Raw genomic sequence first — 72,089 nt, forward strand, 5'->3', positions numbered from 1 at the left:
TAAAAAGATGATCTTCGGCGCATTCGTTGTCGTTTGGACCGAAAGGTCTACCTTTCTTGCAAGGTGGAGGGGAGGGAAGGCGCGGCGAGGGAAAGTGGAGGGGAGGGAAGGTGCGGCGAGGGGAAGTGGAGGGGAGGGAAGGTGCGGCGAGGGAAAGTGTTGGGGAGGGAAGGTGCAGCGGCCAGGCGAGGGGGCGGCGAGGTGATGCGGCGAGGAAGAATAAATTTGGCATGCCTCTAAGGCATATTTCCAACATTCCACATGTCCACCCACATGAAGTGGTGCTCCTCGCAATTAGAGATATTCTTGTGTTTTGCCGATTAGTCCTATAAATCATGAGAAGAATAAATCAGTAACATTCTGTGCATTTACCACGATTTCACATGTACTACTAAGTTTTCTCACCTACTCCCTCCGTTCGAAATTACTTGTCGCGGAAATGGATGTATGTAGACGTATTTTAGTTCTAAATACATCCATTTTCGAGACAAGTAATTCCAAACGGAAGGAGTATGAAGCTTCACACTTGTTTCCACGTAGCCTGGAGGGTTTGTTGCCTTAATTGAAATTGCTTCACGATGCGATGTGGGAGATGCCACTCAACTGTTGGAAATATTAGCACTTTTTTGATTAGACTTATCCACGAGTAAACAGTAAGCATGGCATAAAAGGTATGCATCTCATAGCGATACCTAAGCATACTAGGACGTACAGAACATAGAATCGAACCTTCTATGAGCAGCACATATACGGCTAGCATAAGTACGAGTACACGAGGGATGAATAGATCATACCCTCCGGTTGGCCAGGGCAACGCGGCGGCGGCGGCAGCAGCCTCGGCGTCGTCCGTGGCCTTCTTCTTAGCGGCGGCGTCGTCGGCCATGGTGTTGATCCAGAGGAAGTAGTGGAAGCAGATGCGAACGGAGTTCGGGACGGATCGGGAGCAGTCGCGTCGAGACGCTCCCCAAAAACCTTATTGCCGTTCTCCCGGGCAGGATCTCGAACGACGGGGTTCCGGAGGCACCTGCTCTCCCGTCCAGCCGTGCACGCGGTCGTCGGGATGGGATCGCCAGAGGCAGCACAGAGTGAGGAACAGTAGATGACGGCTAGGTCACGCGAGAGGGAGTGAGTGAACCGAACTTGGTTACTTCACTGGCCAGAGCCTTCTTATATAGTTCGTAACGAAGAAAGTCGTGGGCCTTGCGGAGGCCCACGACCGAATCGGCCCACTCCCGGCGGAGTCATCGTTCCGGCAAGGGTTGCACTCCCGGCAAGGGAGTCGACGAATCCCGGCAACGCAAGTCTCGGCAAGGGAGTCGACGAATGCCGGCAACACAAGTCTCGGCAAGGGAGTCAACGAATGCCGGCAACGCAAGTCAGCCCAAAGTCCAACGTCTCGGACAGTGGCCCACCTGTTAGCGACTCGTTAATTAATCCCCATTAATTAATTCATTCCTGAGCGGCAAAAATAAGCTTCGGCTCGGCTCATTCCCGCAACCCGCGGCGCGCGCATCCTGACGAGGCGAGGCGTGGCGAGGCGGGCGGCGGAGGAGGAGGAGCGCGCGTGTACCACTCCTCTTCCCAAGCTCCCAATGACAAGTGGTAGAGCAACCCTTATAAAGGGGTCTCAACTCTCCTCAACTAGCAAGGTGGGACTAAACTTCCCACCACCTGCCATCTCATACATGGGCCTCAAGATTAACCAGGGATTAGTGTCTTATATGGGCCTAAGCCCATCCATAATCCAACAATCCCCCACCAGATCTCGAGGCACATAAGTTTGTCAACTGTTCCAAACAATGTTTGATATACCAGAATTTTCAGTGGAGACTGTTAAGTTGAACTTCCACCTAGAGCAACAGGATTAGACTTCTTCACAACTGAACAATGGACTATGCCTTGAATTGTCAGTTTGGCGTGCAGAAGTTTCGCCTATTGTCAGCCGATACATGGCTGCCGTAGGCTAAACCCCACGGGTGGAGCTTATTAGTCATACTCTGTACCTTCTCATGAGCTTACTAGAGATTACCCAATCTCATAGACTGTTACCAGCAGTTGGGCTCACATAGGTATGTTCCTCCAAAGAATGCTCTGTAGGTTAGCATCTTGGTTACATAAGCTTTGGAACACATTAAGACCAAAGTCAGCCTGCCTTGCAGAATTGAGAGTATTACTGCATCTCCAACGGAGTGGGATTATTAAGGTTACTCTCCTCAGTTGACCGCTGGATTGTTTTCCCAGGTCCTAATTCACGGGATCTCCGATCACATAGGTTGGGTTACCCCCATGGCCCATCTCCCTCGATGCATTTTCTATCACAATCCGTGATAGCCCTTTTGTAAAAGGGTCTGCCAGATTCTTAGCCGTCTGGATATAATCCAACGCTATTACTCCGGAGTTTCTTGATTTTCTGACAGATTTCAATTTTCTTCTTATGTGCTTTGTGGATTTCATGTTGTCCTTTGAACTCTTAGCCTTGGCAATCACTGTTTGATTGTCACAGTTCATAAGGACAGCCGGCACTGGTTTATCAACCACCGGCAAATCCATCAAAAGCTCTCGAAGCCATTCTGCTTCGACGCATGATGTGTCTAATGCTGTGAGTTCTGCTTCCATAGTCGATCTGGTTAAGATTGTCTGCTTGCAAGACTTCCAGGAAACAGCACCACCACCAAGTGTGAAGACATGTCCACTTGTGGCTTTCATCTCATCAGCATCAGATATCCAATTCGAATCACTATACCCCTCAAGTACCGTTGGATACCCAGAATAGTGAATTCCATAGTTCGTAGTACCTTGCAAATAACGCATCACTCGCTCAACAGCATGCCAATGCACATCTCCCGGATTGGAAACAAACCGGCTCAGTTTGCACACAGCAAATGAGATGTCAGGACGAGTAGCACATGCTAGGTACATCAGTGAACCAACCACTTGAGAATATCTCAATTGATCTACAGCCGTGCCTTCGAACTTTCGAATCCGCACGCTAGGATCATATGGTGTTGCAGAAGGTTTGCAGTCCGAATATCCAAAACGGCTCAAAATCTTCTCAACATAGTGGGATTGCAAAAGTGTGATTCCACCCTCAAAATTTCTCAGTAGCTTGATGTTTAGGATAACATCAGCCACACCCAGGTCCTTCATCTCAAAGTTGTGAGATAGAAAAGACTTGACCTCCTCAATGACCTTGAGGTGGGTCCCAAATAACAGTATGTCATCGACATACAGACACAGTATAACTCCTTCGCCCCCACCATAGCGATAGTATACACATTTGTCAGCTTCGTTCACAATAAAGCCAACAGATGTCAGAGTAGTGTTGAACTTCTCATGCCATTGCTTAGGCGCTTGTTTCAGGCCATACAAAGATTTCACTAGCTTACACATCTTTCTTTCCCGACCATTTACTACAAAGCCATCCGGCTGTTGCATGTAAATTTCCTCGTCTAGCTCTCCGTTAAGGAAAGCCGTCTTAACGTCCATCTGATGAACGAGAAGACCATGCGAGGCAGCCAAAGCGAGTAACACTCGAATGGTTGTCAGTCTAGCCACAGGTGAATAAGTGTCAAAGAAATCCTCTTCTTTTTTCTGGGTATAACCCTTGGCCACAAGCCTAGCCTTGTACTTCTCAACAATACCATCGGGCCTAAGCTCCTTTTTGAACACCCACTTACATCCTAATGGTCGACAACCATAAGGACGATCAGTGATCTCCCATGTCCCGTTAGCCAAGATGGAATTCATCTCACTACGAACTGTGTCCTTCCAGTAGTCAGCATCCGGAGATGCATAAGCTTCTGAAATGGAGCTGGGAGTATCATCATCCACGAGGTACACGAGGAAATCATCACCAAAGGACTTTGCAGTCCTCTGTCTCTTGCTCCTAACAGGAGCTTCCTCGTCATCCTTCGTGGAACTCTTATCACTTTTATGTTCATAATATTCCATCGGAATAGCAGATTCAGGAGTCTCATCAGATTCCAGTCTAGAATTGCTTTGCATATCTCTCATGGGGAAAATATCCTCAAAGAATGTAGCATCCCTAGACTATAATTGTACCGACCTTCTGGTCAGGTACCTCAGATTTCACCACTAGAAATCTATAGCCAACGCTATGCTTGGCATAGCCAAGAAAAACACAGTCCACGGTCTTTGGTCCCAACTTGCGCTTTTTGATTATCGGCACGTTGACTTTCGCCAAACAGCCCCAAGTGCGCAAGTAAGAGAGTGTAGTTCTTTTCTTTTCCCATTGCTCATAGGAAGTAGTCTCATTATCCTTTGTGGGAATTTTATTCAGGGCATGACAAGATGTCAATACAGCCTCCCCCCACCATTCCTTGGATAAACCCGATGTATCTAACATGGCGTTAACCAAATCAGTTAGAGTACGGTTTTTCCGTTCGGCAACCCCGTTTGACTGGGGTGAGTAGGGAGGCGTCCTCTCATGAATAATACCATGTTCGCACAAAATAAATCAAACTCATTAGAAAAGTACTCTCCACCACGATCAGACCGGACTCGTTATATTTTCTTCTCAGGTTGGTTCTCAACTTCAGCCTTATAGACTTTAAAGTAGTGTAGACCCTCATCCTTAGTATTTAACAAATACACATAGCAGAATCTAGTGGAATCATCAATCAGAGTCATGAAGTATTTCTTTCCACCTTTAGTCAACACACCATTCATCTCACAGAGATCTGAATGTATGAGCTCTAGAGGTGCCAGGTGTCTCTCCTTCGCAGGCTTGTGAGGCTTACGAGGTTGCTTAGCTTGCACACACGCATGGCACATAGAGCCTTTGGCTAAAGTGAAACTCGGGATTAAATCCATCTTAGCTAGCCGCGTCATACAACCGAAATTTATGTGACAAAAACGTGAATGCCAAAACTCAGATTCGTTCACATTAGAATGAATTTGGTTCACGACTTTATTAAAGAAATCCTCCAGGGAAAGGCGGAACAAACCACCACAATCATATCCTTTTCCAAAAAATAGTCCATACCGAGATACGACTACTTTGTTAGACTCAAATACTAACTTAAACCCTTCTTTACATAGAAGGGAGCCACTAACGAGATTCTTCTTTATGGCGGGGACATGTTGCACGTTCTTCAGTTGCACGATCTTTCCCGAAGTAAACTTCAGATCTACCGTGCCAACACCATGAACAGAAGCATGTGAGCCATTCCCCATCAGGATGGAACAATCTTGTGCGACCTGGTAGGAAGAAAACAAAGACACATCAGCACACACATGAATATTGGCCCCAGTGTCAACCGACCAATCGGTGGACTGACAAACTGAAAGTATGGTAAACAGATTACCATACCCAGATGCCGCATCATTGTTGCTCAGAGTGACATTCACAGACTTGGAGTCTTGTGCTGGCTTTTTGTACTTGTGTGGGCACTTGTTTGCCCAATGTTCATCTGAACCACAAGTAAAGCAGTCATCTCTCTTTTTGTCTTTCTTCTTACCCTTATTAAAGGTAGTATTCTACTGGACAGAGTTCTTTCCCTTGAACTTCTGGAAGTTCTTCTGCACCACATTGGCGTTAGAAGAACCCTCTGCCCCTTTCACGTGTGAGTCTTTTGCTCTCGAGTTCTGCTCAACACTGAGATGACCAATGACATCCTCAACAGAGAATTCACGTCTCAAGTGCTTGAGAGAAGTAGCAAAGTAATACGTCTCCAACGTATCTATAATTTTTTATTGTTCCATGCTATATTATATTCTGTTTTGGACATTATTGGGATTTATTATACATTTTTATATTATTTTTGGGACTAACCTATTAACCGAAGGCCCAGCCCAGAATTGTTGTTTTTTTGCCTATTTCAGAGTTTCGTAGAAAAAGAATATCAAACGGAGTCCAAACGAAATGAAACCTTCGGGAACGTGATTTTTGGAACGAACGTGATCCAGAGGACTTGGACCCTACGTCAAGAAAGCAATCAGGAAGGCACGAGGTAGGAGGGCGCGCCTACCCCCCAGGGCGCGCCCTCCACCCTCGTGGGGCCCATGTTGCTCCACCGACGTACTTCTTCCTCCTATATATACCTACGTACCCCCAAACTACCAGATACGGAGCCAAAAGCCTAATTCCACCGCCGCAACCTTCTGTACCCGTGAGATCCCATCTTGGGGCCTGTTCCGGAGCTCCGCCAGAGGGGGCATCGATCACGGAGGGCTTCTACATCAACACCATAGCCTCTCCGATGATGTGTGAGTAGTTTACTTCAGACCTTCGAGTCCATAGTTATTAGCTAGATGGCTTCTTCTCTCTTTTTGGATCTCAATACAATGTTCTCCCCCTCTCTCATGGAGATCTATTCGATGTAATCTTCTTTTGCGGTGTGTTTGTTGAGACCGATGAATTGTGGGTTTATGATCAAGTTTATCTATGAACAATATTTGAATCTTCTCTGAATTCTTTTATGTATGATTGGTTATCTTTGCAAGTCTCTTCGAATTATCAATTTGGTTTGGCCTACTAGATTGATCTTTCTTGCAAGAGGAGAAGTGATTAGCTTTGGGTTCAATCTTGCGGTGTCCTTTCCCAGTGACAGTAGGGGCAGCAAGGCACGTATTGTATTGTTGCCATCGAGGATAACAAGATGGGGTTTATATCATATTGCATGAGTTTATCCCTCTACATCATGTCATCTTGCTTAAAGCGTTACTCTGTTCTTATGAACTTAATACTCTAGATGCATGCTGGATAGCGGTCGATGTGTGGAGTAATAGTAGTAGATGCAGGCAGGAGTCGGTCTACTTGTCTCGGACGTGATGCCTATATACATGATCATACCTAGATATTCTCATAACTATGCTCAATTCTGTCAATTGCTCAACAGTAATTTGTTCACCCACCGTAATATTTATGCTCTTGAGAGAAGCCACTAGTGAAACGTATGGCCCCCGGGTCTATTTTCCATCATATTAATCTTCCAACACTTAGTTATTTTTATTGCCTTTTATTTTACTTTGCATCTTTATCATAAAAATACCAAAAATATTATCTTATCATATCTATCAGATCTCACTCTCGTAAGTGACCGTGAAGGGATTGACAACCCCTTTATTGCGTTGGTTGCGAGGATTTATTTGTTTGTGTAGGTGCGAGGGACTCGTGCATGGCCTCCTACTGGATTGATACCTTGGTTCTCAAAAACTGAGGGAAATACCTACGCTACTTTGCTGCATCACCCTTTCCTCTTCAAGGGAAAACCAACGCAATGCTCAAGAGCTAGCAAGAAGGATTTCTAGCGCCGTTGCCGGGGAGGCTTACGCAAGGTCAAGTCAAGATTTGGACTCCCGACAACGAGCATTTTCTGGCGCCGTTGCCGGGGAGTCTACGAAAAAGTCAACATACCAAGTACCCATCACGAACCCTTATCTCTCGCATTACATTATTTGCCATTTGCCTCTCGTTTTCCTCTCCCCCACTTCACCCTTACCGTTTTATTCGCCCTCTCTTTTCCGTTCGCCTCTTTCTCGCTTGCTTGTCGTTATGGCTAGCTCGGTCTTTACCCCTTCATCTCCCGACTTTGAAGTCCTCCACTTCAAGCAAAGACAAGGGGAAAATTTAAAAGATGCTTGGTTTAGGATGCTCGAATCTTATCGTAATTGCAATATAGAGGGAGATTTTAAAATTTTGCTTCGCAATTTTTATGTTGGGCTAACCTTGCCCCATAAACAACTCCTCGATTTTTCCGCCAAAGGTAGTTTTATCGATATGGATCGTGGCTTCGCTTATGAAATTATAGAGGGTATAGTGGGAGTTCTCCCCCTACAAAAATTATCATCCCTTACCCAAGAAGAGACTCAAATTCTAGAGAAATTATGTGAGTTACAAAAAATTGTTGAACCTCTTAAAAGTATTGGTGGGAATATCAACCGCATGAATAATCTGATTACACTTTGCAATAAGCGGCTGTATACTTTAGATCAAAGGATCACCGAGCATAACTCCATTAAGAAATTGCCTACCAAAGATGGCAATACCTAGATCTATCCTTGCTTTTATGCCTAGCTAGGGGCGTTAAACGATAGCGCTTGTTGGGAGGCAACCCAATTTTATTTTTAGTTTTTTTTGCTTTTGCTTATGTTTAGGAATAAACATTTGATCTAGCCTCTGGTTAGATGTCTTTTTATGTTTTAATTAGTGTTTGTGCCAAGTTTAACCTATAGGATCTTCTTGGATGATAGTTATTTGATCTTGCTGAAAATTCCAGAAACTTTCTGTTCACGAAAATAATTGTTAAAAATCACCAGAACGTGATAAAATATTCATTCCATTGCTGCAGATCAATAAACAAATTGTCTAGGTCTTCCTATTTTTTCTGAATTTTTGGAGTTCCAGAAGTTTGCGTTAGTTACAGATTACTACGGACTGTTCTGTTTTTGACAGATTCTGTTTTTCGTGTGTTGTTTGCTTATTTTGATGAATCTATGGCTAGTAAAATAATTTATAAACCATAGATAAGTTGGAATACAGTAGGTTTAACACCAATATAAATAAATAATGAGTTCATTACAGTACCTTGAAGTGGTCTTTTGTTTTCTTTCGCTAACGGAGCTTACGAGATTTTCTGCTGAGTTTTGTGTTGTGAAGTTTTCAAGTTTTGGGTAAAAGATTTGATGGATTATGGAACAAGGAGTGGCAAGAGCCTAAGCTTGGGGATTCCCATGGCACCCCAAGATAATCTAAGGACACCTAAAAGCCAAAGCTTGGGGATGCCCCGAAAGGCATCCCCTCTTTCGTCTACTTCCATCGGTAACTTTACTTGGAGCTATATTTTTATTCACCACATGATATGTGTTTTGCTTGGAGTGTCTTGTATTATTTGAGTCTTTATTTGTTAGTTTACCACAATCATCCTTGCTGTACACACTTTTTGAGAGAGTCACACTTGTCGGTAACTTTTTTTTTGAGCTATATAGTTTTGCTCTAGTGCTTCACTTATATCTTTTAGAGCACGATGGTGGATTTGTTTTATAGAAACTATTGATCTCTCATGCTTCACTTATATTATTTTGAGAGTCTTAAAATAGCATGGCAATTTGCTTTAATTAATATCATGAGAAATTTGATGCTTGATAATTGTTTTGAGATATAAAGGTAGTAATATCATAGTTGTGCTAGTTGAGTAACTGTGGAATTGAAAAATACATGTGTTGGATTTTGTAATTCCCGTAGCATGCATGTATGGTGAACCTTTATGTAACGAAGTCGGAGCATGAAGTATTTGTTGATTGTCTTCCTTTGTGTGGCGGTCGGGATCGCGCGATGGTTAACTCCTACCAACCCTTCCCCTAGGAGCATGCGTAGTAGTACTTTGCTTCGAGGGCTAATAAATTTTTGCAATAAGTATATGAGTTCTTTATCACTAACGTGAGTCCATGGATTATACGCACACTTAACTTTCCGCAATTTTCTAGCCTCTTCGGTACCGCGCATTGCCCTTTCTCACCTTGAGAGTTGGTGCAAACTTCGCCGGTGCATCCAAACCCCGTGATATGATACGCTCTATCACACATAAACCTCGTTATATCTTCCTCAAAACAGCCACTATACCTACCTATCATGGCATTTCCATAGCCATTCCGAGATACATTGCCATGCAACTTTCCACCGTTTCATTTATCATGACATACTCCATTATTGTCATATTGCTTTGCATGATCATGTAGTTGACATTGTATTTTTGGCAAATCCACCGTTCATAATTCTTTCATACATGTCGCTCTTGATTCATTGCATATGCCGGTACACCGCCGGAGGCATTCATATAGAGTCATATTTTGTTCTAAGTATTGAGTTGTAATTCATGAGTTGTAAGTAAATAAAAGTGTGATGATCATCATTATCAGAGCATTGTCCCAAGTGAGGAAAGGATGATGGAGACTATGATTCCCCCACAAGTCGGGATGAGACTCCGGACTAAAAAAAAGAGGCCATAAAAAAAGAGAAAAGGCCCAAATAAAAAATGATGAGAGAAAAAGAGAGAAGGGACAATGTTACTATCCTTTTACCACACTTGTGCTTCAAAGTAGCACCGTGATCTTCATAATAGATAGTCTCTCATTTTGTCACTTTCATATACTAGTGGGAAATTTTTTTATAGAACTTGGCTTGTATATTCCAATGATGGGCTTCCTCAAATGCCCGAGGTCTTTGTGAGCAAGCAAGTTGGATGCACACCCACTTAGTTTCTTTTTGAGCTTTCATACACTTATAGCTCTAGTGCATCCGTTGCATGGCAATCCCTACTCCTCGCATTAACATCAATTGATGGGCATCTCCATAGCCCGTTGATTAGCCTCATTGATGTGAGACTTTCTCCTTTTTTGTCTTCCAACATAACCCCTACCATTATACCTTATTCCACCATAGTGCTATATCCATGGCTTGCGCTCATGTATTGCGTAAGAGTTGAAAAGGCTGAAGCGCGTTAAAAGTATGAACCAATTGCTTGGCTAAAACCGGGGTTGTACATGACGTGAATATTTTGTGTGGGGTAGATGGAGCATAGCCAGACTATATGATTTTGTAGGGATAACTTGCTTTGTCTATGTTATTTTGATAAGACATAATTGCTTAGTTAGTATGCTTGAAGTATTATTTTTTTATGTCAACATTAAACTTTTATCTTGAATCATATCAAATCTGAACATTCATGCCACAATAAGAAAAATTATATTGAAATTATGCCAAGTAGCATTCCACATCAAAAATTCTGTTTTTATCATTTACCTACTTGAGGCGAGTAGGAATTAAGCTTGGGGATGCTTGATACGTCTCCAATGTATCTATAATTTTTTATTGTTCCATGCTATATTATATTCCGTTTTGGACATTATTGGGCTTTATTATACACTTTTATATTATTTTTGGGACTAACCTATTAACCGGAGGCTCAGCCCAGAATTGTTGTTTTTTGCCTATTTCAGAGTTTCGCAGAAAAAGAATATCAAACAGAGTCCAAACGGAATGAAACCTTCGGGAACGTGATTTTCGGAACGAACGTGATCCAGGGGACTTGGACCCTACATCAAGAAAGCAATCAGGAAGGCACGAGGTAGGGGGGCGCGCCCTCCACCCTCGTGGGGCCCATGTTGCTCCACCGACGTACTTCTTCCTCCTATATATACCTACGTACCCCCAAACTACCAGATACGGAGCCAAAAACCTAATTCCACCACCGCAACCTTCTGTACCCGTGAGATCCCATCTTGGGGCCTGTTCCGGAGCTCCGCCGGAGGGGGCATCGATCACGGAGGGCTTCTACATCAACACCATAGCCTCTCCGATGATGTGTGAGTAGTTTACTTCAGACCTTCGGGTCCATAGTTATTAGCTAGATGGCTTCTTCTCTCTTTTTGGATCTCAATACAATGTTCTCCCCCTCTCTCGTGGAGATCTATTCGATGTAATCTTCTTTTGTGGTGTGTTTGTTGAGACCGATGAATTGTGGGTTTATGATCAAGTTTATCTATGAACAATATTTGAATCTTCTCTGAATTCTTTTATGTATGATTGGTTATCTTTGCAAGTCTCTTCGAATTATCAGTTTGGTTTGGCCTACTAGATTGATCTTTCTTGCAATAGGAGAAGTGCTTAGCTTTGGGTTCAATCTTGCGGTGTCCTTTCCCAGTGACAGTAGGGGCAGCAAGGCACGTATTGTATTGTTGCCATCGAGGATAACAAGATGGGGTTTATATCATATTGCATGAGTTTATCCCTCTACATCATGTCATCTTGCTTAAAGCGTTACTCTGTTCATATGAACTTAATACTCTAGATGCATGATGGATAGCGGTCGATGTGTGGAGTAATAGTAGTAGATGCAGGCAGGAGTCGGTCTACTTGTCTCGGACGTGATGCCTATATACATGATCATACCTAGATATTCTCATAACTATGCTCAATTCTGTCAATTTCTCAACAGTAATTTGTTCACCCACCGTAATATTTATGCTCTTGAGAGAAGCCACTAGTGAAACGTATGGCCCCCGGGTCTATTTTCCATCATATTAATCTTCCAACACTTAGTTATTTTTATTGCCTTTTATTTTACTTTGCATCTTTATCATAAAAAATACCAAAAATACTATCTTATCATATCTATCAGATCTCACTCTCGTAAGTGACCGTGAAGGGATTGACAACCCCTTTATTGCGTTGGTTGCGAGGATTTATTTGTTTGTGTAGGTGCGAGGGACTCGTGCGTGGCCTCCTACTGGATTGATACCTTGGTTCTCAAAAACTAAGGGAAATACTTACGCTACTTTGCTGCATCACCCTTTCCTTTTCAAGGAAAAACCAACGCGGTGCTCAAGAGGTAGCACAAAGTTCCTCCAACTAGGAGGGTTTTTTGCAATAATGCAACCCGCGACAAACTTGTCCGGTAACTCACACTTCAGGAGCTCCAGCTCCTTAGCAATGCACTGTATCTCATGAGCCTGGTCCAATACAGAACGGTTATCAACCATCCTATAATCATGAAACTGCTCCATGGCATACAGCTCACTGCCAGCATCAGTTGCGCCGAATTTTACTTCGAGCGCATCCCACAAGTTTTTGGCAACCCCCATATGAATATAGGCGTCAGTCAACTTGTCTCCAATCACACTCAGAACTGCTCCCAGAAAGATTGTGGTTGCCTCCCTAAATGCCTTCTCCTATTCAGGAGCAATCGTTTCTGTGAGGGACACGCCACCAACCCAGAACACGTTCATCGTTGTGAGCCACAAGGTGGTCCTAGTCTGCCAACGCTTAAAATGCGTCCCGGTAAACTTTTCCGGTTTCAGAGTAGCAGCAAAGCCTTGAATCGAAAAGTGCCTAAAATAAGGTTTTTGGATTGTTGGAAATATTAGCACTTTTTCGATTAGACTTATCCACGAGTAAACAGTAAGCATGGCATAAAAGGTATGCATCTCATAGCGATACCTAAGCATACTAGCACGTACAGAACATAGAATCGAACCTTCTATGAGCAGCACATATACGGCTAGCATAAGTACGAGTACACGAGGGATGAATAGATCATACCCTCCGGTTGGCCAGGCCAACGCGGCGGCGGTAGCAGCAGCCTCGGCGTCGTCCGTGGCCTTCTTCTTAGCGGCGGCGTCGTCGGCCATGGTGTCGATGCAGAGGAAGTAGTGGAAGTAGAAGCGAACGGAGTTGGGGACAGATCGGGAGCAGTCGCGTCGAGACGCTCCCCAGAGGGAGTGAGTGAACCGAACTTGGTTACTTCACTGGCCAGAGCCTTCTTATATAGTTCGTAAGGAAGAAAGTCGTGGGCCTTGCGGAGGCCCACGACCGAATCAGCCCACTCCCGGCAAGGGAGCCGTCGTTCCGTCAAGGGTCACACTCCCGGCAAGGGAGTCGACGAATCCCGGCAACGCAAGTCAGCCCAAAGTCCACCCGCGTGCGCGCGCCGTGGCTAGGCGGGCGGCGGAGGAGGAGGAGCGCGCGTGTACCACTCCTCTTCCCAAGCTCCCAATGGAAAGTGGTAGAGCAGCTCTTATAAAGGGGTCTCAACTCTCCTCAACTAGCAAGGTGGGACTAAACTTCCCACCACTTCCCACCACTTGCCATCTCATACATGGGCCTCAAGATTAACCAGGGATTAGTGTCTTATATGGGCCTAAGCCCATCCATAATCCAACATCAACCGCATAAAAACATATCATGGGGCACCGCACACGCCGGACGTGCCAGTCATGCAGGCACATAGAGTTCAAAATAAACTGCCCCATGACCATGTACAACCTCCAGTTGACCTACATCACGACATGTCACTTATGCAAAGAACAGTTTGAGCAATAAGGGCTATTATCCATGAAGAACTACTAGATTGTGAGTCAACATATCGAGCTCGTCGATGTACCACTTGTATCGCCCGACACTTCGATGTTAGCCCATGTGTGCATGCTAGTGGATAGCGCTCTTCATCCCCGTCAAAAACGCAGTCCCAAGGTTGATGTGGAGGAAGGGTGGTTGACCGACCAACGGGGATACGCTCCCATTACCAAATCTGCAGAGCCCACACAAAACCACCAACACAGGGGGTCGGCTTCTTCCTCATACATGCCTCGTCCAGCTGCACATTCAAAAACAGTTAAATCTTGACACGCTATCATTTACTTCATACAATGAAGATGGATCCTACTAAGCATTACCTGACGATACAAGAAGGCAAGGCCTGATGACCCCCAACTCCACTTAATCTGCTAGTCATTTAGCGTGTATAGGTACATCCATGAGGCAGTGTCCCCTGTGCCATCTGGAAGCACCACATAGGTCAAGAGGTTCCAAAAAATACGCCCGGGCGTACTTCTCTAGAAGCGCCAGACTGGCATTCTCCGGACACTCATAAAATTGTTCTCGTATCCACGTGTACAGCACACCATATGGCCTTGGATCCTTTGCGTTTCATGAGTCTACTCAACAGGTTCAGGACCAACCAAACTGGCATCCGTTGTCTCCACCCCTGAGACTTCATGTTCCCAGTAAGAGCCCTGCCCTATATAGAAAGGGCGGTGATCATAGCAAAATCCTCCAAAGTGATTGTCATCTCACCAAGGGACGGGTGGAAAGAGTGCATCCCCGGCCTCCAATGGTCAATAAGGGCGGTATTGGTCGTGGACTTCATCCATGGCGGTGTGCCTTTAAAGTTAAGGACAAGCGGGAGAAGATCCATTCTTCTATAATAGGGCTTGTAGCGAGGGTCATAGCGCAGAACTTCACTGGTTGTGGCCCCTCAAACGAAATAGTGGAGGAACCTAAAAAATCAACTAAAAATCTTCTTCCAACATATAAACAACATAAGAACCCACTAATACAAATAGTTACCTCCCCTCTTTTCACGAGCACGGTGCTTCGCTTCGTAGTAATCATCAAGGCCAGAATATTTATCCGGCTCAAACAGTCTACATAATACATTGATACGTCTCCAAAATATCTATAATTTTTTATTGTTCCATGTTGTTATATTATCATTCTTGGATGTTTTACAATCATTTGATTTCATTTTTTGGTACTAACCTATTGACATAGTGCCCAGTACCATGCCAGTTGCTGTTTTCTGCTTGTTTTTTACATCGCAGGAAATCAATATCAAACGGAGTCCAAATGCAACGAAACTTTTTGTGGAAATTTTATGGACCAGAAGACACCCAATGGGCCGGAGAAGCACCTGGGGGGGTGCCCCGAGGGGGGCACAACCCACCTGGGCGCGCGTGGGGGGCCAGGCGCGCCCAGGTGGGTTGTGCCCACCTCGGTGGCCTCCCGCATCGCCTCTTTGCTCTATAAATACCCCAATATTCCAGAACCCCTAGGGGAGTCGACGATAATCAGTTTCAGCCGCCGCAAGTTCCAGAACCACCAGATCCAATATAGACACCATCACAGAGGGGTTCATCATGCCCATTGGTGCCTCTCAGATGATGCGTGAGTAGTTCATTGTAGACCTACGGGTCCGTAGTTAGTAGCAAAATGACTTCCTCTCTCTCTTTTGATTCTCAATACAATGGTCTCTTGGAGATCCATATAATGCAACTCTTTTTGTGGTGTGTTTGTTGGGATCCGATTAACTTTGAGTTTATGATCAGATCTATGTTTTTATCCATGAAAGTTATTTGAGTCTTCTTTGATCTCTTATATGCATGATTACTTATAGCCTCGTATTTCTTCTCTGATATTTGGGTTTTTTTGCCAACTTGATCTATTTATCTTGCAATGGGAAGAGGTGCTTTGTGATGGGTTCGATCTTACGGTGCTTGATCCCAGTGACAAAACGGGAACCGACACATATGTATCGTTGCTATTAAGGATAACAAGATGGGGTCTATTTCTACATAAATAGATCTTGTCTACATCATGTCATCGTTCTTATTGCATTACTCCGTTTCTCCATGAACTTAATACACTAGATGCATGCTGGATAGCGGTCGATGTGTGGAGTAATAGTAGTAGATGCAGGCAGGAGTCGGTCTACTAATCTTGGACGTGATGCCTATATAATGATCATTGCCTGGATATCATCATGATTATTTGAAGTTCTAGCAATTGCCCAACAGTAATTCATTTACCCACCGTTTGTTATTTTTCTCGAGAGAAGCCACTAGTGAAATCTACTGCCCCGGGTCTCTTCTTTATTATATTTGCCTTTGCGATCTATTTTTATCTGCTTTTATTTTCAGATCTATTAATCCAAAAATACAAAAATACATTGGTGCAATTTTTATTTATTCATTTTATCTCGCCTTCCCGCGAGATCTATTTATCCAATCTACTATAATTTTATCTATCTTTTTACCCGTGAGGGATTGACAACCCCTCTCTTACGTTGGGTTGCAAGTATTTGTTCTTTGTGTGCAGGAGCTGTTTACGTGGTGTTGCGTGGTTCTCCTACTGGTTCGATAACCTTGGTCTCATCACTGAGGGAAATACCTACCGTTGTTGTGCTGCATCATCCCATCCTCTTTGGGGAAATACCGACGTAGTTCAAGCAAACATCATACATTATAAACTAGTTAATAACAATGCTAAAAAGTTTGAACAAATTCTGAAGTCACATGGACATTAGACATAGAGACAATAACAACAGCTTGTTACTTCTTTCTACTTAAAAACAAGAGCAACAACTCATTACTTCTTTCAACTTATAAGCTTATTCGACAAAAGAACACTTCCATACACAATAGCTATATGAACCACCTAATATCACAATATCAAATAGCAATGCTACACAATATCAAACACTTCAACACAACAACTATATCTTCCTCATACACGAAATCTAGCCCAAACAACCTATTCAAACTCACTAGGAACAACTAATCTTAGGATTCAACCTAATTGAGAAAAATATCATCTCTAAAAGCAATACTACACAATATCAAACACTACAAACAACAAGTATATCTTTCTCTTATACATGAAATCTAGTCCAAACACTCTCCAAACATATTACAAATACTAATCTTAAGATTACACCATGTTCCAAAAAATGCAACACAAATACCTAGTTTTGACCGAAAAAATGTGGAGGAATTGGAAGACAAAACCTCAATGAAGTTGGGAATGATCAGATCCACGAGTTTTGATGGCCAAAATCCAAGATTTGGAGGAGAGGGGAGAGAAGGGCAAAGCTCTCTGTTCTTGGCAGCTGGAGAGAGGGTGAAAGGGTGAGTGGTGGTCTGGGTCGCGAGGCCTGCGGCGAAGTAAAAAATCCAAGGGAGAAATGCTAGGGGTCTTCGTTTCTGCCTGCTACATCGGCACGCGGGGCCTGGCTGGGCCAGGCCCGAAATGCCAAAGGCGATGGCGTTTCAAAGTGTCCCAGAAACACCACAGTTTTCTGGCGTTGGTGAAAAGGGTCAGATTGTGAAATATTTTTTTGAAGAGGTCATTTTGTGCCCAAATTTACTGACAAGGTTAGGCCAGTGATTTCGGCCGTGCCGGAGGGATGGATTCATGAAAATGCCGAGAGATAGGCTGAGACTCGAACCCATTTTTCCATCGATCGAGAACGAGTGTGTCACTGTGTCTAGTAGTCTTGCATGCGCATAAGTCTACACAGAATCCATCTCAGACTATTCCCGACCCCCGCGTCGGCTCTCTCGGGCGACACGGGGGAACCCCACCGGCGTCGGCTTCTTCCTACCCCCTGCCCCAGCACCTCGCCGCCGCCTGAGGAGCCCGCCGGCAAAGCCCGATCAGGTTCCAGGGAGGGTGGCGGGGGGGGGCTTCTCTCAGGGTGGCCCATGGACGGATCTGGCGTGCGAGCTCGGCAGGATCCGGCGGGCGAGCGGGCGTGGCTCCGGCGATGGCCAGCACGGATCCAGTGGTCCGGGAGTAGGGGCGGCGCGGCGGTGGCCTCGCAGCGACCAGATGCGGCGCGGACGGCGGGGGGTTCCAGCGCGGGCGGCCGCGCTCTGGTGGATCGAGGGCTCGGCGAGGCTGGGCCCGGTGGTGGCGGCGTGGGCGGCTCGGTGGTCGGTGCTCTGCGCGCGCCTTGTCCCCCGCTCGGGTTGGTGGTGGTCCAGGCTGCGGGTCCCACGGCGGCGCGACGTCTGGGCGGCGTGGCAAGTAGGCGCGGCTATGGCGGCAGCCTCGCGACGTCCAATGGTGGGTCGAGGCTAGGCGGCTGCGACCACTCTATCTTGCTCGTGTGGCTCCGGCTTCCGGCGATTCAGATCTGGTGCGGCTCGACTGTAGCCTTCCGACGGCGGCTTTGGCTGTCCTCCGGCCCAACGAGGCAAGGCTTGGGGCGGGGTCGCAGTCTGGTCAGGCCTTCCCTTGCCTCCAGCTTTGCGATGTGGGCTCCATGCTGTTGGGCCTGGGCGGGCTCCTGCTGACGGTGATGACGATGACGTGGTGGCTCTTGGGCTCCGGGGCGGCGGCCCCGGGTATGGTGGTGGCGGCTTCGGCCAGGAGGTGGTGCGAGTCTGGTCATGGTGGATCGTGGGATCCCGTTGCCAGAATGAGGTCGGCCTCGGCAGGGGTGATGGTCAGTGGGCGGCGGTCGGTGGTGGCAGGTGGTTGGCACATCTCCAGGAGAAATCCTTGCTCCGGTCTTCACCGGAGCCGGCGACGGCGGCGCTCGCAGGTGACGTGATCTTTCTTGGAAGCGTCATCGTGGAGTTGCTCCTTCTCCCCACGGCTTGGGCTCCGGAGGGAAACCTCAGATCCATTGGATCGGGCGATGGAGGCGTCTTCGCGTCTTTCTCCTCCTTGGGGGCATCGTCTCGGAGCCGGCTACGACTGAGGGACTGGAGGATGATGGCATCTTCGCCGTCGATGGCGGCATCTTCGCCGCGTGGTTTGCTGAGGCGGGGCGCTGGTTTCTGTTTGGCAACGATGATGGCGTCGAGAGGAGCTTGGGTCGCGGCGTGGTCTTTGGTAGTCGGTTCTTCCCGGCGTGTCCGAGGTGCTCTTTTGGGCACGGTCGGCGCAAGTCCTGCATATTTCCCCCGTGTTGCTCGTCGTCAAAGTCGGAGTTGTCGGTTGCTTGCGCGTGTGGCATGTTCCGTCGTGGTTTCTGCTCCATGTCGGTGGCCAGGTTGGCCGGTGATGCCCATGTCATGTGGGCTGCGTTGTATCGGTTTTAGCCCGGTTTTCCGTCAATTAACCGGGCAATTCTCTTCTTCTTAATCAATGAAAATGACAAGTCTTTTGACTCATTTCAAAAAAAAAACATGCGCATAAACGGGAGCATATTCCTCCCACATTGTAGGAGTACAGTGTATTCTAATCGATTTGATTTGATTCGATTCCATTGTCAGCTCTTGACGTAGTAGTAATGTATTTCATGAGTAAACACCACGGGACCACCTGGCCGGAAATTCGCAGAGATCCTCCATCTGTCAGCTCAACATCGATCTCCATGCACACTGCACGACGCTAAGAGCTCAGCTCGTAGACTAGCCACGAGTAACATACACTAGTAACATATACATATTCCTAGACTATGTTACTATTTTCATAGTGGGTAATAACATAAGTGTAGTAACATGCAGAGCTTTATTTAGTAGGTTATAGACTTATATTGCATTGGGACATGTGATGTTACAGTAACTAGCTAAGTTACTACAACTACCTCTCTCCTCATTAACTCATTATCACATAAGTAAATTTGTAGAGTTGGACTCGATGTTACTGCTGAAGTTACTTCCACTATGGCTAGGTCGTAGTGCTTGCATGCGTGTCTCCATCGGTTCGCGCCTGCCAAATCGTCCGAGTATCCCGGCCCGAATCGACAGCTCGAGGACGCCCAACGCCGCCTCGGTGCCTGCGTCACGGGCACGCACGCCCGAGCTTTCGCCGTCGGCGTGCGCGCAGCAGCCAGACACGGCAGCTCTCCTTGCTGGATCATACCGATCGTGTTAGGCAGAGAGCACAACGTACGTACGTACGCACGTAGCTTACGGCTCTCAACCACCTCTCTATCCACCTATCGTTTGACATTACAAAATGTCAAAGGACAATTACCTGGTGGATCGATCTGTCGCTGTCAGATCCGGACAAAGGAACGGTTGCCAAGCTCTCGTCATGACAAAAAATGTTCCATACGCATAAGCATCCGTACCATACGTCCGAATTACGTGAAGCCAAGAATGTTTCTTCCCAGCTCAGCTCGACCAAAGAGTTGCTCAGCCCGTAAAGTCTCCATCGGTTCGCATGTGTCAAACCGATCAAAATCGTCCCGGTATCCCGGCTTGAATCGACAGCTCAGGCACCACCAACATCGGCGCCATACTGCGGCCGTGCCCACCGCACGCGCCCAACAAATACGGCAGAATTGGCGGTCAAACACATTGCATGCCCGTCAACTCCAGCCTCCGCCGTAAAGCGAATGGCACACACAAAATCTCCAAACTACTAAGAAGAGAGAAGATCCCCCTCTCTGCATCGAATGATGCACACATCCATATTTTTTGAAAAAAAATCAAAGGAGGAGATTGCATATATTTTGCCTATAAGAGCATCTACAGCCGGGCGTTCTAAACCCGTCTCAAACGCCGGGGCGGATGGCTCGGTCAGTGGCCGATCACAAAAAGGCGAATCAGACGGGCGCCTCAAACGAGTCTCAAACGTCCGAACTGACCGGCACCCCTCATATCTAGCTCAAATCTGGGGCGGATATGAGGAGGCCTAGGCGCCCGGGTGTGTTCGCCACGTCGGACTGACGATGGGGTCCCACGGGAAAACACTCCGAAACCCGGCGATCCGAAGATCGTCTCCTCCCTCGGACCGATGGCACCGCGTGGCGCTGCTCCGGCAGGCAGCGTAGTGCCTAGCCCGGCTATTAAAGCCGACCGCCGGCACCGAAACCCAACCCGTCTGCATTTCCTCCCTCCCGTCTGCCGCCGCCGCACTTTCTAATCGCCTCCGCCACCACTAGTAGCCATGCTCCAACGACGCCGTGTAAGGATCTACCCATATCTAACACTGGAGTGTTGGTTGTAGCTCCTTGAACAGATCTGGGAAAGCACGAAGTCCAGATCGCCACGGGGCTACCTCCGGACCCATTGGATCCGGAGGGGACTTGGAGGTGGTGGAGGAGGAGGTTGACGGAGGAGGAGGTTGAGATGGAGGAGGAGGAGGAGGAGGTTGTCGGGGACGCAAATCTGCAGGCGGAGCAGCAGAAGATCCTCGATTCCGTCCAGTCGAAATCAGAGGCAGAGGCTAGACGCCATCGTCGGCAGGAGGCAGAGGCGGAGCATGCCACGGAAGTCGACGAGATGCTCGCGTCTATGGATCAGGAGGAGGACGACGAGGAGGAGGAGGAGCTGGAACCCTCCAACACACCCATCTACCCGGCGCTCGGCACCGACATGGTGGACATCTCCGAAGACGAAGCGTAGTGGCTAGCGTCGCGTAGTACGTAGGTTTATTTTGCATAGTTTCTACGGATCTAGGGGATGAAACATGATAGACTCGGAATGCAGAGGATCAAATCTAAGGCCTGACCGCTCACTGTCCGCGAAAGCGCCCAGTCGTGTTCACGGGAGTTTGTGGGGTCGGATTTGTCAAGTCCGGCTGTAGATGCTCTAAGGCTTTGCAACCTCTTGCTAGATCGGGATCAAGTGAACCAGAAACACATAGGGGCACAGAAGAAGAGACAAAGCAAAAACAATACACATCCACAACACATAAAGCAGGGAGAGAACTAGCGTGGGTGATGATATGATGATTTGGATTCCAAACCGGCATGTTCCATAGATCTCAACGGAGCCGTGTGGACTGTATCATGTGCTCGGTGCTGTAGAGTAGCTTATGGCTCTCTCTCTCTCGTTTGACATTACCAAAAGTCAAATCTTGAGAACTAACAGGTGGATCGATCGATGCCAGATGCAAATGGAGGAAGTAGTATAACCAACCTGTCACAACATCGATGTCGATGATGATGACATTGATGCTTAATTAAGCAAGCAAGTCGGGCGCCAAAAAGCATAATCCTAGGTTTATTCCCTACCCGAAGCAGATGCCAGCAACACTCTGCTTACTCTAGTATATTTTTCTCCCTCTACATGACCTCATCTCAGATGTTTCCATCGAATATCCATCCATGTTGCATGCCTTTGACATTAGTAAAGTCAAATACAAACAAGCTAGAGCAGCAGCTAGCGCTGGTCCAGTGGCAGGTGTCATTTTGCAGCACGTGAAATGGGGATAGTTAATCCGATTGATCAGGTCGGTCAATCCGTCTGTTAACTGCGTGTAAATCCTGATGCGATCTCGCATCTTTGCATCCAGTTCGTCTCGGAACCGATCAATCGCTGACGCTGTTGGTGCGCGCGCACCACCAGCTTGCGCCGTTGCGTGTGTGCTTTTCTCCATTAAAAACAAAATGTCAACCAGCCGTTGTGTTTGACTTTCTACCGGAACGATCGCCGCGTGCGGCCGAGCACTATATATACACAGGCCGCAACTCCATCCAAAAGTCAACCACAGACTCAAGCCACACGGTCCATCTCCTCGGCCTCTTCTAACCTGATCGACCTCCATCTTACGAGCTGCCGATCAATGGACGCCGACGACTGGGGTCTTGGGGCGGTCGTGAGGAGCTGCGGTGGCGGTGTCGTCCCCGGCTACGAAGCAGAGTCTCCTCGCCGGGAAGTCGTGCGTGCGCGGGAGGATCCGGCGGAATTCGTGAGGCGACCGGCGAGGGCGGCGTCCACGCCGTCGTCGCTGTACGACGTGCTGGAGTACCTGGACTTGGAGCACGAGCAGCTGCAACAGCGGGCGCCGTTCTCTATCACATCGTCGTCCGGCTGTGAACGGGCGCTGGCGGAGCAGGACGAGGTGCTCATCTCCTTCCCTGCAGCTGCGGCCTCGACGTCCGGGCAGGCGCTGCCCGCGAGGAAGCAGGCCGGCCGGAAGCCGGGAGGTGCTGGAGCCCTCCGCCGGCCGAAGAGAGGCAAGAGCAAGAAGAGCCAGATGAAGAAGGTGGTGCGGGAGGTGCCGGTGGCCGAGGGCGGCGTAAACGGCCCCGACGACCAATGGGCGTGGCGCAAGTACGGCCAGAAGCCCATCAAGGGCTCCCCCTACCCTAGGTAATCAGCTAACTTCTATTTTCCACTTGACTCACGACACCACGCCATTAGTGACATGAGGTACTGATGCTCAAATGATGCACACGCAGAGGGTACTACAAGTGCAGCAGCATGAAGGCGTGCACGGCGCGGAAGCTGGTGGAGCGCAGCCCGGCCAAGCCCGGCGTGCTCGTCGTCACCTACATCGCCGACCACTGCCACGCCGTGCCCACCAACATAAGCGCGCTCGCTGGCACCACGCGCCACCCGCCCCAGTCGCCCGCGTCCGACGACACGGCGTTGAACCGCGGGGACGACAGCGCCGACGTCTCGTGGTCCGCCGCTGGCGCGGACGACGAGTCTGAGCTCTGGTCGCCCGTGGACATGGACGATTTCTTCGCCTCTTTTGACGACGATTTTGATCATTTCTTCGAGGACGACGCCATTGGGCGACGGGTCTCGCTGTAGCTAGCTCTATAATTAGCATGCAGTACGAGAATTGGTTCCACGGTGATGGAACGAGAGCTCCAAAGTTTTTTCGTATGGGAGATGTTCATGCGTTGCAAAGAGAGGCTCTTACGAAAATGGCCATATATAGTCTTTGAAGTAAGCAAACGAACAAATAATACATCCTCAAATTCTTTCATTACAGTGTGGTTTATGACTTCGCGTCTCCGCCCAAGGACAACGATACAACTAAGAGCATCTCTAGACCTTCCTCAGTAGTCTTTAATCCCCTAAAATTTGGTGGTTTAGGGAAATAAAGAGCATCACTATCCGATCCCAACAAAAGTCATATTCGAGGAAAACCTTTTTGTTTTGAGGAATTACTAGCAAAAGGCCCGTGCGTTGCAACGGGAGAAACAAATCTTACATGTCCTAGTTTGTGTTTCCACTTGAATGTCACATATTATGACTGAAATTTGTTTGCAGATCAAGAAAAGAGCAATTCGCTTTAGTACTAACTTCCAATTTGCACACTTTTTCAACTTGTAATGTAGTGTAATCATGTGTCGTGAAGGAATAGCTTCAAAATCAGAAATAGCAAGCAGGGACCAAAAATCATCTGATCGCCAGCTGCTCAGCTCAGCTCATCATGACTTCATTTGTACACGTTGTTCGCTCACTCAATATAAGAGATGAGAGAGATACAGTAGTATTCATAAGATAATGGATTCACCAACTGATGGTTACTCATCACAGTACATTATAGATTTCCATCTTTAACTGGAGCTCCAGAGTGTACGCAAGCAAACATTGGTTTGTAACCCACAGAAGACCATTTTTTTTAACCTACAAAAGAGAGAAATTTAGTCCATATGGGCATCATCCTTTTGCACATATTGTCAGAATGTCGTTCAAGGAAATAGCTAGCACAGACCTGAAAGAGATACAGACAAACATTTTTCTGAATATTAGTACAATACAAAGTCCTGGGTAGGAAGGAAAATTCATTGGCGCGCTCGTCCTCGCCTGGTCACGGTATCATTCACCGTTCGTCATCATGCAGATCGGACACAGCAAAAGATTGTGGGACATACCCGTTTTTAATAATGTAACAGGTTGGCCAACGATACCGTGATGTCGTTATGACGGCCACACCCGTCAAGTTATCCTGCGGGATGCCACCGCCGATCTGCTGGCCCTGATCCGACCGAACCTGAACAGCCACCGGAAAAAGGAGTCAGCGAGTTATGTACGCCTCCTTCATACAGTCTACGATCTTCATCACACCTCCCTACATGGTACCACCGCAGCAATCGCCGGAGTTACCACCGACGATGTGCACCCCTCCCTGCAAATGGATGGTCGTTATCCATTGTACGCTACAGTAGGTGCAGCAAGTGTACCAAGAACCTACATAACTACTCATTGATCGGTCCAACGCTGCGAGTGTGGGGGTTCAATCGCTCGCTGCGTTTTCCGCTACAGGTAGCCCACTCAATACTTCAGCAGGTTCTTCCAACGCCAATCCCCACCCATCCTGTACAGGCACCCCTGATTTCCCTCCCAAACAGCCTTGAAAATCAAACATAATCTGAATGAGTTCCCGCTCCCCCTCCCAGTACACAAACTCCTCAAGTTTTATTCAGGCAGCTCACTACGACATTGTGTGCTATTACAGGGAAAATTCAGTACATTCCAGTGTACAGGAAAAATTGTTTATTCAGATACAATTTATTTGTACAATCTTCAAACTGCAGTATCAACTAAATCAGCCTCATACATCACTTCAATATAAGCTTGGGTGATATCTTTTTCAGCCCGAGCAAGTGCAATATCTCTGCAGCAAAAAAAAGTCAAAGACCTGAGCAGCAAAAATTTACGAGTGAAGTTACCACAAGTGGAATTCAGAACCAAAGGAAAATAGAGAGGCCCAAGATAGATCAGCCGAGGTTAATGCACTACATCGACCTGACTCAAACTCCATGTTGATTTTTCAGCAGCATATCTTGTTGCGGTTCTCCTCCCAACCAATCAATCCATGCGACGGTCTTGTTAGACTGTAGGAATACAATTACAAACTATAAGAAATGGGATCAACGAACCCTGTACAATTTGCAACAGCTATTAATTTCAGGAAACAAACCAAAAAATGGTTTCTAATTCTAACTGCAATCTACTTTCAGGGATGCACATTAGTGCAGATCATTCAGTACAATATTTTTTGCCTAGTACACTGAAAAATCAAGGGGGCAAGTAAGTGCAGTCCCATAGCAAAATTCCTCTATACAGAAAACAACCTCTCAATACAGAAAACAGTAACTGTCAGAAGTTCAGAACATAACTCGCAATGGACAACAGCATTCAGAAGGTTGTATCTTTCACTATACTCAGCGAAAATTTCAGAATAAATTATCCTTGGAAATTTCAAACCAAATACTTAAAATACATCCATAGACCCATGGACAGATTCAGCCTTGAAGTTACTTTAAAACGCCGCGCAAAATAGGAACTCATGCCTGAAACTGTAGTCTGACGAAGACAGACAGTAACTTCAGATAGGAATATCTCCTAGAATATCTGATGAAAAATTGCAAATAAATATTCGTTCGAGAGGTCTTGAAAAGATATACAACTTTTAATTTAATGGTCTGGTCATATTCAACACCTAAAACCCTCAAAACGCAATCGATCAGTTACTGCACGCACTGCAAACAGAGTTGTGCAAAACGGACTTGCGAAAACAAACAACAATAATGGAAGGATTACTTCACTTCATACCTACAACAGATCACGCCCCTGCCTTCTCTATTTCGCTCTTTCTATCTCTTCCCTGCAGCAAACCTGTTAAACCTTTTTCGCTGAACTACTATCATAATTCCTTCTAGTGAATCGCATTACAACAATATAAACCAACTGTTTTTCGACACACTTCAAACTTTTTTCTCAACACACATCGAACGGACAAAATTCCTTCTAGTGTACTGTTCGTACAAACAACCTAAAGTGCAGAGCACACAGGATAAATGTTCTAAAGTAATCTAAGCTATAATAATTAGCAAGAAAGAGCTACCTACAAATGACCATGAAACAAAGAAAAAATGGTGCTGCAGTGCACTGAGTCTTTTTAGCAAACACATGGCGTGCACCTCGCGAGCTGGTGGTTGAAGTAGATGAGGGCAAAGCAGCACTGAACTGCACGCAGCCTGGGCAACGACCATCAAACTGCAGCCTAGGAGGAGCAGGTGCTCCGGCCAGGTGAAGAAGAGTGTCGGGGAGGAGAGGAACCGGCTCCCGTCGGCTCACCTGTGATTGAGAGGCGAAGCAGACGGTTTGGAACTGTCTTTTGCCGTCGCCGGAGCACTGTACGTTGGCCCAGAGAGGAGGGAGGGTGGGTAGCATCGCTGGAAGAGGAACACGCGGGGGCTGGGCTGATGGTGGAGGACGACGGCGTGTGTCGTGGCGAGAGAGAGGGGTTGGGGTAAGGTGCGGCACCGGCATCGAGTGTTGCCAGTGGTGGAAAGCCGCAGGGGTGGGGAAGGCGCACGGCGGAGGGGCGTTGGCGCCGCGCGGCGGCGTGTTGGAGGCCGGCTGCGGCGGCGCGCGGCGGCGTGCCAGGGCTGGCGGCGCGGCAGGTGGAGATACGCTGGAGGTGGAGATGGAAGGCAAGGTCTCGTAGGGATTTTTTTTTTCCTTTTCTCTCGCCTGTACCGGTTCGATTGACTTATTAGGAGGACGGCGGGTTCAATTACTGAAAAACACAGGGTTTTTTTAGCAAAAGCGCGACGACGGTGAGCAGGCAGGCAGAAGCGATAAATGGCTTTATATATATATGTCAGACTGGACTATTTTGTTAAAATATTATTCTGTTACCCTGGCCCGATCCATGTTCCCGAACCCCAGAAGCAGCCCAAGTAAAAAAACACCCCGGCCCGACCGCAGTCGTCCCCGACCTCCCCGATCCCCAATCCCTCGCTGCACCCCGCGCCGCCGCGTCTCTAGGCCACCTCCGCCGCGCCCCCAGGCCCCCGCCACCGCACCCCCAGGCCCCCGCCGCCGCGCCCCAGACCCCGGTCGCCGCGCCCCCAGGCTCCCGCCGCCGCACCCCCAGGCCCCCGCCGCCGCGCCGCGTTGCTACCTCAGCTGCGACCCCAGGCCCCGGCCGCCGCGCCGCCAGGCCGCCTCCGCCGTGCCACCAGGCCAAGGCCGCCGCACTACCAGGGCACCTCCACCGCGCCGCCTACCTTCCTCGGCTGCGCTGTCAGGCCCTACCTCGCCGCCGCGATACTCCACCGGCGTCCCACCGTGCCACGCTGCTCTAGCCGGCCTTCCACCTTGCTGAGCTTCCCCAGCCCCCCTCGCACTGCGATGCTGCCCCACGTCGTTCACAGCCGCTACCCCAGCCCGTTCACCACTGCCAATCAATGCCGTTCAACGAGGGGGCGTTCAACAAAAGCAATGGTCAGAACTCAAAAATTTTCCTCTCGTTTTCTTCCGCCTCTGTAGTTTTCTATTTTTATTTTGGGGACTGAGTGAGTGCATTTCACCAAGGCATTCCATGTGCTGATGTGTATGCTTGCTTAGCACAAATTTCATAAACTGCCAATTTATTTTGAATTGAACTGATGTTGCTCTTGAATCAGACCTTCAATGATCCGGTAGCCGGCGTCCGTCCTACTCCATCGCCTTTGGTCTTTTTCCAGTTTGAGACAGTGAGAGCCGCCTGGGACGACTCGCGGAGACCACGCTGCACCATCCACAGCCTCCACAAGTACGTCTTCCTACCACCCCCCGATGGTAGCTTTTCTCCACCATGAGAAGGTCCATCTTCTCATCACCTATCCGTCCCCATACATGCTAAAAATATATATGGCAAAGTCGATGCTATTTTTCATCCATTTTCTGAAGAAAACCGAACTTGGTCAGAGTAACTGAAGAACACAACTTTAGTTGATGATTGCGGGTTGTCTGTGTGCTTTGATTGGTCTCATTTCGAAGATCTTTGGTTAGTGTATGACATGGTTGCTGCAGATATCCAAATAAGCAGACACAAAATTTGCATGAAATAGAATTGTGGCAGCGTTTTCCAATAATCTGTTAGTTCTTGAGTATGTGTAATGTTGCCATTTTACGGTGCATTTGTTTACCTGTGCTTTAGAGCGACTACTCCAAAAAAGAGCCACAGGAATGTGCTGCCCTCAGTCCTCTCTCGACAAATCGAGCAGTGCAGGTTCTCCGGTGTGCCAAGTATGCAAAAATGTGGATAACTTCATTCCAGTAAAAACATGCATCTGCGTATTTCATCTTTAAGGGTCCAGGACGGGAGTCTAGTTGTTTATTCTTATGCTTGGAGAACTTCTTCAGTTTGCATGGGAGAACTTATTCTATTCCTGTTGCTCGCAAGATGTTTGTTGATATCCCTAGAAGAACTGAAATAACTTTTGTGATGTTTCTTTGTTGTTAAATAAAAGCTAACTTTTATGCACATGTCGACTATAAAACATTTGCTATGGAGCAGTACACGTATTTAAACTTTTATGTGGACTATAAACATTTGCTATAGTTCACCTTCAAAAACTTTATGTTGATGTTGTATGTGCATGGAGGCTCACAAGGGCAGTAAACTGGCATGTTGATGTTGTATGTGCATGGTGGGGGCCTCCTTCCTGTTGTTATTTGCTCCATATTGAGAATTGTTTTCTAAAAGTTAATGGGATGGCTGCAGTTAGGAGATAATGCTAGCAAGTTCAAACTCTCTTGAATGGATTGATCATAGTGCAATTAGGAGAAGTGATGTTATGAATTTGTTGTATGCTATATCAGTGTGTATTACAAAAAAGTTCTATTTGTGTTAAATAAACAGTTCGGCAGTAGATTATATAGTAAATTCACTAAACTGGGATTTGGCAAGCAGTTTTGTAAAAAGGTTTATGATGATTTGCTCCGACGTGATTTTTTGTGTCGATTTTGGCAGCCCAACAAGATGAACCATACACACGAGGAACCTCCCGAGCGCAGCAACTCCTCCGTCCAAGTCGAGCGCTGGGCGCCGTCCAGGTCGAGCACTGGGTGCCGTCCAAGTTAAGTCATCCAACAGCGGGAGAGCGAGCTTTGCTCCGGGGCAGCCCATCCTAGATGCACAGCTGCTCTGCTCTCCACACGAATTTAGTACATAATACTCTCTCTCTCTCAATTTATTCAAACCTATAGCATGGACACAGTTTGTATGAAAAATACCTCTCTCAAGTTCTAATTTGTTGTACAGATGCCTTCAGAAATTAACAAAATATAAATTATTATTTGTTCCTTGTTATATGACAGGATTGGATTGGGTTGTAGTGCATGTCAGGCTCTATTGATCTCCGTCCATGAGTGGTGCTGCCTCGTGTCCGATCGACGGCGTCCATGAGCGCGAGCAGCCCGTATCCGGCGGCAAGATGAAGGTCACCCGTGAACCATGCTTCCCCTAATCACCTCCACCTTGTGTGAATTCACTGCTGAGAATAAGCACAAGCACCTACAGTCCCCCCGGTGGTCTCCTTGGCCGCACTTGGCCACGAGCTCGTCCACCATGGTGACTGGCAGCCGTCCAAGTGGAACGCAGACATCAGTCCAAGCAGAACTAGTTCGTATAAACTGACTGGCATGTATAATTAGGGGATCCAATGTTGAAAAGTTCAATTAAGCTGTGTGTGCAAATTCAAAGAATTATTGTAGGAAAGTTTAGAAGTTTGGTTTCGTGAGGAAAATGTATGGTTTTCTATCAGTATTTGGTATGATTCATTTGCCTCGGGTGCAACCCAAAACTAGACAAAAATTAATTCTGTTTACTTCCTGTAATGCTCTCTCGACCCTACTGTCTGTTTTGGTTGATAAATAACTATAGACAAAAAATCTTGTACAGGGAAAGTTCTTGCATTACTGCCAGGCAAGTTCGAAAAATAAACCACACAAGTTCGAAAGGACTTCATCAGTACAAACTCGAGTGGACATGTATTACCGTCCAAAGCAAGTTCAAAAGGATTCACATCAGTACAAACTCGAGAGGGCATGTATTACCGTCCAGAGTACATTCTTTAATTTACCAAGAAGTTCATGTATTACTATCCAGAAAGTATATATAACTATTGCTACTCTTCCCCCAATTCAATGTACATATAGAAAAAGGTTCAAATATATGTAAAAAAATAATTTGGTTTTAAGTTATATACCGATGCAATACACTGATCCAAATATATTAACAAAGCTCGCGATACATCAAGATCGTGCCAAATGAAGAACACGAGAGAAAGAGATCAAACACATAGCTACTGGTACATACCCTCAGACCCGAGGGTGAACTACTAACTCCTCACCATGGTGGCCGCCGGGATGATGAAGATGACCTTCGATGATGATTCCCTCCCACTGCAATGTGCCGGAATAGGGTCCCGATTGGGTTTTCGTGGCTACAAAGGCTTGCAGCGGCGGAACTTCTCATCTAGGGTTATTTTCGGTGGTTTTGATATTTATAGGAATTTTTGGCATTGGTTTCATGTCAAGGGGGTGCCCGAGGGGCCAACAAGCTCGGGGGGCACGCCCTCGGGCTTGTGGCTCCCTCATCCACTTCCTGGCCCAGCTCCGGTGTTTCGAGGGTCTCTTTTGGTCCATAAAAAATCACCGCAAATTTTCAGCCCATTCTGAGAACTTTTATTTCTGCATAAAAAAAGACACCACGATAGTTCAGCTAAAAACATCGTCAATCCGGATTAGTTCTAATCAAATCATACCAAAACCATATAAAATTATTATAAACATGGCATGAATACTTCATAAATTATAGATACATTGAAGACGTATCAGAGGGCTCCAAGACATTGCACTACAAACCGAAAGCTGCCTTTTTTTAAAAAAAAAATCGAAAGCTGCCATTTTGGTGCTATTCCGAGCGGCTGTCGGCTCCAAATAGACCTTTTATCGTTTTACCCTCCCACCATTCCACATACTAGGTCCCAGCCTAGCTGCTGGCCGCCGGCGCCGCCGTGCACACACGCACGCACTCCCGCCTGGCCGCCTCGCCGCCCACAGCCCCCTAGCAATTTCCCTCCTAATTTGTGTATGTTCGCCGCTGATTTCAATTCCGGGCCCTGTTTGGCATTTGCTCAATTGTTCTCTCCTCAATCGTCTGCAGACTCTAGGTGCTGTGCAGACCCCTGTGTATTGTATACACACACGCACTGAAGTTTGATCATCACTCCGTCAGGTCTTGCGGTATATTCATATAATATTGATACAAAAAACTCCTTTGATGCATAGCCGGCACTGTTCAATGATTGATAGATCAAATTGTTTTGTTTTCAGCATTGTGTGTGTTATTATGACGTCCTCCGGTAAGAGGAAATATTTTTAATGTTTTGATTGATATGGCGATCACTTATTTGAATGATAGATTCAAATAATTCATGGTGTTTAAAGATATATTCAGATTTTTATTGAGCTCGGGCACCCTGATGTCATTAAGTGACAATGAACTTGAAGAATGTTGCACAAAATTTGCAGAAACTTTCTCTCTTAATGGTTCATCTAATGTTGAGGTATACAATCTTATTTCTGAATTGATGATTATAAGATTCACTTTGCCAGATGGTGTAATGTCTGCTATGGAGATTTTCGGGCATGCCAGAGAAGTTGATTGTTATCCCAATATCTCCATTGTCTATCACATCTTATTTACTGTGCTTGTGACGGTCGCATCGGCCGAAAGAAGCTTTTTGAAGTTGAATTATTGAAGTATTATTTGAGGTCAACAATGACTTGAGAGAGCTTAAATGGTTTCGCTACATTATGCATCGAGAAGAAATTATTGGATGGATTGACATCAACCCCATCATATGTGACTTTGCATCGAGGAATGTTAGAAGAAATTTTAAGGTAATATGTATAAATTATTTGATACACATACTGATTTTGGATGTATTTAAGTGTTACTGGTAATAATTTATATATACATTTTTCTGAGAAAAAAATATACATAGATATATGTATATTACAATGAGTGTATATATATTAAGGGCCCCCAATTTTTAGTTCGCCCCGGGCCCCCGAAATCTCAGGACCGGCCCTGAATGAACACACGCACACTCCACCCTATGAGCACCTCTGAGACATTGAGCCGGCACATCATTTTGAGATTAACGAAGTCACCATAGACGTCTTCGTAATCGACAGCGACGTCTTCTCCCGCTGAACACACATCGCCGAAAGGCCTGAAATAAATCAAGGTAAATGCGATAACCGGTGTCAAGTCTAGGATTGAACCCTGGTGGATTGGTTCCGCAACAAGAAACCTAACCATATACTCTATGCTCATTTCGCGTACGTACATGATAGGACCTGCTGCCAAACCTAGCATGTCTGCCTATTTTTCTTCCTGTTGGCATGCCCTTTTCTTTAATAGGGACAAGGCCATGTATATTATGTATGTAAAACGGGTGAAGGGTTTGCTGATTGTCTGTTTCAATTGTGTAGAGCCTGGGCATCATAACAGTCGCGTAGCGAGCCCAGTAGGGCAGGTTGGTCCAACAATGGAAATATTAATATAAGTGCATTATTATTTTTTAAATATTTTTGTTCTCTACACTGTATATGCTATGGTGAATTCTAGGGTGGTCGATGGACCACTCCCTGTCCACCTCCTGGTTACACCCCTTTCATTAGAAAGATTGCAAGAAGCCCAGGGTGTATTTCTTTGTAAGATGGCAAACCATTAAGTAGATGCTTGCCCACCTGGAGAGACCTCGCCTCATGGTCAAGTATGTGGGTAGTGCTGCCTAGTGCCTTAGCTTCTACCATGCGGAGTTTTTCGTTCGACTAAAAGGCCCGGAGTCACTGAAAACTATGGTATGGTGTATGTGGAAGTAGGGGAAATTTCCAAGGCTAAGTTAGTTCAAGAGTTTATTTTTAAGAATTATAAGACCAACTTGCCCTGGTTGATCAGAGAGATTGATAACAAAGATTGGTAGCTATACTTTTCTGGTGAACATTCCTCCACGTGTCCTAATAGAACAGGTTGCATGATACCCTACATTTGACCTGGTGAAAGAAGGTGTAACAGTCAATGTGGTTGAATGGAATGGGGAGTTGGAGGCATTTAACCAATTGCATGAGATATGGGCTTAGATAAGGAATTACACAACAAAGATGTGAATAGATTATTTTCTACCAAACTGCTTCATGTTTTGGCATGATGTTTGATGTGAACTTTTAGGGCGAGTTCCAGACCTTATTTGAAGTGGTGAGGGTTAGTTAGGTATCAAAGATATTCTAAATATGGATTAGAGGGGGCGTGAATAAGAGACTACCCAATTTATTATTTTCTTAGCTGATCTTAGAGGAAAGGGAGCCTCGGTGCAGCCGTAAAGTTGTTGCCTTGTGACCATGAGGTCACGGGTTCCAATCCTGGAAATAGCCTCTTGCAGAAATGTAGGGAAAGGCTGTGTACTATAGACCCAAAGTGGAAATAACCGAGCTGCCCCCCTTTGATCTTAGAGGCTAGTGCGGAAAAGTAAGTTCTCTAGAAATGCAACTAGGTGATACACCATGTATGATGATTTACAGCAGGCTAGTAAGCTACACAAGGCACACAAACAAGCAAGTAATAACAAAATGTAAACCTAAGGTAAGAGACAACCAAAGTGATGGAGAGGAAGATATGATCCAAAGTTTACACTCTTGAGGGAGTGCTAATCTTCGTTGGACAGGTGGGGAACAACGAATGCTCCCACGACAGTGAATATCTCACCTAGGTCTCTAAGAACCTTGGTCAACAAATTCCAAAGTCCCCCTCCTGCTAGAGGTAGCTCTTCAGGTGAGATTCAAACCCTCATAAACAAGCCCGAGGCACAAGCGCACAACTTGGAAGGTCCCGAGTGACTCAAATACATGAAGAGTTTTCCACGAACCCAAGAGTAACATATCACAAGGATTTCCCTCCCCGCCACCGGCCACTGGAGCGGCGGGCAGAGGGGAGGCAAATCCACAGGCTCGCCGGCGAAGTTTGGAGGGGAGAGTTTACCTTAGCCGCCAAGGGATGGGTGAGGGGGGAAGAAACCCTAGATGTATGTACGGTAGCTTACTTACGGTTCTCAACCACGTGCTACCTCTCTTTGATCCTTTGACGTTACTGAAAGTCAAACGATGATTAACAAGTTGCAGGTTACCAGATCCGGTTGGAGGAGTAATTACATTACTATAATTAACGTGTCACAAGCACTAAGATTAAGATGTCAATGATCGATGATGCCATGCATGATGGTGTATCTGCACTGGCTTAAATAACTTGGACGCAAAAAGGCATAATCCCAGGATTATTCCCTACTCGAAGCATATGCCAGCTACAGTTCCCTACTTACTGAATATTTTACTCCCTCTTCAATCTTCATGACCTCATCTCAGATGTTTCGACCGAATATATCCATGTTGTTTGACATTTGGAGCAAAGTCAAATACAAACAAGAAGCGAAGCTAGCTAGCGCTGGTCCATTGACAGGTGCACAGGTAGCATTTGCGGCACGTGAAACTGAGATACTTAATGAGATTGATTATGTTGGTCAATTCATCTGTTAATTACGTGTAAATCCTGATGCGATCTCGTATCTTTGCATCTAGTCCGTCTAGGGCATGCAGTGGAACTGATCAATCACTGACGCCGTTCCTGCGCGCGCACCACCTTGTCTGTGTGTGTTTTTTCCGGTTTAAAAATAGAAAGTCCACCGCGCCGTTGTGTTTGACTTTCTACCGAAGTCGACGATGTACGCTCGCTGGGCAGCTATAGCTCTACGCGCGCGCATGCTCTCCTCCGCCTTTACCATTGCCAAAGTGATCGACCTTCATCATGAAGAGTTGCTAATCGATGGACGCTGACGACTGGGTCTCGGGACGGTGGTGAGGAGCTGCGGCGACGGCGCCCCGGGCTACGAAGTAGGAGCCTCCTCGCCGGGAAGTCGCCTGTGTGTTCCAGGATCCGGTGGAGTTCGTGGGGCGACTGGCGATGGCGGCATCGATCCACGTCGTCGTCATTGTACGACAGTGCGGCGAGGCTAGTGCGGGAGCGCCACGGGCAGCGGAGGCAGGTGGTTGGGCCGGTGATACCTGGGGTGGTTTGGGGAACAACATGAACAGGAGGGCAGGAGGTTGAAGGAGGCGATCTTGCCATTCATTTTGCATCGGATGACTAAAACCAAACCGACTGACCCTGGAAAAAAAATCAGTCGAGTGACACCAAACGACTCCTTATCAGCTATATATACATACAAGATGCCGTTCCTTGTGCATACGTTACTCTGGCACTTCTATATATACAGAAGCCAGGATCAATTTATTGCTTGAATATTACCTTTACTCTCTTAGCATTAACATTTGAGTAAATCATTAAGTATTATAAGAAACAATATACATCGATATCATATACTCCTCGTTTTCTTGCTTAGGTCCATGTTTTGCATTTTGCACTTGGATCTCAAATTTCTAAATGGTGGCCTCATCGGTGCTGGACAAGCAGAGGTGTGCAAGGATCTTGTTGAACTTGGGCCTCTGCCTTGTGATCGCGATGCAGACATCATTGGGGAAGATGTCCTTACTCACGAACGCATGGTATACGGTGCTGACCATGACTCCAATGACCGTGACGGTGGCGATCCCTGCCAGCCCGACCGCCAATGCTCGGGTCAGCATGTTGTCCACCTCCGATGCATACAACACAGTGGCCAGCGCGGCGCTCGTTAGCGGGAACGTGTAGGCCCACCATGTCAGTGAGAACCGAACCCCCCTGAACAGGTTGATGCGTACCACCAAGGATGCATAGAGAAAGAGTGAAACGAAGTAAAGAAGCTTGGGGCCGTGGCCGAACTCGCCAGAGATCCTCGCCCAGGCCATAGAGGCGACACTGGGTACGGTGACGAAGAAGAAGAAGATAGGATGGAGCTCCTTGGCAAGCTGCATGCTGGTGGGGAGCCTTTGGTAGAGGGTAACAAAGAGCACGAGGTAGTGAGCGAGCCCGACGGCAAAGAAAAAGATGGGCAACTCACGGAGGCCCATCTTGGCACCGAGTAGTGCTCCCACAAAGTTGCCAACAACGGCGAGGTGGTTCGACGGGTTGGCCACCTTCGAGAGCCGGCGCTCGCCGCTGGACATCCATTGGCCATAGATCTTGAGATCGAGGCAGAGGATGGGTGTCATGAGGAGGTACCAGACGATGTGTCTGATCTCCCTCTCGGGGCGGGGCAAGCCCTTGACGAGGAAGAGGCAAGCGATCCAGGGTGCAAAAAAGAAGTTGACGCGGACCGGATGGTGGAACTCGCGGCGGACGGCCTCGAAGTAGAACACAACCTTGAGTAGGTACGTGATGGATACAATGACGGTGAGGGCGACGGAGGCCCACCAGAGGACGCGGTTGACGGCGGGGTGCACGCCGAGGAACCCCGTGGAGTGCTCTGACGAAAGAGTCTTCCACAACATTGCCTGGCTGCTCACGCCGAGACACATTCCGAACGCACTGATCGGAAATCGGAGGAGAAACGGCCAGGGCTCGCCATTGGGCAGCACCGCTACCTCTGCTGGCTGCACGTCCAGGTAGTTGTTGTTAGAGAAGACGACGTCTCGAAAGGTACATGTTTTGGAATGCATCGGCACGGTTATGTGGTACGTACCCGAAGGGTCTCGAGCTCAGGGCCTTCAAGGGCGGCGAAGTAGCGGTCGGCGGCTCACGCGGGACCACCCCGCGGATGATAGAGAGCTGCCGCTCGAGACGGCCTGAGAAGGTCCTGAAGTGGTCGAACCGCCAGCCCCGCTCCCGCATGCTTTCGCTCCGCGGCATAGCCGGCGCCTCGCCGCCACCTCTGATCAGCATGGACGGCTGCGAGTGGAAGCGGGCATGCTTCAGAAGCCGCGGCCTGGCAGGGTCGTGGACCTCGACCTTTGCCCCGCCCGCCATACCCTGCGCGAGGTGGAGCCCCGACGGCGACGTGGGCATGCTAAACAAAACGGAGCACGTCGCCTCATCTTGATCCTGAAGCGCTCCCGGAGACTCGTCCAGCTCGCCGTCCAGTACCCCCGTTGCCATCTGGATGCTGCAGATGCTATCCCCATCCCTGGACGCCATGGCCAACAACCGATCAAGGACGCTATAGCCAAGCCAAGCTGCTGAAAATGCAACCCTGGATATCAACACGGGTAGTTAGCTCGGCTCGTCGTGAAAAAACGCAAGCACACATAGAACACCTGCATGGCTTACGTACCCGGACAATGCTAGCGCACGCGCCGAATTCTTCCACGACTCGAGGCAATCGAGATAGCAAAGCAAACCTGGTATCTACCAGTTTATATAAGGTTCCAGAGCTCGACCTTTAGATGTCACTGACTCGACAAGTGTGGACTGATTCCACTCCATGAATCGGCAGTTGACTAGTTGACTTGAACATGAAGAATCACCAATAATACATGCATGCATCGTGCGTGCTCAGACGAGTCACAATCCGAAAGGAGCATAATATTCGTTCCATATCTTGAACAACCAACGGAAGTGGTCCGCACAAATGCGCTGGCTACTCGTCGTATATGGTAAGCAACCTCAAAACAAACAATGTCAAAAAAATAATGCGCTGGCTACTCGTCATAACATCTACTGTTACATGCACAAACAATGTCAAAAAAATAATGCGCTGGCTACTCGTCATAACATCTACTGTTACATGCACAAACAATGTCAAAAAAATAATGCGCTGGCTACTCGTCATAACATCTACTGTTACATGCGTGCTCGCTCGCCAGATAACATTCCCATTGAAATATCCTTCTTTTGGTAAGTTCTGGTAGCTACCAATAATCCAATATTAAAGGTGTTCTCCTCTCTATAAATAAAATCAATCTAATCATAGTGAATCTGTAAATTTCATCTCGATAACTACAAATAAAGGATTATAAAATTGAATTATCATAGTTTGTGTCTTATGCAGATGTTTTCTACTCCTATTTACCTCATACATTTTGAAATGCACAATATTTTAGACCTTGATACATTTCCAGAGGTGCAACTTTAACCTTTATTTTATATATATGAATATATGATTGTGTTGCTAATAAAGAACAAAAATAATTATGAAATGCCTTTTTGGGAAAATCATAGATATATTATTTCGTACTTTCTCAATGATATTTTTATATAGTTAGATGTTGAGCTGCGAGGACACCATCCATACTAACCTGTAATCTGCAAGCTCTCTAGATCACTTATGGTATGATCAAACATAGATGGTACTCCCCATTTTTATACAGTTAAACGTTCAAGGCTATCCCCATTTTGATAAATGAAAAAAAAATGTTTTTATTCATTCAACAACTCTCAGGTAAGCTTGCTCCATTGATATGGAAAGTGTTTTGCTTATCAAATGTAAAAAGTGTTTGCATTTGATCCCTCATAAATTGAAACTGATATTGGTGCTGGTATGGTGATGATTTCAGCCACATGGAATGCATCCTGGTCACACATAGACAATTAGAAAACATGAACCTCTTTTGGAAAAACCAACCAAATTTACATAAATATGTAAAAGAAAATTAGTTTAAATTTGAAAAGCATAGATTATTCTTAGGTCAATTTTTTATTTAATTAAATATAAAATTACCAAAAAATTAGAAAACGATAGAAGGAAGCAACTGGAAAATGAGAAAGTTTAGTTAAAACGGAATAGATTTAAAAACAAGGAATTTCCAAAAAATAGTTACAAACTAAATTCAAAAATAACAAACATGATCAAGACTAGACGGTTGTGGAACTTGAAAGACCAATAATTTGTGGTATATTAGAGTTGAGGATCAAAATTACACCTTTGCAGTAGTTGTGGGCTCGATCTTCACAAAGATTCAAATTTTATAAATAAAATGATGGATATGAATGGATTCTGAGAGAGAGAGAGAGAGAGAGAGGGAGAGAGAGAGGGAGAGAGAGAGAGAGGAGCAACTAATAGATGCCAATTCCGAGCTTTCCATCTAAAAAACCAATAGAAGCTCTAGTGTCTATTCTTGCCACCTTAATTTTTACGCTACTGTTTATTTAAACTTAGTGCATTTGCAACAAGTGATCCTTGTCGTAGTCATTTCAATGGTCACTCTATATTTTTACTCGAAAGAAAATGGTCTCTCTAGATGATATGGAAGGATCGAATTGTCAACCTAAAGATGCAGACAATACTGACCCTATAATTCGACTAGAGGTAGTAGCACATAATTGCCATAACTTTCAAAAACATAAATGATAAGGTTAGTTATCCTTTTGCCCTCAGTGGTGTCCATGTGCTCAGTTTTGCCCTCAGATACAAATTGTGCTCAGTTTTGCCCCTAGTCCATGCGCAGCTACTATGACGAGGCCAAACGGCCAGATTTTAGTCCATTCCGTCCGCCGGCGTTAGTGGTTGTGGGTCCGGAGCTTACACGTGGGACCGCGTGGATGTGGGTCCGGAGCTGACATGTGGGCCCATGCAACAAAATCCCCAAATCATTCGTAGGGTTCTAGCCGGCCAAATCGACGCCCACTCTGCCCATCCGCCGGCCGGCCGTCCTGCGCCGCCGCCGCCACCTGCGCCGCAGCCAACACTGCCCCGCCACCAGCTGCACGGCCTGCTCCGCCGCTACCGTCCTGCGCCGACGCTCCACCGCTACCTGCTCCGCCCGCCACCTTCCTGCCGTGATGAATGAACTGAAGCAGAAAACAACAGGCTTGGAAATGAACATGACTCTTTGCTTGGGTACCACAACAGAGATATCATATTTGAATAAAGAGAAGAGGGAATGGAGATATCCAGTGGATTTAGAAGCTTTAACTTGCAGTTGTAGACAATGGCAGATAACTGGGTTGCCATGCATTCATGCCTTGTTTTTCATCACTTCTCTCCCAGGTCCAGCAGGGAACATACAACAGTTTGTGCATGATTACTACTTTGTTGCAAGGTTCAAAGCCACATATGCGTATGCATTGCCTGCTATGGAGGGAAAACAACAATGGGACATGGTGGACCCTGGATTCAAGCTTTGCGCTACAGATCTGAAGAGAGCAGCAGGTAGACCAAGGAAGAGTCGAATCAGACCTCGCAGCGAAGGAGCTGGACTTGGAGCGAGGAAGCGTAAGTGCACAAGGTGTGGTGGGTCTGGTCATTTCGGTAAGTATTGTGATAACACAGTAGATCCAGCGTTCGGAGAGAGTTTCGATGAAGGCTTCGATGAAAATGTTGGTCAGCAGCCGGTTGCCTCAACAGATGATGAAAATGATGGTCAACAGTCGGTTGCATCAGATGAGGATTTTGACGAGGTTCCAAATGATGATGGTCAACAGCCGCATGATTTTGACGATGATCCAAAATATCCTCCAAATGAGGATTCAAGTGAGGCTCCAAATGGTGATCCAAGTGAGGCTCCAAATGGTGATCATGGTGATCCAAGTGAGGCTCCAAATGGTGATCCAAGTGAGGTTCCAAATGGTGACCAGCCTTCTGTTGTTGTGAGTTCTGCTAGGTATGTAAATCTTGCAAATACTACTATACATTTATCACTTGACATGATCCCATTACCCTTTATGTTTTGCACAGCTCTGTGGTAGGTTTGAAGAAGACGCGCAAGGTACCGAAAACCAAGAGGAGAAGAGAAGAAGCAATGAGCACAAGGTGCACGAGGAGCAAAGTGATGGCAAGAAGCTCAAGGAACAGACAAAAGCCCCAACGCTATTTATGAATAATTATGAAACATTATGAATAATGTTGTATTTCTGTTGAATGATGTTGGACCTATGTTAGAACTATGTTTGAATGATGTTGGACCTATGTTAGAACATCAAATTTGACATGCTATATGGATGTTGCAATTCTTTCAAAACTTCGGTAAACTCACATTCATGAAAAATGTGCTAAAAAAGAGCTCCAAAGGTAGGGTAAATGGCCTCATTTCTAAGCAAGATTTTTTTGACCTTGTCTATTTGAGCCAAATAACTTTTCTACACATATATTCTATATACAAAGACTATGTGCGCTGGTTTTTCCTCTTTTTTTGTTTTTTTTTGAATTTTTTTGCTAATTTGAATTCTGGTCAAACCTAACTTTGACCAAGATTTAAACAAGTCTAAAACATCAAAATGAAAAACTAAGCCTAGATCCTTCTTAGTCACTCCAAAATGAAGCTGTGGTGAGGTATTTGAAATTTTCATGAAAAATATGCTAAAGAAGAGGGGTCCAAAGGTAGGGTAAACGACCTCATTTCTAAGCAAGGTTTTTTTCGATCTTGTCTAAATCAGCCAAATAACTTTCCTACACATATATTCTATATATACAGACTATGTGCGCTGGTTTTTCCATTTTTTGATTTTTTTTAATTTGTTTTGCTCATTTGAATTCTGGTCAAACCTAACCTTGACCAAGATTTAAACAAGTCTAAAACATCAAAATGAAAAACTAAGGCTGGATCCTTCTTAGTCGCTCCAAAATGAAGTTGTGGTGAGTTTTTTGAAATTTTCATGTTCATTTCCCCAAAACACTTCTCTTCACTTCATACAAAAGAGTTTGAGGTACTGAGATATCACATAAGACACGTGAACTTTTCGTTTAAAATGTATGTAAACCTTGTTTATCAACTTAAATCGTTAGTATATGACATAAGAAGACTATGTGCGCAGGTTTTTCATTTTTCTGATTTTTATTTAATTTATTATGCTCATTTGAAATCTGGTCAAACCTATCTTTGACTGCTTCAAACCCCTCCCAAACCCCGCTAACCCTAGTGTTGAACAAGGACCGTCCTTCTAACCCAGCGGCGATCAAGGACCGTCGATCTAACCATTCTAGAAGGAATCTGCGGGGAGGAGGGGGGCGATCCGCAAGATGCAATCTGATTGGCTGGGAGATTGTTTTTTCTCAACAAGTACCGGGCGTGTTGGATGGACCGTTGGGCCGCTTGCTGTCTGGGCCTGAGACCGCAGTTAATAGCCCATCTCAGCCTTTCCAGGCCTGCATGCATGGGAAAGGCGGCGACGTGGTTTGCATGCGCGGGAGGCGGACGTGCATGCATGCGAGCGAGGCGAGCGAGGCGAGCGAGGTGGCCGTGCACGTATTGATTCAGAGTTAGGCCATTGTTTCAGATTACGGCAGCAAGTCAGATGCACGCGCCCGGTCAAAGAGCTTCCCTATGCAGTGATTCAAATGCACGCACGCGCCCCATGCATCGTTTCTGTGCAAAAATTTAAGGGTCCAAAACTTAACGGATACACACACGCATCCGGATTCACACACGCACCGTTCTCTTCCCTTCCCTCCTCCTGTCCCACCCACAGGCCTATAAATGGGGTGCCTCTCTTCCTCTCCCACTCACCACCCAAAAGCCAGATCCATTCTCTCCAACTTCAAACACCCAAGCGACCGAGCCCTCTCCAAGCGACCAAGTGAAGATGCAGTACAACGGGCCGACCTTCCTTCGTCCGCCTGTCGTGCCGGAGCTGCGCTACCCACCGGGCATGCTCGGGGAGAGGGAGCTCCGTGTGTGGGCGACTTCAAGGTGGAGGGGGTCCGTCGAGCTCACCCGCGCCTTCCTCAGAGCCGGCTATGCCCACCTCCCACGAGGCTCGCCTAGGATGTTCACCCTCAACGAGGTTCGTGACCGAGGCGGCATCCTCCTACTGCTCATGGTCACCTTCACCAACCCGTTTGACGCGCGCGAGCTCCTCGGGCAAGTCTTTTGGTGCGGCTGCGAGTCCATCTTCTTCAGGGTGTACAACATCTTCACCAACTACGAGAGCATCTTCCCCACTCCAAGCCAGATGCACTCCCTTCCCTACGACGAGGAGGAGGAGGAGGTGTGAAGTTGAAGACGGTGTTGAAGGGGCGCGCGGCCGAGGTGGAAAAAGGAGGTCAACATGAAGATGTTCAAGAAGGGGTGCGAGCCCGGAGTCAAGCTCGTCATGTTTTAGTTTTATCGTTTTTATTTTGTTGCTTTTCTATGTCGTGTGTGCCGTGTCATGTCATGTCGTGTCCGTGAACTTATCTATGGGTACCCATCTATGTAAGGGTACGGTGTGTTGCATCTTATCTATCCAAGTTATTATGTGTGTTAAAAAATGTCCGTGCCCAAACATATCATTTCTTCCCTAAACCATGTCATGAACTAACATGCAAATTTATTCCCTTTAAATCCTAAACCAAGTGCCACTCTAACCAAAATCATGTGGCAGTGCAAACATACGTTTGCAATCCTCCAAAATTTCAGTGCAAAACAAAGGAAAACCACTCTCACGCGTGTGCAAACATTCAGTACAAACGGTCTCACTATGTATACCTTCCTTCCCTACCCATGTCAAAGTCTTTCCATCTGCCCTAGCGGTTACCAGCGCAGCCCTAAACGCTACAAACCCATGCGGTCCTGGGTTCGAGTCCCCAGCCGCACCAATTTTTTGTGCATTTTCCACCCTTCATTTTTTTAGACAAATTATTTTTTTCTCAATGTAATGCCCTTAAAAAATGTTCATTAATTTTGCCACCAGGTGTAAACCTCTACCAGAGCTGAGGCACATTTTCCATGACATTTTGGTCTTTGATTTAAATCATGGTATATTTGAATTGGAGTAATTAAATTGCTATTAAATATTTAACAGCTCCAAAAACATATTTTAAACTTAATTGTTTGGCTCTGGAATAATTCAATTAGCTTCCACAAAAAATTTCAGCATTATGATTTACTGCCTAAATTAAATCAGAACAGAAAACAGAAAAACACGCAAGAGAACCCCCAAATGGGCCTAATTGGATTCAGTTGGCCCATTAGTCTAGCCGGCACTTGGCTCTACGCTCTGAATTTGGCCCATAGAGGAACCTTTTTTTCACAGAAAGGCAGAGCAGAGAGATGCATTTCATTGATCAAAAGCTTCTGAATTCCTCATTTCTTCTCCCGTTTTTCAACATATTTAAATGTTGGTCACTTCTTCTCTTTTTTTTCAACATTTAAACAACTTTGACCAACATTTAAACTAGGTGAATTTCTCATACAATTTCAAGCTTACAAATTCCTCCATAATTCATGCCTTTCCATACAATTTCAACATTACACCCAGTGCGATTACCATACCTACAAATGCCCAAAAGTAATTGCAAATGGGTATTGGTATTTGTGCTTGATCTTGAAGCTTCCTAACCTTCTTCTTCAACATCCTAAGCTCAACAGCTAGCTCTCTGTCAGTGCGTGCTTCGCCCTCCATCTCTTCTTCCGGAGCTCGTGCTGCGGCCACTGTCGTTCGTGGCAGCATGCGCAACCATTCTTCATGTTCTTCTTGCAGTTCATTCATCAGAGTCTTGGCCAGAGCATCGACCCAAAGAAAGAAGCATTTCATCTGCATGAACGCCAAACAGATCAACCCATTGCTCAAATATCCCGACCACGAAAATGGTGCAATTTACCCCATTCTCGCTGCACACGTAGAATGGACGATTCTAGTTCCTCGGTGTGTGAGAAACCCTCCGATCAATGCCCGCCTGGCACCGCGAACAGACAAAGACAGTCATGTCCACACGCGTCCGGCTCTGCATCCGCGAGGTGGCGCGGGAGCTTGAGGAAGACATGGAGCTCGGAGTCGAAGGGGATCTCAACGCCGCCGCGCCGTCTACAGCTAGCTTCCCACCGCTGCTCTCTCTCTCTCGTCGTGGTCACCGCCGTGCTCTCTGTCGCCGTGGTCACCGCCGCTGTCTGTCGCCCGCTTATATAGCACACCCGCAATGTGTAACGCCCGGATAATCAAGCTACAGTAATTCTCTGCTAATGATGCCACGTCACTTCGATTACTGTCGCTAATCTCGTGTTAGTTCGAAACCGATTCAAATTTAAATTCAATTAAAGGCAAATAATAAAAGTTTTCAAATATTAAAACCAAATTGTTCAAGTTGTGCCAAATAATGCATAAGTAATTATGTTGGAGAAACCAAACTTTTATATAGTGTTTAACAACTCTAAAATAAATAAGACAGTAGCAAAAACAATTAATTAAATGCCTTTTACAATTAATAAAATACTAAACTGTTTTATTTTGTCACCAAACTTTTTGTGGCATTGGGGTATTTTGAAACACTAATTTAGGTACTACTTATATATTTTATAAAACAAAAATATATAGAAAACTAATAAACAGAAGATAAATAAAAACAAAAACTTAAACAAAAGAAAAGAAAAGAAGAGAAACCCCCCTCCCACTGGGCTTCGGCCCAGCAGGCCACCAGCCCAACTGGGCAAAGGCCCAACCGGCCAACCCCACTCCTCTCCTTATCCCCTCACCCCCCGCAACCCTAGCCACCACCGACACCTCCCACTCGTCCCCACTCACCCCACGTTTTCCCTCACCCCTCCTCTGCCCCCCGATCCAGATCAGGGGCATCGACCCCATCGCCGCTGCCTCATCGCCGACGTGGCCAATGGCCGCGACTCGCCGCACCATCGTGCCGTGGACCTCCGCTCGCCTCGCCTTCGACTCCCACGCCACTGGATTGGAGCCGGGGAGTACCTGCGTCGCCACCCGCCGTCTCCGGTGCCGCCACGCCATCGCCGGACTGCCTCCCCGCCGCCAACGCGCCGTCTCCGTCTCCTCCTCGACCCCCACTGCCCGTGCCCTGCAAACTCCCCGTGAGCCTCGACCTCCTCCTCCCCTTCCCTCTGCCGATCGTCGTGGCCGAGCGACAGAGCTCGCGCTCCGGCCACGCTCGCCTGTGCCTCACCCACGCCACCCCGGCGCAGCCGCCGCAACCCCCTGCTTCCCCGCGTCCCGTTTCGCTCACCGCCCCGCGCCGGCGCTGTCGAGCCGCGGCCGCCCCTCGTCATATCATTTCGCCTTGAACAACAAGTTTGTGTCGTATCCGTGGTTTCAATAACTTTTCGCTCCATCCTTCCTTTAACTTGATGTCATCGCCGATCGATTACATCTTCATGAAATCTCTCGACAAATGTGTCATGATCATCATCAACATCCTGAGCTCTTCCAAGATATATATCGAATTCTTGATGAGAAATACCGTCCTTGCCCCTCGATGGTTTGTGTTATCATCGACCACTTTATTGCCTTCCGTTCAACACAAACTTATTCGTGTTTTGTGTTATACCTTGAGATCCTTACTATCCAGCATCTGTTCTTCTTTACCTTGGAGTATTACCATGTTTTATGTCAAGGATGTCGTGAGAATTTCACCACCTCTTAAGAATTCTTGATACAAGTGATACTTCTCACCATCACCATTCTTTCTTGGTCCCCGTGCTGATTCTAACCGGGATACCAACAGGTGAATGGTGCTACTTAGACTTCGTACTTATAGCAACCTTATTGCTTTGAAGTTAATGCTTCAATAGTTCATACTTAGACTATCAGTTATTGGATCACCATTCTAACAATTGATCAGTCTACCTATGCCCCTATTTCAGGCGCACCTATCAACCAATGTTTAATCGATATGTTTTCCTCGAGCATACCTCATTATATCATTGATCTGACAAATGTTATCTCCTTGTCACATAATTGTGGAAATCCATCTTTTTGGAAATCTCGGTGAATTGTCGCTGAGTTCATCAGCTACCTCCTCTTCCTCTCCTTGGTTTAATGGTGAACTCTTGTTTCGGAACTCGCTTCCATAGTTCATTTCCCGAGAATCTTCGATGTCAGATCGTCAATTTGTGTCGCACCTTTTCTCCACAGGCATCTTGAGTTTGAGGCATCCTAACACCAATCAGATCTGAATCTCGGTCAGATATGATGGTTGGAACATATTTCCAAGAGTTATAACATTGGTCTTTATATGACCCTGTAAGGTGATGTCATGCTTAGCACACCTGGCCGGAGGCCCTATTGTTATAGATTCCTTTTCAGCAAGGTTATCCATTCTTCCATGAGGAAATTGTAAGACTTATTCTATAAGTTGTTTCCGATGGATCCTTTGTATCCAAAGTCTGACCTTTGCTTGAAGACCATGCCAATGTTATCTCGAAGCATGTCCGTGATACTCCGATTTTCAATAAGAGCATTTGAAGAACAATGCTAAATTTTCTTTGTCCATTATCCAAACACCGTTGTTTGGGTTATGCCATGAAATTCCTCTCCCCTTACCTAAATGGTTTTCTACTTTAAATCCTGTCATGGATATCATGCCCTACTTGTCCGTGGGAAGGATATACCCCGGGAATATGTGTTTTAACACATTTTCCTTTCCATTCTTCTGCCAATCTGATAATCATATTTTCCTTTCCATTGTTTGGTTTAACCTTTCTTGTGATCTATATGATCTAAGCAGTAACATTCTCCTGCTTATGGAAACACCTCGTTGTACAATTCTGTCAGCAAGACCCTGTTACTATTGTTGATGACATTCCGGTAGCCACCGATGGACGAGAACTTTGCCTATTGGTCCGCCTCGTTCAACGAGCAGGAAAATGGTTCTCTTCGTCCCTCGCCCTTGGTACTGATGTTGTTGCCGACATAACTGATAGGCTATCTCTGACATACCTTGCTTACATGATCGTGCAGGACGTCATCGCCCTTCCTACTTTTAACCCACATGGTGGGCCCATAACCCACAGTTCCACAGGATCGAAACCTGACTCTCCTGTACCCCCTGATGTCAAAGTTATTCCTCGCGCTTGACTTATGTAATTCACGGCCACCTGCCAAGTGATCTACTCTGGTATCAGACGCAATGCTTATTCTCGTTGTTCTGAACCCCCTTCACCTTCTGATTAGGCCATCCAACGATTGCCTGCCCATTGGAAACTTCTCATGGTACCTTCTTACTTTGCTCTCGAAATTTTCTTAAGTTTCAGTTCGAGAGTTACTTTCTGCCTCCTTCCCCCGATGTTAGCTACCAGGTAGTCAACCTTGCAGAGGTCTGTTCTTCCGGAATAACCACCCCTTTATTCTTTCGTAAGTACGACGGAGTTCCTGAAGAAAGGATGCCGACTTCATCATGATGACATGAAGCAGAGAAATGGAGACATCAACGTAATGGATCGACCTCTTCGAGAAGAGCAACCAAGACCGAGAGGATTCGTTAAAATTTCGTAACCAGAACTTTCCCCTTACTCTACCTCTTAAATCTCGGGACGAGATTTCTTGTAGTGGAGGAGATTTGTAACGCCTGGATAATCAAGCTACAGTAATTTTGTGCTAATGATGCCACGTCACTTCGATTACTGTCGCTAATCTCGTGTTAGTTCGAAACCGATTCAAATTCAATTAAAGGCAAATAATAAAAGTTTTCAAATATTAAAACCAAATTGTTCAAGTTGTGCCAAATAATGCATAAGTAATTATGTTGGAGAAACCAAACTTTTATATAGTGTTTAACTACTCTAAAATAAATAAGACAGTAGCAAAAAAATTAAATAAATGCCTTTTACAATTAATAAAATACTAACCTGTTTTATTTTGTCACCAAACTTTTTCTGGCATTGGGGTATTTTGAAACACTAATTTAGGTACTACTTATATATTTTATAAAACAAAAATATATAGAAAATAAAATAGAAAACTAATAAACAGAAGATAAATAAAAACAAAAACTTAAACAAAAGAAAAGAAAAGAAGAGAAACCCCCCTCCCACTAGGCTTCGGCCCAGCAGGCCACCAGCCCAACTGGGCAAAGGCCCAACCGGCCAACCCCACTCTTCTCCTTATCCCCTCACTCCCCGCAACCCTAGCCACCACTGACACCTCCCACTCATCCCCACTTCCCCCACGTTTTCCCTCACCCCTCCTCTGCCCCCCGATCCAGATCAGGGGGCATCGACCCCATCGCCGCTGCCTCATCGCCGCCGTGGCCACTGGCCGCGACTCGCCGCACCACCGTGCCGTGGACCTCCGCTCGCCTCGCCTTCGACTCCCACGCCGCTGGATCGGAGCCGGGGAGTACCTGCGTCGCCACCCGCCGTCTCCGGTGCCGCCACGCCATCGCCGGACTGCCTTACCGCCGCCGACGCGCCGTCTCCGTCTCCTCCTCGACCCCCACTGCCCGTGCCCTGCAAACTCCCCGTGAGCCTCGACCTCCTCCTCCCCTTCCCTCTGCCGATCGCCGTGGCCGAGCGACAAAGCTCGCGCTCCGGCCACGCTCGCCTGTGCCTCACCCACGCCACCCCGGCGCAGCCGCCGCAACCCCCTGCTTCCCCGCGCCCCGTTCCGCTCACAGCCCCGCGCCGGCGCTCTCGAGCCGGGGCCGCCCGCCGGTGGCCTCGCCCCACTTCACCCCCCCCCCCCGCGCGTGACCTGGCTACTCCGGCCACCACTCGCCCGGCCTCCCTCGCCGCACTCCACCCGCGTCGCAGCCGCCCTGCTCGCCGGCGCTCCTGCTCGGGCGAAGCCGCGCCCGGCGCTCGCGCCCATCGGGCGCCAACGGCCCGCCCGCTAGCACGCCCGACCCGCAAAGCCCCTGTGCCACTGACCTGGGGCCCCACGGCCCAGAACGTTTAAAAAAATTGGAAATTAAAAAAAATAAAATAAAATAAATGAATAATAATTTAATTAGTTAATTAATTAATTAAAGAATTAACTAACTTAATTAATTTTGATTAATTAAACTAAATGACTAATTAAACTACTTAATCATGATTAGTTAGTCTAGTCAATGACGAACGGGACCCACACGTCAGTTTGACCAGTCAATACCCCTGTTGACTGCTGACGTCATGCTGACGTCAGCGTGCACTGTTCTGCATAATGTTGGATTAAAATAATTAAATAAATGCTAAAAAGTGATTTAAATCTTTTAAAATAAATATATAATAAACCATAGCTCAGATGAAAATACTTTGTACATGAAAGTTGCTCAGAACGACGAGACGAATCCGGATACGTAGCCCGTTCGTCCGCCACACATCCCTAACATATCGAACTTGCAACTTTCCCCCTCCGGTTCATCTGTCCGAAAACGCAAAACACCGGGGATACTTTCCCGAATGTTTCCCCCCTTCGCCGGTATCACCTCTTACCGCGTTAGGGCCCACCTAACACCGCTGTTTGCTTTGTCATGCATCGTTATGCATCTGTTTGCATTGTATTCATTGTTTCTTCCCCCCTCTTCTCTCCGGTAGACTACGAGACTGACGCCGCTGCTGGTGCCCCGACCGACTACGCTGTTGACGACCCCTCCTTCTTGCCAGAGCAACCAGGCAAGCCCCCCCCCCCTTGATCACCAGATATCGCCTATTCTTCTCTATACTCTTGCATTAGAGTAGTGTAGCATGTTACTGCTTTCCGTTAATCCTATTCTGCTGCATAGCCTGTCTTTGCCACTACTGTTGTTACCTTTACCTGCAATCCTACATGCTTAGTATAGGATGCTAGTTTTCCATCAGTGGCCCTACATTCTTGTCCGTCTGCTGTGCTATACTATCGGGCCGTGATCACTCGGGAGGTGATCACGGGTTTATACTATATACTTTATACATGATACATGTGGTGACTAAAGTTGGGTCGGCTCGTGGAGCACCCGCGAGTGATTCACGGATTGGGGGCTGAAAGGACCTTTGTCCCAACGGCCCTCTGTGTGGATCTTTGTGGCGGAGCGACAGGGCAGGTTGAGACTACCTAGGTGAGAGGTGGGCCTGGCCCTGGTCGGTGTCCGTGGTTACATCAATTAACACGCTTAACAAGATCTTGGTATTTGATCTGAGTCTGGCCATTTGGTCTATACGCACAAACCAACTACGCGGGAACAGTTATGGGCACTCGACGTCGTGGTATCAGCCGAAGCCTTCGTGACGTCAGCGACAGAGCGGCGCGCGCCGGGTTGGACCGCGTAATGTGGCTTCCTTTGAAATGGAGGTTGCTAGGTCTGCTCTCCAGCAGCGTACGCAACGTGCAGGTGTGCAATGGGCGATGGGCCCAGACCCCTGCGCGCATAGGATTTAGACCGGCGTACTGACCTCTGTGTTGTGCCTAGGTAGGGCTACGACGTGTTGATCTTCCGCGGTCGGGCATGACCCAGAAAAGTGTGTCCGGCCAAATGGGATCGAGCGTGTTGGGTTATGTGGTGCACCCCTGCAGGGAAGTTTATCTATTCGAATAGCCGTGTCCCTCGGTAAAAGGACGACCCTGAGTTGTACCTTGACCTTATGACAACTAGAACCGGATACTTAATAAAACACACCCTTCCAAGTGCCAGATATAACCCGGTGATCGCTCTCTAACAGGGCGACGAGGAGGGGATCGCCGGGTAGGATTATGCTATACGATGCTACTTGGTGAACTTACCATCTACTCTCTTCTACATGCTGCAAGATGGAGGTGGCCTGAAGCGTAGTCTTCGACAGGATTAGCTATCCCCCTCTTATTCTGGCATTCTGCAGTTTAGTCCACTGATATGGCCCTTTACACATATACCCATGCATATGTAGTGTAGCTCCTTGCTTGCGAGTACTTTGGATGAGTACTCACGGTTGCTTTTCTCCCTCTTTTCCCCCTTTCCCTTCTACCTGGTTGTCGCAACCAGATGCCGGAGCCCAGGAGCCAGACGCCACCGTCGACGACGACTCCTACTACACCGGAGGTGCCTACTACTACGTGCAGCCCGCTGACGACGACCAGGAGTAGTTAGGAGGATCCCAGGCAGGAGGCATGCGCCTCTTTCGATCTGTATCCCAGTTTGTGCTAGCCATCTTATGGCAACTTGTTTAACTTATGTCTGTACTCAGATATTGTTGCTTCCGCTGACTCGTCTATGATCGAGCACTTGTATTCGAGCCCTCGAGGCCCCTGGCTTGTATTATGATGCTTGTATGACTTATTTATGTTTTAGAGTTGTGTTGTGATATCTTCCCGTGAGTCCCTGATCTTGATCGTACACGTTTGCGTGCATGATTAGTGTACGATTGAATCGGGGGCGTCACACAATGGCTCTCTACTGGGTCCCACAAGCCACGCGTGCAACGATCTGATCTTCTAGGGCATCTCTGCCGCCTGGTCCCACCTGTAAGGGCCGAGTCAAATGGTTGACCTGACGGAGACGGCAGAGTTCACGGAACGAGTTGGTGCGCACGGACTAGGGGCAATACTGAGCACGATTCGCATCTGAGGGCAAAACTAAGCAAGTGTACACCACTAAGGGCAAAAAGATAATTAACCCTAAATGATATATATTCATAAGTTTTGACACTTGAGAAACAAATAATTTATGCTATTACAGCCGACAATCAATACTATACTTATTACAATATTGGAGAGAGAAAGGGAGAGATTAATGGAATCTCTAGAATCGATTTATGCCACATTAATTTCCATGTTATTGTTTATTTAATGTATTGCCTAGTCTCTTCCATCAGATCAGTATTTTGGTTGCATTGGCTAGAGCATGCACTTCTACATGGTATCGGAGCCAAGAGGTCTTGACTTCAAGACCCGGCTAGCTGCAGTTAAATTGCAGCCCACTTTCGGTCCACATTTAGGGCCGGGGGAGCCACACATGAGGGAGAGTGTTGACGTATAAATGTATTGCCTAGTCTCTTCCATCAGATCGGTCTTTTGGTTGCATTGGCTAGAGCATGCACTTCTACAATCTCATGTGTAGAATTAGTATGTTTGCATGAAAGTTATCCTTGTAATTAGTTGTTTTTAGTGGTCACTCTAGTTTTTCCTTTTTATGGAAAAATGGTCTCTCTAGATGATATGGAAGGACTAAACAATCAACAAGAAGATGCAGATGGATAGCTAGATAACTATATTTCGATTTCCAGAAAAAGAAAAAAATACATTCCAAGGAAAAGCTCTATGAGAGTCCAAGCATATACAGTTCCTTGTTGAGCTTCTAATATTCTTCTTTGAGGTTAAGACAATGACTTGTAACACTGACTAGGTCGAAAGTACTAGGGATTTGTACTAGGAACGTGCATGAAAGCACCATAGAATTTTGTTCTAAGCTTGTGGACGATGATTCATCAGGAATTCTTCTGCAGCGGTCGTCCCAGAAACCATGGCACCACGAGACAAATTAGAACGCGACGTCAGAGTAGATACTAGATGTAAGGCAGCTGGAAAGACGATCGATTGACTTGGTATGACGCCCGTTAATGTGGAAATACATGGCAGAGATACATGCACTGATGTGTACTGCTTCTAAAGGTGCATGTGAACTGTTGAATCATCATAAAAGCCTCATGGGCGTGAACTGATCAGTTTGAGCTCATCGGCTTGGTTCGTGATCAAGTACGTATAAGATCATCTATAGGCGGGCGCCTCAAACCCGCCTCATACGCCCTGACGGGTCGTCCGGTCACTGTCCGGTCATGATTTTTTGACCCAGACGGTCCCCTCAAATGGCCCTCATGATTTTTAGTACATGATCAACATTTTCTATACACATTTAACATTTTTGAAATGCTTGAATAACATTTTTATATACATGATCAAATATTTTCTTCATTTTTTCACTACATGGTCAACATTTTTTATACACATTTTACATTTTTCAAATACTTGTTCAACATTTTTTTAAATCCTTCACTGAAATTTTTTATATACATGATCATATTTGTTTCATCATTTTTGAAATACATAGTCAACATTTTTTCTATACACATTAAACATTTTTCAAACACTTGTTCAACACTTTTTCAAATGCTTGATTAACTTTTTTATATACATGATTAAATTTTTGCATACACATTTTATTTGTTGTATACATGATAAACATTTTATTTATACACATTTAACATTTTTCAAATGCTTGATCAACATTTTCAAATGTTTTTATGAAGAGTGATTTTTGTAATAAATTTATTTAGAATATTTGTAAGTATAAAAAAAAGTAAAAAAAAGAGCAAAGAACTAAAAAAACGTGAAAAAAAGAAAAAACAAAAACAAGTCTGGTGTTTCCCGCGCGCCTGGGCCGGCTCAACTGGAGGTTCCCTTCAGTGAGGGTTCCATCCTGTCTCGCTTAATGTGAGACATAGGGGCGCCCAATATCTCAAGCATTACTAAATCTATGCGCTCCTTGTCCTGATCTGGTGTGGCCCACACTCACTTTATTATGACAATGGCCCACCATCCACTATCCATGTTTTTTATCTTTTTTATGCTAAACAAAAAACAGCCCAAGGCCAGTTTGCTAAAAGAGATAACACTCGGTATTTTTCTTCCTAGAGACACCGATATACAAACGAACAGCTTTGCTCGAATGGCGACTAGGATAGATCGGAAGGGGGTGCTTGGACTTACTTGCGATGGGGCCCCTTGGTCCCGGGGCGGCCACACCTCCCCCCCCCCTCCTTAGGGTCAGGCCTGCATACACTCACCCATATAAGCGCACACACGCATACTTTACCCCGATGAGCACCTTCGACATATTGAGCCGACACAACATCTTAAGATTCCTTACCCCTATGAGCATGCTTAGTTGGTCAGATTCCTTGTGGTAAAAATACCAAAATAACGATACAGTAGTAATCTAAAAAGATTATTAGCATTCCATGTGCCAAAAAAGGATTATTGGCATTATGGAAAACCATACATGCCGCTACTACAATTGTTGGAAAAATTGCGATGCAAGTCACCCGGGGTAGCAACCACACGGTAGCAACTACCAACTCTTCGTTTCCAAATTTGTTACAAGAATATACACCACACTGAACTAGTTCATCTTGCCCTCAATCCATCAATCAATCATAGACAATACAAATCAATTCCTACTAATACTCCTGTGTTCATATAGAATGGTATCTCTAAAACCGTCCCTACGGGCGAAGTGGAATTGACCAATCATGTGGCTCTCGCTCTCATTGTAGCTCTCGGCTCCATTTTCTATCTCCTCTCTTCTTCCTCCTCGGCGCCGTCCGTCTCGGGCTCCGCCGCTGTGCCCACTCCACAGCCAGCTCCGGAAGAGTCCTCCAGTCGTCGCCGGCCCAGACGGAGTGGAGGCACACGACGACTACTTCAAGCTCACAAGGGATTGCTGCGGCCAACTCTCTTTCTCGGCCAAGCAGAAGTGCACAGCTGCTCTGAGGATGCTTGCACTTGGTACTGCTGCAGATGCGGTTGGTGAGATGGTCAGGATGGGGGAGAGCACGTACTTGAAGACTACGGTCAAGTTTGCCCACGCCGCGGTGGAGGTGTTAGGACCTGAGTATCTCAGAGGACCAAATGCGTAGGACACGGAAGTTGTTGGCTATTAGAGAGGCAAGGGGGTTTTCAGGAATGCTTGGATCAATTGATTGCATGCATTGGCAATGGAAGACCTGCCCCAAAGGTTTGTGAGGAATGTATCAAGGTCACACCAGAGAGGCCACCTTCATACTAGAAGCGGTGGCATCACATGACTTATGGATTTGGCATGCTTTCTTTGGAATGACAGGTTCTCACAACGACATCAACATGCTTCAACGATCTCCGGTGTTCAGGAGGCTTTGCAATGGGGAATCACCGCCATGCAACTGCACCGTCAACAGCCAAGAGTACAACATGGGATACTATCTTGCCGATGGTATCTATCCTCAGTGGGCGGCGTTTGTGAAGACCATATCCGAACTGCATGGCAATAAACATAGCCACTTTGCAAGAATGCAGGAACACTAGTAGAAAAAGGGCCTTTAGTCCCGGTTCATAAGGGCCTTTAGTCCCGGTTCTGGAACCGGGACTAAAGGGTCGTTACTAAAGCCTCCCCCTTTAGTCCCGGTTCTTACACCGGGACTAAAGGCCCTCCACGTGGCCGCTGCCTGGAGGTCCACCTTTAGTCCCGGTTGGTAACACCAACCGGTACTAAAGGAAATTTTATGATTTTTTTGAAAAAAAAATTTGAATTTTTTTGAATTTTTTTTATTTTCAAATTTCTAAATTATTTTAACCTCTAATCTCTAATCACCCCTCATCACTGCTCAATTTAACCTCTAATCTCTAATCACCCCTCATCATTCCAAATCATCTAACTTCCCAGACGGTCACCCATCCTCTCACTACTCCAGCCTGAGCACGCTTAACTTCCGGGTTCTATTCTCCCTCGTTTCCAATTCTGCACTTGTTGTTTTCCTGACAATAGTAAGATGTCAATCCTATTAACCCTCAGGAATTTAGCTTGAGCATGAAGTCACACATTTCACTGTTTGAGTTTGAAACTATTGTTCTAGAAAACAATAATTATTTAGTAACACTAATATTTCTTGAATAAGTAGTTTGACCAGATTTGACCAAAATTCAAAAAAACTGAAATAATTATTTAGTAACACTAATATTTCTTGAATAATTAGTTTGACCATTGTTTGACCATAGTTTGACCAGATTTGACCAAAATTCAAAAAAACTGAAATAATTATTTAGTAACACTAATATTCTTGAATAATTATTTAGTAACACTAATACTTCTTGAATAAGTAGTTTGACCATAGTTTGACCAGATTTAACAAAAATTCAAAAAAAGCAGAAATTTGAGCATAACTTTTTTTTCTTTTAGAATTTGAGGATTCCAAAAATTTGCAAACAGGCCGTAGGCCGTCAAAATCGGATGCGGATTTTCGTGCTGAACATTTTGATATATTATACGTTTTTTTCTGACATCGTATGCAAAAGTTATAGCCGTTTTACATTTTCCCTACACTTTCTGCAAAACATGTCCAAATTTAAGTTTTTAAATTTTCCTAACTAGTACATGTAGTAACATAACTACATCTGGAAGGATTTGAATTTTTGAAGTTTTTATCATTTTCTTTTGCTTTTTACAAAACTGAAAAGGCGATCCGCGCGGGGGGGGGGGGGGTAGAGTTTGAAAATGGGACCTTTAGTACCGGTTCGTGCCATGAACCGGTACTAATGCCTCAAATCCCATTAGTACCGGTTGGTGGCTCGAACCGGGACTAAAGGTCTAACCTTTAGTACCGGTTGGTGCCACGAACCGGTACTAATTGGCATCGCACCCTTTAGTCCCGGTTCGTGGCACCAACCGGGACTAAAGGTCCCATTTAAACCGAGACTAATGCATGTACGGTGTCCTAGCCGCTCGAACCGGGACTAATGCTCACATTAGTCCCGGTTCGTAATGCAACCGGGATTAATGCTCTTTTTTGGCCGAACCAAAGCCATGTTTTCTACTAGTGGAAGCGGCAAGTAAGGATGTGGAGAAGGCATCTGTTGTGCTTCAGGCTCGTTGGGGAATTGTGCGGGGCGCTGCAATGATGTGGGAATCAAACACTTTGTGGCGGCTGATGACATGTTGTGTTATTCTACATAATATGATTGCCGAGGATGAGGGTGATGGTGTAGCCCAAACCCATGATTTTGAAGCACCTTGAGAAGAAGTTGATATCCCGAAAGATCAATATGCGGCTCAGCTGATGAACTTTCTGCAGATGCATCAGAATCTTCGAGATCAACAAGTGCACACGCAACTACTCAATGATTTTGTGGAGCACATGTGGACCCATGATGGCAACCAAGGATCCAATGCTTGAGTTCGGCACTTAAAATAAATTTAATGTAAACATTATCTATGCTTCGTACCAATATTTGCTATTTATGTGCGACATTGGCTTGTATGATCGACGTGCATGTATTTGCATGGATTTGAGAGTCCGGATTTGAGATATGTGAATGCCGGAATGGAAATATGAGGGTCCGTCCGGATGCGCCCGTGGGTGTGCCCGGGCGCATGCGCGGACGTATAGGGAGTCGGATTTGCCAGGCCCGGCTAGATGCATAGGAGTATAAAGGTTTCTAGAACCAGGGTGCGTGTGTGTCTCTCCGTGCTTCAAAGTTTTTCTCCGTGCTTGAAAGTTGTTCTACATCCGTTGGTACAATCTGGGAGTACTATTCAAGCATGCAGCTAGCTGCTTCTATACGGTAAAGAGTATACTACTATTCATGTGTTAGTCCGAGTGTTAAGTGGTGCACAGTACAGTACTTGGCTCCGTGGAAAAATAAGGAGTTGCACGTAGTTGGACTGGCTCGATTGTGGAATATAGAGGCAACGCATGCACGTGTGAGTGCACAAGATCTACAGTTCGATAATTGGCATGTGAGTAGCAATACTCAGTCCTAACAGTTCGCCAAAAAAAGTCCCAACCTAATTGGCATTGCATGCATGACCCGGCCGGTTCGTGCCTCTCTGCGTACGTCTTCGAGATATCCTGGTCCCTACGTGCATGACCCGCCCGGAGGCCGTACCTAGTATAATGTCTGCGTATTTTCTTCATCTTTGTGTGGCTGGCTGCGGGTCCTCCCATGGAGGAGAGAGACAGCATGCCTTGGATGGATGCCTCAAGACTCCGTCCACCACAGACTCGCCGGCCCGCTGGTGTGCTCTCACGTTGTACTTGTCGTCCTCGTATCACTGCTACATACGCATGTTTACGCGTCTCAAGATTTTCCAACCTACTACTACGACAAGGACCAGCGAACTGATAGTGCTCAGTTTTTTTTTAATACGATACATACGCTGCAGATACTTACAAACACGCACATACACTCAGGCCCGGTCCCGAGATTTTAGGGGCTGGGTCGAGATGAGAATATGGGGCCCTTGTAGAAACAAAGATTCTTAGATACAAGTCGTTGCCGGTGGTATTAATAGAAAGAGAACAAAAACACGTCTTCTCTAAAATGGCGTCGTCACGCCGGCAAATAGATGTTGTGTGATCTCCTATCAGTGTGGCGGCATAAGGCTGGTGATGTGTGCCTCTGTTTAGGATGCACATGAGATCACGCGTTAGTTGCAGGCAATCAGGTAGGGACCGATCACACGGGAGAATGTCAAATTGCCTTTACCCTCCTACAAGCCCAATTATGCTCCGTGTGGGTGGCGGAGATCAAACTATATATTTGGTATGACAAAACCAATTATTAAAGAGAATGTTGTATGGCATAAATGTTTAATCAGTTAATACCAGTCGTGGCATCCAGCTTCGCTATCGATGAGGTAAGTTTAGGTCTGGTCGGCCTACCGTTGGCCATGTGTGTTGCTTCTGACCCTCTATCATCATACTTTTCTTAGGGGTAAACCAAGTTCTTATTCATCAAAAACAATAGTATGTGGGATACAGTTTAAGTCATGAGGTTGGCCAAGCCAAACATGACGCCCATGACCTAGAGAGAGAACTTGGAAAAACTATGTGCATCCGAATTGGGTCAAACTTTAATGTGTGTTGCTTCTGACTCTCTGTCATCATACTTTAGTTTGCTAGTTTTTTTACCTCCATCTGGGTTTATTGGACCTCATCATATTTTGGGTCAAACGTCGACCATCTAAATAATTAAAAAAATATGAGGCATATGTTACAAAATTTTATATTATTGTATTTGTATTGGGAATAAATTTATCATGGAATATTTTTTATGACATATAGTTTATATTTTATTACTAAAAATTGTAGTCAAAATTTGACCCAAAATAAGAGGGGTCTAAAAATCGAGATGGATGAAGTAGTTTGCTAAGTTGTGCCCTTGCGGCAAGCATGCAAGTATCCATCAATCGATCCTTAGTTTCAACTTCCTTTTAATAAACAGCTGGCTAATACAAGCATCTTCTTTTCTGAGATCCTTAATTCCATGCCAATATCTCACGCGAGAATGTGAGACAGTAGCGATCTCTCGCTGAAGCGTTCGCTGTAATCGGGCCAGCCCATTAGCGACATTCTTTTGAAAATGAAAAACTGAGTAAAAGTGGTATTCCGTGGGGATAGAACATGGGATCTCGAGGTTGCTTCATTAAACTAGGACGACGATAAGTGCCACACGTGTGGGCGTTAAGTGGCATGCCCATACGTTTTGTGTGGTGCCTAAGAGTGACGTGTGGGCAAAACAACTAGCGCTCACACGCCTCTTTTTTTCCTTGCGGTCCCTCTCTCACACGCCTACGTGTGGGCAAAATGCATAACGCCCACACGACCTTTCTCAGCCACCTACCTCAGGGTCCCGCACGCCCCGCGTGATAGTCACCACGCGTCCCGCAGTTGCCATTGTCCGGATCCTCTTCAATGTCCGTTTAACCGCAGTTGCCATGTCGCTGAACTACAGTTGCCATGTCGGACAACTACAGTTGCCATGGTTGCTCAATTGCAGTTGCCATCTCAGGTCAAGTGCCAGATGCCATTTTAAACAACTGCAGCTGTTGCCATGTATGGTCTGGTTTACTATAGTTGCCATGATTTGAAAACTTTAGAGGTTGCCACCTACTAACACTAAGTAGTTGTCATGTATGGTCTGGTTTACTATAGTTGCCATGATTTGAAAACCTTAGGAGTTGCCACCTACTAACACTAGGCAGTTACCGTGTAGCGCTACAAAGAGACATGGCAAAACAACATGTTGGGTAAAAAGAGGGAGTTGCCATCTGCTTACAAGCACACTAGGGCAGTTGCCATGTACCCTGCAAAACACATGGCAACTGACATGTTCGGGTAAAAAAAAGAGAGAGTTGCCATCTGCTTACAAGCACGCTAGGGCAGTTGCCATGTACACTGCAAAACGCATGGCAACTGGCAGCTTGGGTGTGGAGAGAGGAGATGGGCGTGGGGGCGAGATGGCAAATGCCCACACACCAGCCCTTGTACGTGAGTGAAAACTGGCGTGTGGGTGAATTGCTAAACGCCCACACACCGGCCCCTCCGTGTGGTGAAACGGACGTGTGGGCGACCGGGTGAATGCCCACACACCAATCTAGTCCTACGTGGCACCACAATCATGCCAAGATTCGTGCACCCACAAACGGATATGGATCCACGCGTGTGGGCGATATGCAAACGCCCACACGTGTGGGCGTTAGTGTTTCCGTTAAACTAATAACCACTGGGACAACATCCATTTTGTGTTAAACTACTTGGGTGCAACCTATTAAGAAGGAAAAGAACTGGGTTTTCCCTGGTTTTGGGTTTTTTTTCTTTTTCCATTTTCTTTTGTTTTGTTCAGGTTTTTTTTTCTTTCTTTTTCTTTTTTTCTTTTTTCATTCTTTTTCCATTTGCTTCTTCAGTTTTCAATGCTTTTTGGTTTTCTTTTTTCTTCTCCGGTTTTTTGTTTTGCCTTCATTCTTTCTTTTTACTATTTCTACATTTTTTATTTCGTTTTATTTTTTCTTTTTATTTTGGTTTATTTCATTTCTCTTTCGGTTTTAATTTTTTGGTTTTCTTTTGTTTTCATTTTACATTTTTCAAATACTTGTTCAACATTTTCTTTCAAAATCTTGATTAGCATGTTTATATATATTATAAAAATTATGATTTTTTAAATACATCTTCAAAAAAATTCTAAACAAGTTTAACATTTTTAAAATGCTTGATCAACATTTTTAAAATACTTTTCAACATGTTTACAAATTGTTGGTTAAAATTTTTATATACATGATAGGAAAAATTCATAATTTTTAGTACACGATCAACATTTTCTATACACATTTAACATTTTTGAAATGCTTCAATAACATTTTTATATACATGATCAAATATTCTCTTCATTTTTTTCACTACATGGTCAACATTTTTTATACACATTTTACATTTTTCAAATACTTGTTCAACATTTTTTTAAATCCTTGACTGAAATTTTTTATATACATGATCATATTTATTTCATCATTTTTTAAATACATAGTCAACATTTTTTCTATACACATTTAACATTTTTCAAACGCTTGTTCAACACTTTTTCAAATGCTTGATTAACTTTTTTATATACATGATTAAATTTTTGCATACACATTTTATTTGTTGTATACATGATAAACATTTTATTTATACACATTTAACATTTTTCAAATGCTTGGTCAACATTTTCAAATGTTTTTATGAAGAGTGATTTTTGTAATAAATTTATTTAGAATATTTGGAAGTATAAACAAAAGTTTAAAAAAAAGAGCAAAGAACTAAAAAAAGTGAAAAAAAGAAAAAACAAAAACAAGTCTGGTGTTTCCCGCGCGCTTGGGCCGGCTCAACTGGAGGTTCCCTTCAGTGAGTGTTCCATCCTGTCTCGCTTAATTTGAGACATAGGGGCGCCCAATATCTCAAGCATTACTAAATCGATGCGGTCCTTGTCCTGATCTGGTGTGGCCCACACTCACTTTATTATGACAATGGCCCACCATCCACTATCCATGTTTTTTTTATCTTTTTTATGCTAAACAAAAAACAGCCCAAGGCCCAGTTTGCTAAAAGAGATAACACTCAGTCTTTTTCTTCCTAGAGACACCGATATACAAACGAACAGGTTTGCTCGAATGGCGACTAGGATAGATCGGAAGGGGGTGCTTGCACTCACTTGCGATGGGGCCCCTTGGTCCCGGGGCGGCCACGCCTCCCCCCCCCCCCCCCCTCCTCAGGGTCGGGCCTGCATACACTCACCCATATAAGCGCACACACGCATACTTTACCCCTATGAGCACCTTCGACATATTGAGCCGACACAACATCTTAAGATCCCCTACCCCTATGAGCATGCTTAGTTGGTCAGGTTCCTTGTGGTAAAAATACCAAAACAACGATACAGTAGTAATCTAAAAAGATTATTAGCATTCCATGTGCCAAAAAAGGATTATTGGCATTATGGAAAACCATACATGCCGCTACTACAATTGTTGGAAAAATTGCGATGCAAGTCACCCGGGGTAGCAACCACACGGTAGCAACTACCAACTCTTCGTTTCCAAATTTGTTACAAAAATATACACCACACTGAACTAGTTCATCTTGCCCTCAATCCATCAATCAATCATAGACAATACAAATCAATTCCTACTAATACTCCTGTGTTCATATAGAATGGTATCTCTAAAACCGTCCCTACGGGCGAAGTGGAATTGACCAATCATGTGGCTCTCGCTCTCATTGTAGCTCGTAGATGGTATGTTTGCTGGAGTTGGAGATTGGCCGGCTGAGCCTGGACCTATAATTTTTCCTCTAGCTTTTTTTTTTATGTTTTTTTGTTATTTTGATTTGTAATAATTTTGTGGTATTTCCTTAATAGAAATCCACGAGGAGGCTCGTTGTTTCAAAAGAATGCGGCTCTAGCTCAGATGGTATGTTTATACATCAATATCTATTATATTATACTTTTCACTTATTTATCTAAATTTTTATGTATTTTGTAATATACATAATGGGTCGCACCGAATTTATATTATTTTGGAAATTGAAATATTTACATAATTTTGAAAAGGATTAAATGTCTGATTTCCGACATTTTTCATTCAAACCCGTTCAAGTATTCAAGTGACATTTAAGAGAAGTCATTGTTTATTCAATTGCTTGAAATATTTCAGTGGCACATCATTGTTTCAAAAATGTTTGAAAATATATTCCGTCCAAAATGTGTACACATCATAGTATGGCAACAAAAAATGGAGCATTGGTGAAGTAGAAGTGAAATGGAAAGCAACAAATTTGAGGGGTGGGAATGGAAACATAGTCTTCACGTGAGATTGTAGAAGCACACTCAGAGTAAGAATAGAATAGGAGAGTGCATAATGAGTGGGCGCCTGGATGGTGTACGCTAATGAGTCTGTGTTGCTTTCGTTCTTCTCGCCTTTGTTTGATACTTTACTGTTCCATAGTAAACATACGGGTACCTAATTAACTACTCCCTACATTCTCAAATATAAAATGTTTTGGATATTTAAATATGGTCTGTATATGGACCAAAATGAGTGAACACACACACTAAAACGTGGCTATAAACAGCTGATCCAGAAAAAAAAAGTTAGAACATATTATATTTATGAACAGAGGGAGTAGTTTTTATAGTGCCTTTTTGACAATGCCCCTGTTCGAATTTCTTATTTTCCTTCCCATTTTACTTTCTCTTTCTGGATTGTATTTTACAATCTTTTTTCTTTTCTAATGATTTCCTGCATATTTTACCATGAGAATTATTATATTTTTATGTTTAAATTAACTTTTAATAAGGACATAGATGCTTGTTTTACTAACAATAATAAAATTCAAAAGTAGAGTGACCATTTTACTCGACAAACACATGCATTTTATATGAAATAGTGCATATTCTTCATATCTAGTGAATTATAACCGAGTATTTTTTTTTTACTATTTTCACACTAGATGATACTCCGCGTGTTGTTGTGGTAATCGACTATAGAATAGTTTAATGGGTTTTGGTTGTATTTTTGGCTTGGTAGACCAAAGCTAAAAGTACATATTATATATCACATTTGATTATTGTATAGTTGAAAAATATTTATTGAATATAGGTACTATATAATGGAAAACATTTCCCATGCATGTTGAGGTGGGCCCTTAATGAAGTGGCATGTGTGATGAGGTGGTATGTGTGCATGTTGAGATACTAGAAGTAGTGGGGATGAACTAATAATGGAGAATATCCCGTGCATATTGTGGTGGGCCTTTGATGAGGTGGCATGTGTGCAGACGAGGTGGAGCTAGTTACGGCAAACCAGGTCATGGCCCGCCCAACGTAGCAACAAATACAGTGAAGATTCCGTAGGTCATAAGAGAAAATTTTGGGAGGTCAACTTTAACTGACCTGTCTTGCCCGCCTAACGAATTTACCGTGGCTCCACCACTACATGTGTGCATGTTAAGATAATAAAAGTATTGGCGATCAACTATTTTATGTATAATATAGGATATATGCACATTTTATTTGATAAACATGCACAATATTCATATATGGTGAAACATATTAAAGAATCATTTTTTATTAGATAAGAAAAATGGTATGATGCAAATTGTAGAATAAAAGTGAAAATTTTATGTGTCAAACACGTAAAACCGTAGACTTAACCTCTTAATCCAGTATGCAAAAAAACTCAATGTGCTCCCCCCCCCAAATGTCACTTTGAATGACAGTTGAGTCAAATTCATTATGTAAGGAATCACAAGGCAAACTCACTAAAATTGGCGCATCTCTCTTCATTATTGCATCAAATCGCTCAATTTTCCATCAAAGTTTCAAATCCTAGTACAATCTCATGTCGTATCTTCTCCTGAGTCATTTGCATCTTGGAGGAGATCGACCCCTCCGTTGCATGAGCACACATTACTCCTCCATGTTGTGGCCACCACACTCCAACCGCATCCCACGAGTAACCCGATATTCCTCCTTAGTTGTGTTTACGCCATCCACACGCACTCTCACTATGGTCAGTTCACCCTGATTATCATTAAAGACTAGAGAAATGGTTAAGCCTAATACCAAAACCACTATATCTAACCAAGTTTTTGCTCTAAGGTTAAACCACTTGGCTAAAAATGACCCATGGGTAAATATGAATATGGCACGTGTATTATTTTGGTATATGGCTGTGTAGAAATGAGTGGTGTGCCCAGATTTGTGTTTCAAATTTTTTGAACTAGCGTACAGTTTTGCTTGGTAAGTTTAGTGTTTTTTGCTGGCTGGGGAACAGTCCGTACGACATTGTTTCTTCTGTGTGCTTCCCTCTCTTGTCGCTGTCGTTTTGACTATATCGTTTTCTTTAATCGGTGCCGCTTTTCGTGTGCTTTCTAAAGCCTGTCGTATCTGTAGTCTGATTATGTACTATTTCTCACTCATCCTAATAGAAATGACAGAGCTCCTGACACTTCTTTGAAGAAGAAAAAACATGGGCATGTTACCTGGCTGTTGTTTACTTTATTTATTCCTGGTGCGGTTACAACTCTAGAAGTTATATATACGTGTGTATGTATATGTATAGGGGCATGGAGTATGTGAGCTCGAGCTCACATGCACCCTTTGCTACAGTAAAATCAATCTTTTTAGAAATCAAAAAAATCTGAAACTTTTTGACAACAAACATTTATGTATCTTTCACATGCGTGCCAATTTTTGTGATGAAATGACATTTGTGGAGGTCTCGGCAAAATCATGCTCCAAACTTGCTTAGTGCTTAGATAATAGACAATCTTGGACACGTATGGTCTTCCTTAAATAAATTGGTATAAAATGTAGTTTCTAGACATAATTTTCCCCCAAGTATGAATCTGATCTGCAGATTGCTGTAAACATTCATGGATCTCTTCCACTAAGTATCAATTTCTCTCATAATAGGAATATTACTTTATACAACTGATTGTTCAATGCCTATTTGCACTTAATTGATTATACAATTGCTTCATTTAGTTAGTGAAATAACTTCTACCAACATTCTTTTACTGAAATCGTAACCAGTTTATTTGTTTTACTTGTGCTGCACAATTTTCCCATTTTGCTATTATTTTAAATTGGTATGTAATTATCTGTCAAAATTGTATTCTACCACTTGATGAATCTTCTATCACTCGATGAATCTGTCTATCTTTGACTCTCTATTTAGTTAATTGATTATACAATTGCTTTATTTGGTTAGTGAAAACTTCAACATTTTTTTTACTGAAATCACATATTGTACCATTTTGTTTGTTTTATTTGTGCTGCCTGTTTTCTCCATTTGGTTATTATTTACAAAATGGTATTTGTTTGTCTAAAATTTATTTTACCATTCGATGAATATGTCTATCTTTGATTCGCTTTTTCGAAGAGGTTTTTGTGTTTGAACTTCTGTTTGTGTTCATTGGACTAATCTATGTTGAATTATTCAGGGATTTTGTTGGGCACATTTTCTTGGGTGGATTGCCAATTGTTTGTTGATGTGTGATCCATGTTCCGCTGTTTAGGGTATCTACAATGCAGGTGCTAAGATAAGGCGCTAGGTTCCAATTGCTGGTCGTTTCGTAAAAATCCTGAACGTTCCCAGAATTCTAGCTGGCATGGATGCCAAGCCAGTCGTCGGGTGCCTGGCCTCCTTTTTTTCACGTGATCCTTTCTAACGAGCGCATCAGATCCTCAACCGACTACGGTAGTGCTCCAGTAGGCAGACTTCTCCATCGGCGTTTCTTCTTGGTTAATTTTTTTTATAATGTTCTAAGCACCCAAAAAAGCGCCCCTCTCCCATTGTAAATGCCCTTAGTGGGTGTAGAGATCAGTCGCTTTGCTTCTTACATTGCTACCTTTTGCATGATAACTAACGTGATGCATGATATGACCACGTGTGCATGGATGCATGATATGACCACATGTTCCCATGCACGTAGTTGCGTCCCACGCTAAAATCGTAAGGTGTGGTTGTGTTGAGACTCTCGACACCGCTTCTTCCGAAATTTCTGGAGTGTTTCTTTCTATATAAATATGGTGATGATAAATGTATATTTTTCAAATTACTTCAATGCATGACTTTCGTTTCCGTGACTACAAACATATGTGCATAAAAGTATTTTTTTTTGTCTAAATTCTCACACAAAATAAAAATACCACGACACACGTAATGTATTGATGGGGCGCGGCGTGTCGCCGTGCGGGCATAGCTATTACTTATTATAAGACCATCTTTATTCACATGATGTGGTTGCCACTGGGAACACACCCTATTGTTGCCATTTAATTTATACAAAAATCTTATATTTCTTTATAACTTTTTATAACTCATTTAATCATACTATAATCTTAAGAACTATATCTCTTATTAGATGTTTCAACTACATATTATGTTAAGAGATATTATATTTTTCTATAGATGTTATCCATATAATTTAAATTGCAGTTGTATTGTGCTAAGTTTACTTTTTTTTAATTATTTTTTATAATTTTGTTAATTAGATAGTGTATGTATATATTTGTGTGGGTATATGTGCTCATTTATATTTAACATCCTTAAATACTGTTGTGGAGATCTCTAAAGTATATACCAAACAAATACATTACTTGAGGTGTATGTTTAGGTGAAGAAACTTATAGAAGCTTCTAGTGTATAATTTGAACCGTTGACATAATTTTAATGGGTTTTCCATGGTGAAATTTGTTGTAAATCTTATAGTGGATTTAGTAATAATATAACAATTTATGCATGCTCTATTGTTGGTACTAAAAATAGCATCACTAATACTAACCACTCTTGAACATAAAAATGCAGTGAATTTCGGTAATTTTTCATACATTAGATTTGACTATTTCACATGCTTGCCGCAAGTATGTTTGGTATCATCTGATGTTTAGAAAGTGTTGAACTTAGTTTCTTTAATAAAAAGCCATGCATGAATAACATGAGAATTTGAATAACATAATTTTCAATCAAATGTGTGGGACGTCGATACAATAGATCTATTAGCCTAACTAATCATGTTGTTTCTGATCAAACTGGCTAGTTCCTACGTGGTATGTGTTATCAGTCCCTGATTAGGCCGTGGTACAATTAACATCAACTATAAACAAAAATCATCAAACATCAAAACCAATAACATGACTTTTTTTAGAACTTCTATGTTTAGTGAAGTAAATACATAAAACGTCAAGTTCCAATAAATATTTTGACAAGGAAACACATTTTATTCAAGTGAGGATGTAGAAGAAGATACAGTGCGAGAAAGAAGAGAATCAAAGCGTGCATAGTGTGTGGACACCTAAATGGTGTATTCTTTATCACCTCTTTTTATTATTTTTGGTGTTTCGTTGCAAACACACAGATTTCTAACTAGTTCTTGTAGTGCCTCTTTGACAACTCCACTGGCCAAACACACAGATTGTATTGTTCAAACTTCCTTATTTTCTATTTGTTCATTTTATTTTATATTATGGAGTTATTCATTAACATTTAAAATTATTTTTTTGAAAAAATAATTTATAAAAAATGAGGCTTGTTTAAATAACAATAATAAATTTTAAAAGTAGAGTGAACATTTTATTTGGCATGCACACACATTTTAGTTGACTAACATGCACATCATTCATATCATATAAATCATACCAAAATTAATTTTACATTCGAACATATTTATCCAGTGAAACAATACTTTATAAGTAGTCTTTGACATTCTGTTTGACATACATGAGCATTTGTCAAGGCGCTCATTGTCGGGCTTTAGTATTGGGCCCGGCCTAAGCTTTATGGCACCCCAATGGGAAACGTGTCAAAAGCTATATCTTGCCTATTGCGAGCTTGAGTACAATCTCACATTAGGCAAGTGGTAGGATGGGCTTAACACGTACACAACCAGTTTTGCAAAGGTCTTGCGCCGATTTTGGGAAGGTTCCATGTAGGGTTTTTTTCTGTGTTTTTCTTTATGGTTTCTATCGGGAGTTATTATTTTATTTTTAGTTTTTCCAAATGCATGTCTACTTTTTTTAATACATGTTGTACATAATTTGTATTCACAGTAACCATTTTCTGATACTCATTGAATATTTTCCAAATACATGGTGAATTTTTTTCAAATAAATGTTTGAATATATATTTTCAATACATGTTTACAAAATAAAATAGATGTTGACCAATTTTATAATATACACATTGAACATTTTTTAATACATGTGGAACATTTTTCAGATACACCTTCACATTGTTTTTAAAAACATGATGAACATTTGTTTACCAAATACACGTTGAATTTGTTTTGAATATGTCTTGTACAATTTTCGTATACATGCTAACATTTTTTTATACATACTGAACATTCGTCAATACATGATGAATATTTTTTGAAAACGCCATAAACATAATTTTTTCAACGTATCAAATTTTTAAATGTCACGAACATTTTTTAATGGTGCAAACCTTTTAACACTTGCAAAAGCAAATATTTTACATTGCATGGTCATATTTTAGACCCGTCATTTTTTAGTGATTTTTCAAAAAAAAACTAGGAGAACAAAATTTTACGTTCCACAAATATTTTTATAATACACGTTGAACATTTGAAAAAAAAAATATGAGCGTGGTGGTTCCACTTGTACCCACTTCAGCCCCGGAGATAAACAAGACGTTGCCACGTCCAACATATTGTGCTACATGTCCTTTTATTCTTTTATTATAGGCTCTTATTAGTCGTGCCGCAACTTGTAGTATATTGCACTGTACACGCATGCGTGAGCGAGTGCATGCACTGCATGAGCGTGTGGTGGCTCCTGCTGCGCCGACAAGCCACCGGAGAGGATCGTGGGCCGGCGAGAGGGAGATTCCATTCCATCCCATCCATGCACACCAATTATTTGCTCCATTCCGTCAAGTTGGTTAATTATCACGTTTGCAGCTAAATTTTTTTAATAATATATTTTTTAATTAATTTTTATAAATATTACGCTGGATAAAAAAATGGTTTCCCGTCGTGTATATGGTATACTATCTTCTTCAGCTCCGATCCGGAGATAAACGAGACGCTGCTACGTCCAACAGATTGTGTTATATGACCTTTTAATCGTGCCGCAACTTATATATGCACTGTAGTCTGTAGTGGGTGCATGCACTGCATGAGCGTGGTTGTTCCTTCTGCGCCGACAAGCCGCCGGAGAGGGATCGTGGGCCGGCGAGGGGGGGATTCCATTCCTTCCATGCACACCAATTATTTGCTCCATTCCGTCAAGTTGGTTAATTATCACGTTTGCATTGGTCGTCTGATGACCCCATGCATGCGTGCTTCCAACCTAGGACACGGGGCAAGTGTGCAACAGGACCTCCCTAGCTACAAGTTTAAGCTAGTTATACCCCCCTACGTACGTGGTCCATGCAATGTACAAGTGTCTCTGTGTACGTACGTGGCCGCAGCACAAGTTGCATCAAGAGTATTAACAATGGTTGCCACGGCAGCATGCAGTGCAACACTTCTTCGTTTTCAGTATAAGAAATGAGATGGCTTTTGTTGCCATTGGGCAATCTCGGCGAGGAACCATGTCCATCAGTCCATGTGCACCTTGACGCCCTCACAATTACAGTTAGCCATCGATCCATCATGTCAAAAAAAAAATTAAGACCACCGTGTCAGTCCCAACAATAGACTAGCTAATGGAGGAAAATACACAGGAGCTTCTGTGTGCTCTACACCCCTATACGAATATTAAACGTAAAAATACAAAAGAATTAAAAAAATCTGAAATTTAGGGATACGAAAACTTGGTTCTCAATCTACCGTGTGAAGTTTCGTGAAAAGAATACCAGGAAACGTATCCGTGGCGAAGGAAATATTGTCCGAACAAAAATCCGTCCAAACCATTTTTTCTATACATAGGAATTTTTTGTCTTTTCGCTACAAATACGTTTCCTAGTTTTTTCACAAAATTTCACACGCGAGTAGATCGGGAACCCAGATTTGATATCCCAAAATCCCCCCAAAAAATCAAATTTCTCGGTATTTTTTAAAATTTAATATTCATATATGGGTGTGGAGCACCCAGGTGCTACAAATCCGCCTCCATCTAATGGATTGGTTCATTTGTGGAACCTCTATGGATCGGTTCAGACCATTTTTAGAAGTTTATGTGGGTCTTTTTTCTTTTTTTACTTTCTATGTGTTTTCCGTATCAATTTTCATTGGGTTTCTTCTGGGTTTTTTTGTCCCTTTTTTCGTGCTTCTTTCAATTTTGTTGTTTTCTTCATTATGCTTCTAAAGCATATTGAATTTTTAAACACAAGTTGAATATTTATTAGAATACGTGTTCAACATTTGTAAACTGCACACTGAACATTATTTAAATATAGGGTCAAGATTTTTTGTGACAATTGATTTTTTTTAGAAAAGCCATCAACTTTTAAAATAACATGCCATTTTTTAAAGTGTTAGAATTTTATTAAATGTCACATTTTTTAATGGTATGAATCATGTTCCAAAATTACGTG

At 44.6% G+C, this 72,089-nt stretch overlaps 1 protein-coding gene and 1 pseudogene across 5 annotated transcripts; both read left to right on the forward strand.

The window, feature by feature from the left end:
• The first annotated feature begins 22,657 nt into the window (after nucleotides 1-22,657).
• Nucleotides 22,658-23,520, forward strand: LOC123177924 (WRKY transcription factor 22-like; annotated as a pseudogene).
• A 3,863-nt stretch (nucleotides 23,521-27,383) lies between these two features.
• On the forward strand, nucleotides 27,384-30,326 carry LOC123183284 (uncharacterized). 5 transcript variants are annotated; one of them, XM_044596061.1, is made up of 5 exons: nucleotides 27,384-27,957; nucleotides 28,140-28,267; nucleotides 28,655-28,743; nucleotides 29,471-29,664; nucleotides 29,818-30,326. In XM_044596061.1, the coding sequence occupies exons 1-4, from the start codon at nucleotides 27,865-27,867 to the stop codon at nucleotides 29,629-29,631; spliced, it is 471 nt and encodes a 156-aa protein (XP_044451996.1). In that variant the 5' UTR covers nucleotides 27,384-27,864; the 3' UTR covers nucleotides 29,632-29,664; nucleotides 29,818-30,326. The 5 variants fall into 5 exon arrangements, 2 of the variants coding, with proteins under 2 accessions (XP_044451996.1, XP_044451995.1); XM_044596060.1 differs by having other exon boundaries at nucleotides 29,471-29,576; XR_006492481.1 differs by lacking the exon at nucleotides 28,655-28,743 and having other exon boundaries at nucleotides 29,471-29,576.
• Nucleotides 30,327-72,089: the final 41,763 nt, after the last annotated feature.

Source organism: Triticum aestivum, chromosome 1D (assembly GCF_018294505.1).
Source record: "Triticum aestivum cultivar Chinese Spring chromosome 1D, IWGSC CS RefSeq v2.1, whole genome shotgun sequence".
Classification (NCBI taxonomy): domain Eukaryota; kingdom Viridiplantae; phylum Streptophyta; class Magnoliopsida; order Poales; family Poaceae; genus Triticum; species Triticum aestivum.

Excerpts from the sequence above, each read along its gene's own strand:
- LOC123183284 (XM_044596060.1), top strand. The coding sequence starts at position 27,865 with ATGCTGCCCCACGTCGTTCACAGCCGCTACCCCAGCCCGTTCACCACT. Across the intron at positions 28,268-28,654 it reads ACCATCCACAGCCTCCACAA|AGCGACTACTCCAAAAAAGA; the intron begins GTACGTCTTCCT and ends CCTGTGCTTTAG. Across the intron at positions 29,577-29,817 it reads GAGCACTGGGTGCCGTCCAA|GATTGGATTGGGTTGTAGTG; the intron begins GTTAAGTCATCC and ends GTTATATGACAG.